Below are 67,957 nucleotides of genomic sequence, written 5' to 3'. Positions count from 1 at the left end.
TTTCCCCTTCCCCCAGCGCCTCCTGCCTACTGCAATCAGCTGTTCCGCGGCGTGCAGGAGGCTCGGGGTGGGGGCGGGAGGAGCGGACACGGGGCACTCTGGGGAGGGGGTGGAACTGGGCAGGAAGAGTGAGTCACTGCACTGAAGGAATCAGCCCCACTGCATGGAAGTTTCCTGAAGGAACAATCTTTGTGTGACCCTGGTGTTAGATCTTTGTCACCGTGCACTGCATCCTGGGTTTGGGTCTTTGCTAGCTGAAAGCTACGGCCCCCCCAAGGTCTTTGCTTGTGTTTAAAGCTTGCCCTGGTCCGTGAGATGCTAGGGTGCAGGAAGCAGCCACTGGAATTAAAACATCTTCATATCTGATAAGTCGTCACCATCCGACAGCTGCTCAGGGACCATCAGAAATGGGCACAGTGAACCTAGTCCAATTCTGTGTGGTATCCGCCTCTCAGAAACCACCATCTCGGTTGGCTCCTTTGCTGGTGACCTCGGCCCAGAAGCCAAGGGCTGAACGGGTCCTGGAGACCAATTGATTGAGGCCTGTTCCCATCCCCAGAGATGGTCCCCGCAGGTTGAGGCCCAGTGCCCAGACTGTGTGAGGAGCCTTGCCCTGCTGCCACGTGGGCTGTCTCTCCCCGTGGACATCGTGGGTTGTCCTTGAGGCACCTTTCATGAGCACCAACAAAAAATTCGCCCCACAAGGGCTTTACATCATGTACAAGACAGGTGCAAGTCCCGCTGGATTTCTGCTAGGGTGCAGGGGTCGCACTAACAGCAGCGGTTGGGCTCTGTTTCCTAAAGGCTGTTTAATAAGGAATCCCCCCTACTCTTGTTGCCAGTTCCTGAGGAGGGGGCAAATAGCAGGTGAGCATTGAAGGAGACAGACAGAAACCTCCACCTCCACCTCACCTGTCTGCTGAAAACGTAGCGTTCACTGCATTACTTAGAACTAGGAGAGGGAGAAAGTCAGGCATTGCCCTGAGGCTTTGATGCCACATGCTCCCTCCCCAGACAGGACCCCCTGTCCTTTGCTGCAGGGGCTCTTTGATACATTAAAGTGGAGACCTTTATACCAATATCTGTAACCTCTTTCGACCCGTGATTAACATACAGAATAACCCAGCACTGAAACTCTCATAGACATTTACAATCCCCCACCAGAGGCCTCCCAGGCCCTCACAGCTGGGAAACAAACAGGCCTTGCATCCTATCCGCCCTTAGTAGGGTGACCAGATAGCAACTTTGAAAAAACAGGACAGGGGGTGGGTAATAGGCACCTATATAAGAAAAAGTCCCCCAAAACAGGGCTGTCCCTTTAAAAACAGGACACCTGGTCACCCTACCCGCCCCTTAGTGCTCCTGCTTAACAAATCCCAGAAGGAATAGATGTATGGCCCCAGCACAGAGCTGGGCTCCAGGACTTTTGAGTCTGTACCTGGCCTGGCCACACACTTCCTGGAGGACTTCACCTCTCCATGCATTAGTTAGTACTTCTTTCCCTTACAGGGGTGTTGTGGGTAATTCATTCCTTGGGGCAGGGACCGACTCTTTGTTCTGTGTTCGTAGTGCCTAGCCCGTGGGGGTCCTGATCTGGGGCTGGGCTCTACTGCCATGAAAATAATAAATACAAGGGATAATCAATGGCTCTAAAGCACGTGTGGTCCATACATGGGAAGGGATAAAGGAGTGTAAAGTATTTAGGCAGAGGGCCTCTTACTCACTTTGCTTCTCTAAGAGCATATATCTAGATTTCAAACAGGTTTCTTGTTAGAGGGCTTATTTCTTTACCCTCTTACTTCCCTGGTCCTTCTCGCATGAACAGAGAGCAACAATACCCGAAGTCCGAAGGTGCAAACAATTTGATGTATATTGGGGTGAACTTTTAGCAAGCATGATTCCAGTTTCCTTCCTCAGTCTCCTCCTTCCCACCTCTGACACCACAGAGCCTTGTCTATGTCCCTGTTCCCATTCCCCCCCTTAGCGAAACATGATTCTAATTTCCCCCCCATTACGTCCTGATTGACTGCAGACAATATAGTAAAACTTGAGTTCTGCTTAGCTATACCTTAACCAATCATTTTACTGAAATTTAACTAACCAATCCTAACATATTGTAACATGATTATTTAACCAATTATATCCCACCACCTTAATTAGTTTACACCCAACAAAATTAATTATACAGCAGACAGAAACAATTACAGAACCAGATAAAGTCATGCAAATAAAGTGGGGGCCATAAAGAAAACATACAGAAATGAGAGTTTCACAACCACAACTATTGAGAAGTGAGTTCTTGCCACACAGGATGCTATCAAACTAAGTTTCCTTTTACATCTTCTAGGCTCTTCTCTTTCTCTGGAGGTGATAGGAATATCAGTACAGGATTGTATTCCTAACAGCCCAATAGCACCTTATTTCAAAGTGATTAGTTTGAAATGTGAGGATGTGACCATCAGGAGCGCCGTCAGCTTTTCTGCTGCCCTAGGTGGCAGAAGGTCCTGCCCCGAAATGCCGCCCCCCACAGAGGCGGCGGAAGGTCCCACCACCGAAATACCACCGCAGTCGCCGCCCCCCAAATTGTAGCGCCCTAGGCGACCGCCTAGGTCCCCTAATGGGTTGCGCCGGCCCTGGTGACCGTACACTTCCCACCTTATGGTGCCCCTGCTGCTTAGCCGAAGGCCTTAGGCTAAGAACAGGGCCCCAGACTGTCACAGTGAGGTCTCTTTTATACCTCTATAACTAGCTAAATGATAAACATATAGCTAAATTCTTAAAGTATAGGCCTTCACAGGCAGGCCTGCATATCAATAGCTTAACACTCCACCCCTTAGAGCACCCCTTAGAGCAGTGGTTCCCAAATGGGGGTTCGTATGTTACAGGGGGTTCTCAGGAAAAAATTTCCTAATGGCAGACAGAGCTGTCCCTGGGACCGCAGGCAGCCTGGAGCCCCTATCACACTTCAAGACTCCTTATAAGAAATGGAAAGAATTTGCTGTTTTTAAAATTAAATGGCAGCTAGTATTGTTTTTAAAATGATTATGAAGAACAAGTTTAAGCTTTATTGTAAGGTGCGTTGTTTGCCTGGACTGCTCAAGACCTGAATGCTTATGTAGGAGGAACTCTTTGAGTTGGCTTCTTAAATCCCTTCCTGCTGTTTCACATCTGATACTCCTTGATGAAACATAGAAGCTTTGTCTTATAACAGGCTTAATCAAAGTGACACAAGCTACGAACGTGAAATCTTGGAAGTGTTGCCGTTTTCATAATGTAATAAAAATACTGTCATGATAAATAGTGTGTAATAAGCATGTCAAAAACAAATTTTATATTTCCAAGATTACCTGAGTATAAATTATAAAAGCAGTGAAGGAGAAAATCCCTGGAAATATTCATTTTTAGAGGGGGTTCGTGAGATTTGACATTTTAGTGAAAGGGGGTCACAGGTTGTTAACGTTTGGGAACCACTGCCTTAGAGGGTTTAAACCTGGCTAAGAACTATGGGGAATCAGTGGAAAGTTAAACTCAACTCACTGCTAAAATTTATCCCTGAAAATCACTGAAACTACCAAATCAACAAACCAGCACCTATTGATTTGTATGGCAACTGTCTGGAGATCATGAATACCTCATCAGTACGATCATATTCGCATCACAGATCCTAGCACAAATCAAGGGGAAAGTACTTTTCAGTGACGTACGGTATGGCCAGCATCTGTCAATAGGAGCAGGGATGCAAGTCAAGACCATTCAGAAGCCCCACGTTGTATATTTATAACAAATATAAAGCTCTTTGTTCCTTCTCTCCCTAGCAAACAACCTAATCATTGCCTGTGCCCTCAATGTGAGGAATGGTTGGCATCTTTATTATAGATTTTAAGCTCATAGTGCCATCTATTGGAAGCAAGCTTTGTTTCTCCAGTAATTGTCATGCACAGACCCTACTGCTGGTTACCATCTGTATAAAATCTACAGATTATCTAGTCACACCAGCTAGTGAAGTATTCTTTTTATGTTTTTGTATAAACCTAATCAGGGCATAATTTATTGCAAAAACTTCATGAAACTTGCCAAATTTAAATATTATTCAACCATCAGCAGTAATGCTAGATGGTCAAATATTATTCAAATTTGCCAAGTTTCACAGTTTCTGTACTAAATTATGCACGGATCCCCCCCCCACACCTTGTAGAGCTAATCAATATTCATAAAAGTATACACATTTCAAACAAAAGTTGAGTAGAATATTCACTAATAACTTATGTCTGGCTCTGAACCTCACCTATGCATATCATTTAAATAGGTGCCTTAGAAACATACAGCCAGTCTACTTTCCTCCTCCCGCAAGACACAATAAATCAAAAGATACATATACAGGTCTATGGTGCCGCTTGTCATTGTATCTGATTTAATGTTTCTCCTTGTATTTTTTAATACATTGCTGCTTAGATTGTAATCAGGAACTTAGTTGTCATGTGCGTAGGGACAGCACTTAGTGATTGTGAATATTACTGGGCTGCAAATAATAAATCATGGCAATGTGTGAAGTCCCATGGCTGTCAACAACAGACAGCGCAGGCTTGCAGACAACATACCTGTGATACCGGCGAAGGGCATGGTGTTCAGCCATAAGGGGCTGTAGCTTTCTTGGACTGTATTCAATGCAGGGACACAGCCAGGGATGATATTGTAAGCCTGTCTTGTTAACACACCAAACTGATTGTGCTAGCCTTTAAACTGACAGGGAAAGGTCAGAGTCAGGGCACGTGAGGCAAAGACACATTTGCGTGGAGCTTAAGAGATCAGACTGGGCTTGCGCTTTAAAGACCTGGCATTGTGGAAGGAGAAATCCTATTTGTCACTCAGACATCAATCCAAATTGGGGCACTATCCTACATCTGATCAGGAGAAGGGCAGTGACTAGACAAACTAGACTCACCTGAAACTCCAAGTTGTGTAAGTGTGCCACTATGGATGGAGTTTAGTTTCTCAGCTACTTACAGCGTTTAGGACACGTTTTTGTCTACAATTGATTTAGTTATTTTCTTCTGTATACGTGTTTCTTTGGGTAAAGAACTTCCTGGTTACATTGTCTTTGTTTCCTTGTGCTCCCCATCTGTTGTCACCTGTCTTAGATTGTAAATTCTTTGGGCGCAGGGACTGTCTTTTTATTCTGTGGTTGTACAGGTCCTGGGGCTAATGTAACAAGTAATGTTGTGTAAATAGCATTCCTTTGCGTTACCATCCACCCTGTGAGTGTAAACTCTTTATTTAAAAGGAAAGAACAAACAGCCTAATATTCATCCACACCCTTGAAATCTCTCTGATTAAAGCACAAGAGCAGCATGTTCCCATGCAGCTGTGACCATCTGGGAAGTGAGTGGATGGTGGCAGCAGAGTTCCCTCTCCAGGAATTGCCTGGTTACAGGTACCCTCTGCTGTCGAAGAGGCAGCCATGGCCTCTGAATGTTCAATAGTAGAACATGCTTTCTGTACTAGAATAGGCAGGTCCTAAATTAGCCATAGCGAAATGCAAGTTCAGAGGTTGTGAAAACCCAAATCCTTCTCCAGGCTACCCTTCTATCATTGCTCAAACAACGTACATTCTTTTCTCGGACTCTACGCTGGTTGGGAGTGATGGTGGAAGCGGAAAGACCATAGAAGTGTCAAAGAAACATGCGCCTTTGCTACAGACTCTAGTTGCTGCGTAAAGCCTGCCCCCTCGCTGGGAGGCAGTAGAAGTCCTGGTCTAAAGGTAGGAGCTGGTTGCAGCGGAGATGGAGAGGGGATTTACTGTTACAGAATCTGATCAAGCTGGCTTGTTCTACTGATTCTTGGGAGGGGAGAGCTCGTTTTTTCTTGGCAGGGATTTCCTCTGAGTAGGAATTCTTCCCCACAAGGATGATTCCCCTCCTCCTCCATCCATTTCTCGTGGTTTGGCTTGGCAGGGAGGGGCCGAGTTGCCATTTTTCAGGTGGGATTTTGCCTGCACAACTGATCCCACTGCTGATGAAAGGAAGTGAGTTAGTCCGTTGGAAGAGATGTATGTCATGGGAGGAAGACTTCAGGAATGACAGGAAGTGCCTCCTTGTAAGCTTCTCGGATGCCTCAGATACCCTCACGCAGCTGAGGAGGTCAGATTCCTTCTGCCGGAGGTGCCAGTGGATCGTGCCTGACCTAACGCAGCTGGTACACACCACAGAGCTGTGGTGCTGAAGCAAAAAGCAGAGGCCTGAATGGACAAAACAGTAGGTTGTTTTTCTGTTGTACGTTGTAGCCAAGTACTCAGCGATCCACCAACGTCGGGCAGTGTGAAGATGAGTCGCTCTGATGTTTATTATGTCTGATAGTAGCACCTACACGCAGGATTGGGGCACCACTGTGCCAAGCACTGTACAAACAGGAGGACAGGACAGGCCCTGTTTAAGATCCAGCAACGGGTATGGATGTAGGAAGGATCAGGGGCAAGAGCACAAGGGAAAAAACAAAGGCACCAGCCTTACACAGACTGGCTGTGGGCACAGCTTGGTGGTAACAAGGGGGGGTGTGGTACATTTTCCTTTTAAATTGATGTACCTAAACTATTCAAAGAGTCTCAACATAGTTCAGAAACCATGAGAGCTGAAAGTTACAATCTCACTTACGGTAGATATATAGCAATGAAAGCAAAACAAACATGTTTGGTGTATGAGATTGTCTCAATCAGAAATAGTCTCTTTGAGAGAGCATTTCACTTACTGCCAGATACTGTAAAAGGAGCTGGATAATTAAAGATAGCTGGAATCAGTGATTTTTATGAAGGGGTATTGAATACTTTAGAGAGTCATGGAGCAGATTAAACTTAAGTAATGGGGTCTTCAGCAGCTAAAGAGAAAAACAAATGTTTGATTCATCAAATTCCAAAGTGGATGGTATGTTTTAACTACAACCCAATAACGTTAAAATCCCTTAAAATTAGAAGAAGGTTTGAGGTGGTTTGTGTAGATCAGCTTTGGTCCTCAGGCATTAGAAGTAGTAACTTAAAAAGAATCAGTTCCTCACTCCTTGCTAGATATTTCAGTGGGATTGCATGTACAAAGGTCAGTGATTATCTAATACATATTTGCAAGGAGAAGCCAAGATGCTGAGGTACTATTCACCTCCAGTTGCTGGATGATGGGAGACTGAAAAAAAATCAACTATTTCCTTTAAGTTTGCAGCATGTGATATTTACAAATGATAGCAAATGCAGTTTTAAGTAGATGTTGAAAATAAAGTTAGCAACAGTGTTTCAGTTATGAGCTGTTCAACAGAGCTGGTTGGGAATTTTCTGATGAACTGCTTTTTTGTCAAGAAAAGTGGATTCATCAAAACTGAAACTGGCAGTGGGAAAAGGTCAGTTTCAACAAATCTCCCAATTAAAACATTTCAAAATTTTTAAATTGTAGAAATGGAATGTTTAGACTTTTTTGAAAACATTTTTTGATTTGATGAGATTGTGTTTTGAAATTTTAATTAACATATACTAAGTTACATTTTAAAAAAGGTCAAAATTGAAACAAGGTATTTCATTTGACCCAAGCTGAACTGTTTTGGATTATCAGCTTGTGAAAGTTTTCAGAATATTGATTTTTCCCCTCTGATTCAGGACAGGACAATTTTCAAAATGTCAAAAATTTGTGCAGGACAAGAATCTGTTCCCTGCTCATGTCTATTCTTTGAGCAATACTGAAACATAGGGACTAAAGGAGCACCTTTATCCTCCCGTTTTACTTACCTGTAATGACCAAGATCAGCCTTTAACTAGATGGCTTTTGCTTGCACCACAGCTGAAGATGCATGAACTAGCTCCCTCCACATGGACCACTCTTCCCTGGTCATCCAGCAAAGTTGCTTGAATTAAAGGGCTGTAGCAAATTAGCAAGGACAGGCTCTCTAAAGGAGGAGACCCTATCAGTGGTGCATTCCTATTCCTACGGTGATCACATCTAGGTAACATGCTTGATGGCATATAGCACTATAGCTAGAGATGTGAGCAAGTGGACTTTTGGTATTCATGTACTTCCAAAACATACAAGCTATGAAAACAATCTAATGGAATCGAAGATGTCACAGACTAAGTCCAGTATCTAGCTACAGGAAGCAACACTGTCTAGCAGAACATAGTGTGTATTCACCCTCTTCATTACAGTGGCACCTCATTTCATTTTAGGAATCACAAGCTGTGCCCTTCATGTTCTTCAGGTTTCTCCTCAAATTACTAAGACACGGTAGTGGAAAAGAACCGAATAAACAGTACCCACTAAGAACATCCCAACTTAAGATGGCTTTCAGCTGGTCTACATTACCCAAGTACTTATTACTCTGAAAATAAGTCATGCTTATCCCAAGCGACCGCATCTTGAAGGCAAACCGGATTTTCGACAGCATGTCTCCCATATTAGCATCTACTAAGCAGGGATGTCAGAAGCAGTGATTTCTTTACTATAGTCCTTTTCAACTATCAGTTTTCTGGCTTAAGATACTGCCTCCAATATTAACTTTACTCAAACTGTGATCATACTCATCACAGCAGCAGTAGTGGCAAAGTAGAAATAAGAAATCAGAGCAATTCAAGTATGCCGTTTCCTTTTCTTTATGGGTTTCCCATTTCTTTCCCCATGCTACTACAAATGTCAAGACTTCATGAATTTCTCAGAAGGGAAGTGTGTGTATAGGATCATGCAATAACTCTTAACATAGTTTCCACCTAATACCCATTTCCAGTCCCCTACTGCTTCTTTCAAGAAGAAAACTGAAATTACCATTTAAAATCAGAGGAGGGGGGAAAAAAAATCAGGGAGAGTGGAGTGGACAAGTGAACAACTGTATGCAAAAGATTTTGATCTGAGAAAAAACAGGCTGAAACTGTATTAAGGCAAAGAGGCAAACATACAAAATATCTGAAAAGGAATGATATTTTCCAAGTATTTGTGACCAATTTTAATGATACATCTTTGTTCTCTGAAACAGTTTTAACCATCAATAACATTTCATGGTTATGTTGCCCAGAATGTTATTTCATTGGTACATTATATGAATATTTACAAAGATTTTCAAATTCAGTAGCTCTAAACGAACAAAAAGACAACCTAAAACTTTTTTCAACTACAATGCTTAAAAAAAATATGTAAACAGTTTATTTTACATTGTTGTAAAATATAAGAATTGTTTCTAATGCAGCTTAATTTTTTAGGTGAGCATAGCATGGTGCTCGTGAACAAGGAATGAGAGAATTCTTTACATAGAAATATTGTGCTCCAGTGTGCAAAATATATATATATACACATATATAAAGGAATCTAAATCCACAATTAAAAGACAACAAAAATTTTCACATGTCCTGAAAGTTGACAAATTTATAAAAACATTTAACACATGGTTGTTGACCCATCAGAAACTTGCATAACTTAGATATTCTGAACCATAATGACCACAAATTCAAAACAGATCACCTTTCTTAGAAATGGGACTTTGTGCAAAGAGATCGCATTTTCTTTTCAAGCTAGACCATTTAGCATTTTTTAAATTTTATTTTCCCCTCCCCCACCACTAAATAAATTAACTCTTGATATATGTTCAATTTAGTGCATGTAACCAAAAAGGCACACACATGTGTGAATATATTAACATATTTTCATGCAGAAATCTGTGCATGTTCACAATTATGTAGCAAAACAATGGTATTTAGAAAACGTAGAGCCTATTTATTTAATTTTTAATTTAAGTTTGGCAATGTTATTATTACACATTCCTTTCTATTCTACAAGCCCAGGTGTTAATAGGTTGAGACTGCTTCCCAACAGGTCTGATAACTTAGTTTTAAATCATTATTTTAAAGCTACTCAATCAGCCCACGATGCTATTACATTAGGTACTTGCTTCCGTCCATGTCATCTGTGGAATTTTACTTCCAGGTACCACATTTTAATGCTAACAGCTACAAATAATTAAGATACATTTTTCTTTTTGTTAATGAAGACTTTGATAGCTCCAGTAAAGTCAGCCGATAAAAGCACTTCTGTGTGATCTGTCTTCAAAGCACCTTAACAGAAAAGAAAGTATTTAGTTGATTTTAAAAGAGACCTGCTTATTAAAACACAGCTACCATTTGCAATGAAAGATGTAGTTTTCAGTTGAAGACCAGGTACCACATACTTGTCCTCTCCATATTCCCCATTTGTTATAGTCAGTAGCTGCCTCTTGTTATTTGCCAAAATCATAAGCTATCTTTGGGTGAGGGACAGTCTTTTTATTATGGGTTTGTACAGCCACCTACCACAATGGGGCCCCATTGTCCTCAGTCTGAATGGAAAAACAATGCATCTTCCTAATGGGGACTGGATGTCAGTGATATGTTCCATGTTCCATTTGCACGTTTCTAAACAATTTCTACAGAGTAATAGTTGGGTATTTTTATATCTATTAAAGCAGCTCATTAAAAAAATGCCCATACCAACAGATGAACTACCATTTTCCTCAAGAACATTCTGACAAGTCATTTATACACTATGGATCAAATCTTGCCTCTGATCTTTTCGGCTGGTACCAAATACAGGTGGACATCAGCAACCTACCAGAAGGTATAGTGTCGGATGCTTCAGGATCATCTCCCTTGTTTTCAGCTTCTTGTTTTTCAGAGGTTTCCAATGATACCATCAAACTGGGGTTTGGGGCAAAAATTGCTGATGTGACAACGGCATTGTGTGCTAACGAAAAAGGGGAAAATATATTTTAAGATAAATTGTTTCTTGAAATGAATTTTCTAAAATACAGCATGTGTAAATACAGTAAAAAACACCAAGAATTTCAGAGTCCCAAAGTAGCTTAATGTAAGCTGAACCAAGTCATCACTTGCATTCTCCGGGAATTCTGCGGCTAGGCAGGGAGTACTGTTGCCATCTTTAAAAAAACTGAGGAAATAAAATGTCTCTGTAGGCACCCATCCCATCAAGATACACAATATGAATGATTGCCGAGACAGAATAAAATATATTCAAGAAACTCCTCTTACTTTAACTCCCCTCCCAACCTAGGTGTCGGGGTGTCGGTGGCGGGGAGAATGGGTGCTTTTTCTGCTCTGACTTTCTTTAGATTGATGCCATGTTTTCTTATTTTAAGGAGTGGCAAATTACAAAGCTTAGAGTTTAAGCAATTCATTTTGTTTTCAGAGTCAAATTGCTATTTCCATACAATAGAAACCCCTAGGATTTTAAATTATCTAGACACCAAGCAACACATTCTTCAATGTTGATGTCCCTACAGTTCTACAACTGAGCGAATAGCTCTGCTGACCTGTATGAATTATTATAGTGCATCTAGAAACCTAAGTCCAGACCCTGACTGAAGTTGGATTGACACTTATGGATTATTTGAAAATTTTAAATCCATCTCTTATCACGCCACTTATTCAGTTGTACTTAGTCAAATATTTTGAAGGATCTCTTCAACTCTTCAAGTGAGAAGTTTCATTATGAGTAAAGCTAAAAAGTGATGTATTGCTTGCTTGCTATAAACTTAATGCTTGTTATATTAGGTTAATGAATCTGTGTGACTTTCCTTACAGTTTTTAATTGTTGCTGGCAAAAGTAAAAGCCAAAAGACATTAAAGACATTCAATCCCTAAAACTGTACAAGCTTAGATAAAAAACAAAATATATAGAAGATCAAGTAACTTACCTTTAATGCCTTCCCAGAAGTCATTACGATCTCTCCTTACTGAAGTAAACTTGCTTAAGTCATGGTAGGTGCTCCAGATATAAACGTATTTATCTTCTGAGCCACTTACAATGTAAGTAAAATCATGGCTGAGAATACAAAAGAGAAAGACTTATTACCTTCATCCCTGACTCTTCCACTCAGCACACTGCATTGCTTTCCTTAAAAGGACATGAAATCGCAGAAAAGCATACACCTGCTGTTTAAAACTTAAAGAACAGAAATCAGAAATTATTCCATTACCATATATAAAGCTAGTTACCAGTCAAATCATAAGAAATACATCATAGCAGCAGCTGGATTGTAACAAGTGATTCGATTTGGACACTAGAACAGTAAGGAACTAATGTAAGGAACTGTCGAAAAACAAGTTACAGTCAAAGTAGCTCCTTTGCTTTAGTGGCAGCACCACAGCCACTTAAAACAAGAAACCCAGAGTCTAAGGCCAGGTCTACCCTACAAACTTCAATTGATAGAACCACATCGCTTAGGAGTGTGAAAAATCCACCCCCTGAGCAACATGGTTATACCCACCTAACCCTGGTGTAGACAGTGCTATGTTGTGATGGGAGAGCTTCTCCTCTTGATGTAACTACTGCCCCTCGGGGAGGTGGATTAAGTAAGCCAACGGGAGAAGCTCTCCCAATGGCATAGTAGTGGCTTCACTGCAGCTGTGCCACTGTAGCTTTTTAATGTAGACCTGCCCTGAAATCAGCAGTCCACTCACCTTAGAGGCACTGTGACAGATATCTAGCCACCCTCCCGTGCGTAAAACGCTCCCCAACAGCTGACAATGGCAGCTGCAAAGAAATTACTCTTCTGCTGCTACTGCACCTGGAGGGGATTACACTATCCTAGTTTAGCGCATTCAGTGGGAGGAAAAATCACTCATACAAAAAGCACAGTCCTGTTTTTCTTCTGCTTCTGGCTGCAACCTGAAATAAGCCCCTTGCAAGATACACAGTGACAGTGCAGCCTATCATACTATATAGATATTCACGGTCTAACAGACCAGTACCTAAAAGCACAATTTTTTGTGTATGAAAGTTTGCAAAAATTACAGACATTTGAGAAATAGTATGTGATCATATGATGACAGACTGTCATAACACAGTCTTTTTTAAGGCCCGGCTTGACAAAGCCCTGGCTAGGATGATTTAGTTGGGGATTGGTCCTGCTTTGAGCAGGGGGTTGGACTAGATGACCTCCTGAGGTCTCTTCCAACCCTGATATTCTATGATATACAAAATAGGCTCAAAGTAATACATGCAATTCATAGATTCATAGATTCTAGGACTGGAAGGGACCTCGAGAGGTCATCGAGTCCAGTCCCCTGCCTGCATGGCAGGGCTAAATACTGTCTAGACCATCCCTGATAGACATTTATCTAACCTACACTTAAATATCTCCAGAGATGGAGATTCCACAACCTCTCTAGGCAATTTATTCCAGTGTTTAACCACCCTGACAGTTAGGAACTTTTTCCTAATGTCCAACCTAGACCTCCCTTGCTGCAGTTTAAGCCCATTGCTTCTTGTTCTATCCTTAGAGGCTAAGGTGAACAAGTTTTCTCCCTCCTCCTTATGACACCCTTTTAGATACCTGAAAACTGCTATCGTGTCCCCTCTCAGTCTTCTCTTTTCCAAACTAAACAAACCCAATTCTTTCAGCCTTCCTTCATAGGTCATGTTCTCAAGACCTTTAATCATTCTTGTTGCTCTTCTCTGGACCCTTTCCAATTTCTCCACATCTTTCTTGAAATGCGGTGCCCAGAACTGGACACAATACTCCAGCTGAGGCCTAACCAGAGCAGAGTAGAGCGGAAGAATGACTTCTCGTGTCTTGCTCACAACACACCTGTTAATTCCTAACCTGAGTACTTAACTGTGCTACCCCTCTGTTCTTGTTGCAGGTTTGATTTTTAAATGTAAGCGTATTTAAACGTCACACAATGTAGGGGCTTGTTAGCATAAACATCTCAGCTTTGGGAACTTCATTCATCTCCCTGCTGCCACCACCACAAGAGTATACCTATTATTTTTGTACACATGTGCACCTTTGACATAAGAAAAGAATCCCAGCGCAGATTTTGGATTAAGCAGCTATTCAAGCCTACCCCCTTCTCAGGGATAAGAACATAAGAACGGCCAGACTAGGTCAGACCAATGGTGCATCTAGCCCAGTATCCTGTCTTCCAACAGTGGTTGGTGCCAGATGCTTTAAGGGGAATGAACAGAACAGATCACCCATCAAGTGATCCATCCCTTGTCGTCTAGTCCCAGCATCTGGCAGTCAGAGGCTTGGGCTGGGATGGGCTCTGCAACTTGCCTGGCCTGACTACCCTGTATGGTACATGTAAAGAAGGCCCCCTTTCTTCTTCCTTCGAGCTCCCCAGTTTTTTTAATCAGGAAACTGACACCTGCATGCCTGAGCGGAGTCGGAAGCTCAAAGGAGCTTAATCAGGGGGAGTATATTATGCTTATTGGGCCCAATACTCCTCCCCTCACCAATGCAATAGGAGGTGGGGGGACGAAAAGGAGAATTTTCCCCACCTGAGAAATGCAAGCAACTTGCTGACGGGGGCACCAATGGAGGTGATCAAGAGCCTTTTGTTCCCTACAACAGATGGGGAAGGAGGAACCAAGACAACAGCCACCAAGAGATTTTCTTCATTAAAGGAAGAACACCTCAGAGAGCCTCTTTCTCCTCACCACTGCAATGAACTATAGTACTTCTTCCAGCCCTAGAGTTTTCCTGGCTTCTGTGTGAGGCTTCTGGAGCCTGTGAGCTGTGGAAGCTATTATGGGACATGACTCAAGAATTGGGAGTAATGGTGCAGATAAGGAAGGAGATTAGCTTATTTACATGAGCTCTCTATCCCTAAGCACCTCTGCCACTCCTGCCTGCAGAGTGGGTTTGGGTTCTCCCCTCCCCTACAACTCACTTGGGATTTCTAGCAAACCGGCATTCAAGCTGCTGCATTTCATATTCGGTTACATACAGATATCCTCCAACAAGACGATTTTGTATATTACCCTTAACAGATTTCTAGGAGATTCACAAAGTGTATTGCTAGAACACATCCTACATATTTCCACTTCTTACCTGAAGCTGGCTTTAATTTGGCTGCTGCTGTTGACATAACCTTTGTATTTCATGGACAAGGACAAATCTCTTAGGTCATACAGTCTGATTCTGGAGTCATTGGATGTCACTAATATCTAGAAGTGAAATAAAAATGTTGCAAAGATTCAGAAACCGCTTTCCAATTTAAAATTAACAGAAATTATAAGCAGCACAAACCTTTAATACAAACAATACAGCATACACAAAAGATCATCAGCGGATTCAAACCACAGCAGCAGAATTTCCAGGTACTTAAACAGACTGACACTTACTTTCCTTCTTGTCACCCACATTCATCCCAGAAGAACTGGTACAATGACATTTCCATATTTTTGGTCTTGTGTCAAACGGCACATACAGGACATCCCCACCCATGTTGGTTATGGACTGAGCCAAATACATTATTGTTATTACTAGATCACCAAGGAGTCCCAGTCATGGACCCCACTGTGCTAGGTGATGTACAAACGCAGAACAGAAAGACAATCCCTGTGTCAAGGAGCAGACAATTGCAGTATAAAGCAAGAGAACAGATGAACAGAGACCGAGCTGGGAATACAAGGAAACAGTGAGACAATATTGGTCAGCATGATAGGCAGCAGTCTCAGCATACCAGGGGCATAATTATTGTCAAGTTTTTGGTTGGATCACGTCAAAGGAGAGTTTTAAGGAGGGATTTGTAGGAGGTTAATGAGGTAGCTTGGGTGACGTTTACAGGAATAAGAGGAATATTTACAGGAATGGCTCTTCCCAAAGTGTGACGGCCAACATGGGAGAAAGCACAAAGGTGCCTGATTGAAAATTTGAACAAGTGGAAGATGGAGGCTGGCATCCTGGGCTGATTGGAGGTGGGAGTCAACAGCTCCGTAGTGAATGAGAGAGAGAAGTAGGGTGAGGACTGACCATGAAGAGCTTTGAAAGTGAAGACAAGTAACTTATGTTTCATCAGCGAGGGAAAGGGGAGCCATTTAAAGATAGGAGTGATATGGCCAAAGCAACAGGTTAGGAAAATGGTCTTTAAACGGCATTCTGAATGGATATGAACAGGGCAAGATTGCATGTGTCAAGGCCAGAGAGAAGGATGCTGCAGTTATTGAGATTGAGGTTATTGAGCAAGTGCTTTGGCTCCGCAGAGGGACAGGAAAGGCTGTATCTTAGAGATGTTATGCAGGAATATCGGCAAGATCTAGACAGCCTTGATGTGAGGACCCAGGGAGAACTGAGTCCAAGAGGGCAGCTGGGTTATGAGTCTGAGAGACAGGCAGAATGGTGCCACTGTCCATAGTGATTGAGAAAGGAGACAGTGGGAGAGCCTGCGGGGGGAGGCAATTCAGCGCTCTGCATTAACCACTGCATTAGCAACTGAGCAGGAGCACCTGCCCTGAGTTTCCACTCACCATACCACATGGCAGTTAGAAAGAAATCCTTGAATGACATGAGCTCTCACAACAAGCCACGTGTACTTCAGGTGGGGACTGGGTGCTCATCTAGTCCCTGTCTCTCAAGCTTATAAAGCATCCAAGTAATATGCCCAGATCTGGGAGCCTTCAGGACATAGTGCAAGATGTATCTGTTTAATCTGGTTTCTTGCGGACTGGCATCAATAGGTAACTCAGTAGAATATTCTACTGCCTACCCCTTTGATATCTGTGAGGTATGCTGTTCACTCAAGTCACATGGTATTGTTTCTGCTACCTGATTGGAAAACCCAACTTCTATCAACAAGAGTTCTTGAACAAATCATTCCGGCTTTGACTGTCTCAAGAAAACTTAGGAGAGAATGACACCAAATTATTTATAAATAGGCCTAGAGAATTTAAGGAATTTAAAAAAAACCCTTTTCCTTTATTGTTTTGCATAAGAGCAGTATATTGAGCTATTTGCAGTGACTCCTGATTTCAGAAAGTCAGGCTCCCACCTTACTGAAGGAGAGATTTATTGGCTGTTTAGTAGTATTCATATTTATTTTTTCTCGTCCCTTTTATGCGAAGTACAGACAAACTCCAATTAACTGAACCCTGGTTTTTAAATTCAGTTATGTTCTTCACATCAAATCTTAATGTAGAAACACTTTTTTATAGTCAGATTATTCAAAGGTTAATTCTGGGATATTTGAATAACTGGGACTAACCTGTAAATAAATGAATGTGCATGTAGATATGCTCTCATTATTTTACAGGACATTAAAGCTGGCAAGTACACCTGCACACAGATTTAATATGTACTGAGGCTCAAAGGACACTGCATCACTTGGTAAGGGAGATTTGGGAAATTTGTTAGCTATTCTACAATAAGGACAAAGGGAGAGCTGTTCAGTAATCATGGTCTCGCAGAAGAGCACAGGTATATCATTCATGCCACGCAGCTGGAAGAACAGCAGTAACCCCAAATAAGACTGGCCCATTATTGACAAAATAAGTAATTTAATGTTTTGGTTTTTTTGCACCTCCATTGTCACACTTCTTAAGATCAGGGATTTAAGTGCACATTTAAACAGGGAACATTAGAAAAGGTACATGGGAAAGCAACTACGCAAGAGAGGACAGAAGAAATTTCAACTCACTAGCACCTTCATATCATGCTGGAAATAGAATAGGATCTGCCGCGTAGCAATAAGCCACAATGGGATGTTGCAAAAGTAGGTACCACTGGACAACTTGGGTGCATTGTGAAGCAGAAGGGATCAACTATTCAAGCAGTGCACAAAAATTGTGACAGTCCTTGGCGTGATTTATTGCTATATCATATGCTTATTGGGTTCCCTCATTTTGGTATTCATTTAGTTGTATAAAGTTCAATTGAAGTAGGTTTTACATATTGTAGCCTTCAACTATGGGGGGGGGGGGGGGGGGGGGAGGGAGATATTTCCCGGTTGAAGGAGAAAAGAAAATGAAGGTTAGAAACACCTCCCATGAGCAGGTCACTTTTAACATAATGGGCAGAGGGATTTCACCTATTTCCTCTAGGTGATAAGGTCCCATCCCCTGTTCTTTTGGAAGATCATACACAGCTCATCACCAAAACCCCCCAGTTGATTAACCAGATGGGCCAGTGCTGCTTACAGCATTGGTATACGTCTAGAGTACAATCATGGAAGCAACAGAGCAGCAGGTGATAAATAGTTAAGCCAGAGCCAGGAGTTCACAATTCATAACATCAGAGCCTTGACAGAGCAGATGTTAGTGGCAGCTGAGAATTCTCTCATTTTAAGTTTAGTATGCTGTAGTGTAGGTTCTTTGATTCATGATCATTTGTCCCTTATGACGACCAAGGGGACCAACTATGGAAACACCAAAGGTAACTTATTCCCTAAAACAGCAGCTTCTGAGTCGTGTTTAACAACTTTTCTAGGTAAATCGTATGAAATCACATAAATTCAGCAAAATCTCCAAAAATAAACCCAATTAATAGAAAACAAGTTAGACATACTAAAGGTAAGATATAAGCACTTCCTGGGGTAACCATCAGTAGCCAATTCCAGTATTTTAGATTGCTACAATATTCCCAATTTTAATTTTAAATATGGCATTTGTCTCTGCTGTGATTGTGGTACCATATTATCAACTGAACTACATCTCAGCAAATGTTTATATCGCAGCAGTGCCCAGAAACTATTATTCAGAAGTCAGTGGGGGCAGTGTATGTCCAGGACCTCTTAAATAGGCCCTGGGAAGAATACTGAGTATCTGAGACTAACACCTGGCTGAACGTGCATGTGAAAGATTGCTTGGACTATATTACAGTACCTTATTTTCTCCAGGCAAAGGCTCAATGCCAGTAATTTTTCTTCCAACTCTGTTCCGTCCTCTGGTAGAACGCACATGTATCTGTGTGTGGTACTTCAAGTGCTAGAAAGAAATTACACGGATTCTTAATTATTGGGAAGTATTCGATAAAACTGCAGGCAGCATAAGTAAGTCTGCTAGAACTTGAAAAATAGTAACTGTTTAGAAAGCTTATATTTCTGTAAATGAATAGTAAAAAAGGTTTTAAACTAAGTTATTTACCTAATATAATGTAAGTTAGAAGTGAAACTGTCCTATCAATAAATGGAAGCCATGGCTGTAATTAACAACTCAGTATACAAAATTTTTACCTCTGTATCATAGAAGATACATCTGCCATCATATGTGCCAATCACTGCATATTTGCCATTCTGACAGAAGTTTGCTGCTGTGATCAATTTTGTCTGCCCATCCACTTCATTCCATAATGCCACTTTTTTGTCAGGAATGTTCCAAAGTCGTAGTTTCCCATCCAATGAGCCACTTAAAAAGTACCTGTCATCCTAAAAGGGCAGATACCATAAGCTGTGGAGTAAAAGGATGTGTATGCACTGAAATACATACTGGAAACCCCATCCCCGGCCCCACCATTCATCCCAAACAGGAATTCACTGATAAATCAATTAGTAGAATTAAGACCCAGACACTATTTAAAATATCATTTAATGCACACCTCTACGTTTTTTTTTTTTTTTAATTTAGCAACATTAAAAATGTCTTCTATCCAAAGATGGTCTAAGTGTTCAAGAGTCCCTCTGAGAGGCACAATGTGCTACTTAGAGTTCTTTACTCTCTGATATACCCTGATAAGGACGGATGTTTTTCTGGCTGGTTGGACACAGCTCCTTCCGGAGTCAATGATGAAGCTCATAAGTGGCTGGGATGGATTTTCAGAGAGTGCCGCACTGTGTTCCCACTCCGTTGTCAACATTAGGAAATTTTATCATTTTGAAACATGATTTATTTTACAATCAAGTTAATGAATGCAATATTAGCGGTCAGTGCAGACAAGAACAATTCATGTTCTATATCGTGTCAGCCAGTCGACTGGGAATAGGGTTTAGCAATAACTAATGTTCAGGACAGAATTTTAAGGACACTGGGAATATTTTCAAGAGGCACAAAGAGCACTCATGTGCCCAACTTTTACACAGACTCAATTTTTAAGTTTGACAGTTAATGGGAGGTGCCTAAATCCCCTTTCAAAAATAGTCTCCTCTATTCATATGAAAGAGTATACAGCTACTTACTCTTGGATGGAAAGCTATTGCAGTGACAAAGTCTATATGCTGGAAACAGCAGAGACACTCTCTTCTGGATATGTGCCATAATCTGACTGTTTTATCCATTGAAGAAGAAAGCAAGAAGTAGTTCTGTGGAAGAAATTGCATGAAATAATTCAAAGGTTTATCAAATATACTGGTACACAGCACAAATGCAGTTTGGTATAGAATATTTCCTGCTCAGATTATAACATGGATTTCCAGGTTACAGCACTCCAGTAGGGAACTCAGTATTAATGAGAAGCTTACCCGCCCCCCGCCCCAAAATGCTAATGCTCAAACACTTATTTTAATACACCACCTTTTGGGGAGGGGAGAGGGGGGGCTGGAAAGACAATAGTTGTAGCAACTAGCTTACTAAATGGGGTAATTAGCAGAGGCACCTACCAACTACAATTATTTTCTTAAGTATCCTACAACATTTCTTGAAGAATTCTGAAAACCACTTAAAAACCATTTCTATATCATACTCCGTTTCCCTACCCCTTTATTACTAGAAAAATTTGGATGAAAATTTTAGAGTTCATCTATTCCTGATTATTCCCCACCTTAAAGTCAAGAACCATTCCCATTATGACATCAAAATAACCTCCACAGAAACTAACTGTTAAGTTGCTGTTGCGGAAGAGAATAATCAACAAGAGCAAATTAACTCTTCAGGAATAAACTTTTCCTTTTCACGGAAGTGGAAGAAAAATAATATTCTCTCTTTATAATATTTTCATTCTTAAATAGAATTATTTTCACAGCATTTGAAAGGTGCAGCCTGTAGGTTTTTAAGATTTTTTTTTAACAAACAAGATTACTGAGAGCATGCATATAAGGTTTCATCCTTTGTAAATTTCACACTTCAAGACTAGAATGATACCATGTGAAGTTGTTTACCAACTCCCACAGACCACTTGATCAAATGTTAAGTATGATAGGAGGAAATGATTTTTTCATAAAAATGTCATTTTCACCCAAAATACTTATTGATTGTGCACTGATTTAGGTAGAAATTTTTTTAAAATAGGAAAAAATATCAATGAAAGTGGCAATGAAATGGTTATAACAATTATAAAAAAAGTATTTAAAAAACAAACAAACAAAACAAAGCATGGGTAGAAGAAACTCCAGGGTGAGGGCAGAGAGGCTACTGCCTGGTCTCCTTTGGCCAGATGTCTGCATTCCGAAGAGGTTACTCTGTTATTTCAGTATAGAGAACTCAAGATTTTAAAGTGTGATACGAAACTGAAGGTAGGGTGATTTTCTCATTTTAACTGCAGTGGCTTCAAGGACTATACAATTTGCACGAGAACAGTGGAATGTACTGATGACAAAAATAGCAATGCAGGAACTAGAAACCACAGAATATATCAGTGGAAATTCCCCTTCCCTCTCCTCTCAAATTCAGAGTTTTTCAGAGTTATTTCAGTACTGAATACAGATCACTTAGTTCTATTTAGGGCCTTTTTTTCAAGCTGAAAATTCTGTTTCATCTTTTAGTTCTTACTTGTGCATTCTGAGAAGGACAAAGACAGTAAAGACATTTTTTTATTGGACCAACTTCTGTTGGTGGGAAACAAGCTTTCGAGCTTACACAGAGTTCTTCTAGTATGGGAAATGTACAAGGTGGAACAGATTGTTTAGCATAAGTAGTTAACACATTTCAATGGACCATTCAAGGCCAAGTGGCTAGTTAACACCACCTCTCCATTCATAAGGGGGAAAAGGAAAAAAAGCTGGGGGGGGGGGGGGGGGGGGTTGTCAAGTAGGATACAGATTGTTGTAATAAGCCATAAATCCAGTGTCTCTATTCAGTCCATGATTTTTAGTATCTAGCAAAGTTACGAATTGAAGCTCCAAGTGTCGTCTTTAAGCGTTGAGCAAGTTACCTTTGAGGATGAGGACTGAGAAGTCAGATACAGAATGATTACTTTATGAAGAACAGGAGTACTTGTGGCACCTTAGAGACTAACAAATTTATTAGAGCATAAGCTTTCGTGGACTACAGCCCGAAGAAGTGGGCTGTAGTCCACGAAAGCTTATGCTCTAATAAATTTGTTAGTCTCTAAGGTGCCACAAGTACTCCTGTTCTTTTTGCGGATACAGACTAACACGGCTGTTACTCTGAAACCTACTTTATGAAGAGTTCACCCACAGATATGGTGTTTGTCTTATTTTTCATTGTCAGCTCATTTGAGAGTGTAGCGATTTCACCAACACAGGAGTTATTGGGGCATTTAGTGCACTGGATGAAGTATATCACATATTGTGATAAGCGTGTGTAGGATCCATGGATCTCGAAAGGTGTGCTGTGAGGGTTGTCGATAATCAGAGCAGTGGAGATAGGTCTACAGGTTTTACATCGGTTGTTGTGGCAGGGTCTGGTGCCTCTGAGTTGGTATGTCCTGCTCTGTGGGGAGCCTGCTTGTAATTATGAGCTTGGAGAGGCTGGAGGGTTGTTTAAAGGCCAGAAGAGGGGATTCAGAAAAGATTTCTTTCCGGATGGGGTACCAATCAAGTGGAGGGTGTCATTGTTTGATACCCCCTGTATGGGTTCCAGCATGGGGTGGTGGGGACAACTAGGGGTGTGTGGTTGGAGCGGGGTTTATTTCTGTACTGAAGTAGGTTCTCTCGGGGCATTTGGGTGGCCTGTTCCACGATGATCTACACTTCTCTGGTAGAGTGTCCTTGTATGGTGAAGGCAGTTTTAAATGTGTTAAGGTGTACATTTCAGACTTTCTCCTGGAAGACTATTCTGTGGTATCTGAGTCCCTGGCAGTCCCTTAGTTTGTTTGAGGTGGTTACTGGATCTGTGAAGGTAGGTGTGGTAATCCGTGGGTTCCCTGTAAATGGTTGTCTGTAGGATTCCACTGTTGAAGTGGATTGTGGCATCCAGGAAGCTGATGCTAGTGTGGGTGTGTTCTAGAAAGTTTAATGGATGGCTAGTGGTGGCTGAAGTTGCGGTGGAAATTTATGAGGGAGCTCAAGTCGTCTGTCCAGAGGATGAAAATGTCTTTGATGTATCTCAGGTATATTACTGGTTTCATGGTGCATTTGTCTAGAAATTCTTCAAGGTGGGCCATGAAGAGGTTGATATACTGGGAAGTCATCCTAGTAACCATGACTCTTCCCATGGTTTGAATAAAGTGTTTGTTGTTGAAGATGAAATGGATGAATTTGGTGATGTGTTTTGGGTGGATATCTGAAGGCTGTCCATTATTTTGGTAAATATATTCTGAGGGAGATTGTTAATTTGCAGAGTTTTTGGAAGAAGCCAAGTTTTGTCCTGGAGGAAGCTGGCCCTTTGGGTGGTGAGTGGTTTGAGGATAGTTTCTATGAGTCCTGATATTCCTTCAGTAAGAGTGCTGAGGCCAGATATGATGGGTCTGCCTGGGTTCTCTTGTTTGCGTATCTTCGGAAGATCCCCGAGGTGTGTTCTGTATCAGGTACTGACTGCATACTACTTTGATTTTAATATAGACCCTTAATTGAGTACGAAATGTAATGGCCTCCAGAAATTAAGGTGTTTGATTTGATAATGGTAAATTTAAAATCTTGATTTCTGAATCTTTATAATCTAAGTTGCTTCCAGACAATCCAATAAAAAGTTTTCCCGGTTTCCATATTTATGAACAACTGCATTGGAACACCTTTACTTATGCTGGTGAGCCCTTACACACGGGTAGCCCCAGGGTGAGTAAGATCTCATCAACACACGTCAGTAGGGTTGCACAATTATCTGCAAGAATTAAAAATTTTTTTTTTTTATTAGCTGTTTATTCAACCAGTGCCAGTCAACCTCTGAAAAAGTAACAATCATTCCTGCCTCCTCTCTGTGTAGCTTAAGTTCTTCAGTGAATGGTCAAAAAGGTGTGAAATAACCAGTTTTCTTCTTCTTTTAAAAAATAGGGGAGACGGAAGAAGAGCAACGTTTTCAGATAATCAAACTGCAGCCAGTAGTGGCAGGACATTACGTAATCACATGAAAGATGGAAAGCCACAAATGGACTCCGCTTCCTGCCAATACAGACGGAGCCATAATAGAATAGTTAAAAGGGTGCAATAAAAAGCTCTTCACAGAGCAGCAGCCAAGCTCACATTTTAGATACAACACAGACAGCACAGCTCAAACTCAGAGATGGCTAATCTGAAGGTATTGAATATTCTGCGAGCAGATCCTCATCTAGAGTAAACCAGCACAGCTTCACTGAATCCAATGACACTATGCCATTGACACCAGCTCAGAATCTGGCCCCCTAAAAACTGCAGCGGCGCTAGAATGAGAGAGAATGTTCTTATGCTGGATACTCTACGAGAGACAAGAGGAAACCAGCTACGAAGCGTTTTAGATATTTATCAGCCAATTCACAGATGGGCTGTGCCTATATCCATACACTAATAATCAGTCGTTTCACTGGTTAGATATAAAGTGCCAAGAAAAGGAACACAGCAAAACATGGGGGGAAGTGGGAAAGTTCTGCATAGTCTGCATAAAAGCTGCCTTACTTTAGACCATGAGAGATCAAGGAGATCTGCTGTATGACCTTTGTATTTGCAAAATGGCCGCTGCCGAAATGGTGCATTTTTATCATCAGGGTCTTCATCAGCTCCACTGCAAACCTATCAAATATCAATATCTCAAAATCAATCAATGCAACAGAAAAAAAAACCACGGTAACAGAACACATTGTTACTGCTTTCTGATATGCAGATGTGCCACAGATATCTGAGCACAGATATAAAACTTAAGTACCAAGTATTAGAGAAATAAGTGATTCATGTCAGTTATTTGAACATTCAAAATAAATTACATGGTGCTGTAAGCAGTGTACTGAGTTTACAACTACATTGTTCTAAAAGCACTAAGTTCTGCCATACATCTTGAATTTTTAATGCTTATTGTACTTAACTGATTTGAATAGATTAAAACAATATTGTCTAAATACATACTGCATATTTAAGACAGGTCAATTCTTTGATTTATTGGCTAAGCAGTATTCAGTTTATGTAATGTATAAATAAATGAAACAGAATATGTATGCACACATCTATTATAAACATACACCATTCTTAAAACTTCCCTTGTGTTTTTTGTTCCTCTCTCTCATACACACACACACACACACACACACACAAAAGTACCCCCCAAACCTCCACACCAGTCTGCGAGAATGAAGGGTGCAAGTTAGTCATGGATTCCGTGACTTTCTGGTACCTCCGTGAATTCTGCAGCAGATGGTGCAGTTGACCCCAGGGCTACCCAGGGAGCTGGGGCGGCCCCCGAAGCCAGCCCCACTGGAGTGGCCCCAGGGCCAGCTGCTCAGGCCGTCCACCCACAGAGCAACAGCAGGGCCCTGGGATCCTCCCCAAAGCACCTAAGATTTAGTCATGGGTATTTATAGTACAAATCACGGACAGGTCATGGGCCATGAGTTTTTGTTTATTGCCTATGACCTGTCCATAACTATTACTAAAAATGCCCATGACTAAATCTTAGCCTTAGTGAGAATAAAGGATACAGTGTCAGACTCATTTTTAAATAAAGTTGTGAAAGAAATTGCCAGGTGAGGAAATTCAAAGTTATGTGTATTTAATTACTTCCAGCATTCAGCTCAAAGACCCACTGAGGGATTAGCTTTAATTAATAACATATCAAAATGAAGATGTGCAGACTGTAACAAGTTATCTAGTTTTGCTCTATTTTATTATTTGCCCATATTACACACACACACACACATTGACTAAACATGTCCAATCAGATCTTCGTTTTTGACTGAGTGAATAAGTGTTTGAGTCATATCACACAAGAGCCAAGCCTGCATTTATTGAGGGGAAACTCCCTCAGAAGACAATGTAGAATTAGATTGAAGAATTGAGACTTCAGAGTTTGAACTCCTCCAGAGCTGGGGCATACTTTTTGGATTAAAGCAGTGCAAATCTATAGCATTACAGAAACAGGGAATACATTGCTTAAAAGACGCCTACGCTATCTGGTACACATACCCCTGCCTCAGTATCAGACTTGGAAGAATTCAGGCTCTCTTGAGAAGGGGAAGGAGACACACGACCTAGAACAAAGATTAAAACCCAGAAAGTTAGAAACTATTTAAGTAGAACTTTTTTAAAAAAAATACTAGAAAAACTCTAGATAGTTCTAGAATTTCTAATGCCCTTAAAGTACCAGTGAGATATGGAGAGGTACCTTCTGTATTGTATTTCAGTCGCATGTTATTGAAATAGTCAAAAGCATTCTTTAAAACCCATATTCTCACTACATTGTCCTGTCCAGCTGATGCAAGTAATCGTCCACAGTGAGAAAATTTCATTGTCCAAACAGCACCCTGTCAAAATAAGAGTTCACAATAAACAAAGTAAGTACCTTTTTCCATTCCAGAACCATTAACTAGCATATTAATTGGCATATACACACACACCACCATGTTAAAAGAACATTTTATTAAGATTGTGAAGTTAAGCACCAAAAAGTTAGGAAATGCCAGAATTAAGGTTGCCTGTGCAATCTGAATTTGTTCCCCCCTGAGCTCATACATTATGATACTATGATAATTTCATCATCACGTACTACTTTTTTACAAAGGACCCCTGCTTCATTCAGTGCACAGGATAGACAGCGTTCACTTGAAGGGCAGCTATTCAATATGTGGCCCCATGCCTTATTTACTGCACACTATTCAAACCCTGCGAGGAAGACTGAATTAACAACTTCTCATCAGCTTGTCTATGGCACTCACCACTCTATCAGATTTCAGAGTAGCAGCCGTGTTAGTCTGTATCCGCAAAAAGAACAGGAGTACTTGTGGCACCTTAGAGACTAACAAATTTATTAGAGCATAAGCTTTCGTGGACTGCAGCCCACTTCTTCGGATGCATCACATATCAGAGTGCTTCACAAACACTAGTGAATTATGTTCTACCCTTGTGAGATGAGTGTTATAATACACATTTCGCAGAGGCACAGAGATTAAGGTCAAAAGTATCCACTGATTCTGGGTGCCCAATTTGAGATAACTACCACTTGATTTTTCAGAATATTTAGTGTTATACAGCACTTTATCTGTTCAAAGCACAGCTCCTACTGACTTCAGTGGCAGCTGAGTGGTCAGCACTTCTGCGAATCAGACCCCTAGGCCTCAAGTCAGGCACCCAGAAAATGCAGATTACACAATTAGTTACCCTCTGTGAAAAGTCTAGTTTAAGTGACTTGACTTGCACCACACAGGAACTCTGCGACAGAGGCAGGGATAGAATCCAGTTCTCCAGGGCACCATTCAACTGCCTTATGAGACCTTCCTTTCGCTTTTTGCAGTCCCCTGCCGTGTGCACTACACCTCTGTAACAAATGAAGCAAAGGTCTTGGAGACAACAACCCCTTCACTACACAACCCTGATTCATCTCCAGAGCAGTTCCATGCTGTGCACTACATGAGGCAGGGGTCCTGCAGAGAAAAAAATAGTATGTGGTCACATAATTTGTGACTGTATCATAATGCATGCACACAAGGGGGCTGAATTAAGGTTGGGGAGGCAACCTTAATTCTGACATTTTATAACTTTTGAGGCTTGACTTTGCAATCTTAATATTCTTGTTACATAGTTTGCATGTAATTTCCCTAGGTTTTTAAAAAAGTAAACTGAGAAAACAATTCCATCATGTGGCACCTTATTGACATCCACATGGTTCATCAGCAGGTCTGGAACCTTTAGATCCACTGCACAGACTTCTGCCACTTGAGCTAATGGAGTAACTGAGAACAAAGTAGGTTCTGATCCTTTGGGTGAATGAGCGCTGCAGGGGACTCAGACACACTTTGTCAGTGGGTTTCACAGACATTTGCTGACAGCAGAGCCCTGCAGAGACTTGGGAATTGTGGGTTCCATGCCAAACTCCGGAGAGGGGGCTGTTGTAGTGGGCAGATTCTTCTTCTGCCCATTCCACACCCAAGATCGAGCTCCTCTGTACAACCTCCTCCCACCCCAGGCTCCTCATCACAATCCCATTGTCCTCATCTAATGAGTCTCCGGCCTCCACTCCTGAGCCTTCTTGTCCCAGTCCCAAGCTCCATACCCAGTAAATCCAACTTTCACCCCTCCAGACTCCCTGTTCCCCATCTCAGCCATACCCAGTTCTGCCTACATTCCCCCAGCACTCTCTCTCCAGTCTCTTTACACAGCCAGTTACAGGTTCCCCTCATCCCCCTGCTGCCAGTCCCAGTCTCCTTGCTCTGCCAGACCCCAGTCTCCCTCACCTTCCTGCCAGCCTCCAGTCTCAGGTTCAGTCTTTAAGGCCTCCTGCTCATCACAGGCCACAGAACCTCACCTATCTACTCCCATAACCTCTGGCTCAGTTACTGAAGTCCTCAGATCTTGATTTAAATACTTCAAGTTACAGAGAATCCACCATTTACTCTAGTTCAAACCAGCAAGTGACCCGTGCCCCATGCTTCAGAGGAAGGCGAAACATGCCCAAGGTCTCTGCCAATCTGATCTAAGGGAAAATTTCTTCCCGACCCCAAATATGGTGATCAGTTTGACTCTGAGCATGTGGGTGAGACACCTGGAAAAGAATTCTCTATAGTAAATCAGAGCCCTCCCCATCTAGTGCTCCATTTCCAGCTGTTGGAGATATTCGCTAATAGCAGTCATGGATGGGCCATCTGACACTGTAGGCAACCTCATCATACCATCCCCTCCACAAAATTATCAAGCTCAGTCTTAGAACAAGTTAGGTTATTTGTCCCCACTACTCCTCTTGGAAGGCTGTTCCAGAACTTCATTCCTCTGATGGACAGAAACATTTAATTTCAAACCTAAACTTTTTGATGGCCAGTTTATAACCATTTGTCCTTGTGCCAACACTGGCCCATAATTTAAATTAACTCCTGTCCCTGCCTGGTGTTTATCCCTCTGATGTATTTATAGAAAGCAATCCTATCTCCCCTCAGTCTTCATTTTGTTAGACTAAACAAACCAAGCTCCTCTAGTCTCCTCTCGTAAGGTAGGTTCTCCATTCCTCAGATCATCCTACTAGCCCTTCTCTGCACCTGTTCCCAATCTATTCTTCCCTGCCACAGTCGAGATTTTCTCTTCTCTGCATTTGAATCAGGCAGCTTCCTCCTCCACGCTGCCTGGATCTGTCTACAGTGAGAGGTCACTGAAAGCACAGCCAGACAAGTTCCCTGCTCAGTTCTAGTGCCCAGGTCCAACCCTGGTCTGCAACAGTCCAGAGCTACAATTATAAGGAAATTTCTGCTCAACCTTTGGCTGGAGCATGCCGAGTGCGGAGGACATCTTTGGGGAACTTAGCTGAGAAGCGCTAGCAAATCTCTACTCAACATGTGAAAATTGCAGGTTTTCAAAAGCTTGTAACTTGGCCAAATTTGGGTGGATTTTCACAGGGATAGCAAAAGGCACATCCCCATCCCGGCTGAATTTAAAATCCCTGCTCCAAAACATAGGGTGCCAGAGCTTCTCAAAATTAAAAAAGGTCAACATTTTAACATGGATAAAACATATTTCCCTAGTAGCTTTCTAGGAAACTGCCCAACCATTTTGCCTGAAATTTTCTAAAGAAAAAGTCAGCCTGATAGAGACACCTAGCATAGAAAATTTCAGCCCAAACAGTTAAAGTTTGGCAAAGTTATAAGCTACTGAAAAAAAGATCTTTAAAAGGGAAGAGTTGGGCAATCATTATGCTGTAATACGCACACGTGAAGAACCAGGCCAATACCAGTGCATTGCAATGCCAGGTTGAAGACTTAATTCAATGGCACTCAAACAGAACATTGACCTTAGGCATGAAGGCTCTCCAGGGAGGCTGGAAAGGGGAGGGAGATGCTTGCCTTCCAGTTCCCACAAGAACACTCAAATCAAGAATATGAGAAAGCAGCATAATACTCTAACTGGAGAAATGGCACTGCATTAGCTGCTGCATATACACCGTTACATCCTGCAAAAAAGCTCCTTGGGGGAGGGCAGGGGGGGGGGTTAGGAATGAGTCCAGACAAATTTATTTGCAGAATCTCACCCACAGATAAGACAGATGGAATGAGTCTTAATGGCTGTGTCTCCCTACTCTGTTTCATAATCAGAAGATACACTTGGATTTCACACTGACCACACTCAGCAAGCAGAAGTATTCTCTTCATTTACATCAAAGTGGAATTTGACATAAAAAATAAACTTACCATGTGTTCACCACTGAGATCCTGAACTACTTTTATTTGTTCAAAGTCATAAGGTCCCTTGAAGCCATGTGCTGCTTTGAATTTAACTGGCCTTGTATATGGCATTCCTTCATCATCACTTGAAGAGGGATCATCCTGGTCAGTATGGAACACTAAGCAGAACACAACACAACTGTGTACATTAGATAGCATTGATCCCGACAATGTGCATTTCTCAATCATTTTTCTTGGAACAGAAGATTATTTTGGTTTTGAATTAATTGTGATTCTTTTAGTACTGAGTTCTGATGATCTTACAAACTGGACGAGGTTGTTACTGCATTAGCGTGTCTAAATCTAATCTGAAAGGAAGAACACTAATCTGCTTACACTGCTGAAGACCCCCTTGATCAGAGTACAGTAACTCCCTGCTTAATGCTGTAGTTATGTTCCTGAAAAACGCTATTTTAAGTGAAACCATGTTAAGCGAATCCAATTTCCCATAAGAATTAATGTAAAGAGTAGGGGGTTAGGTTCCAGGGAAATTTTTTTCGCTAGACAAAAGACTAATTTATTTATATATATACACACACTATATAAATATAAATAAAAAACACACCCCCCCACACACACCCCCACAGAGTGTAAGTTTTAAACAAAATTTAATTATGTACACAGCAATGATTGTGAAGCTTAGTGGAGGTGGTGAGTCAGGGTGGAAGAGGGAGGGATATTTCCCAGGGAATGTCTTACTGCTAAATGATGAACTAGCACTCGGCTGAGCCCTCAAGGTTAACACGTTGTTGTTAATGTAGCCTCACACCCTACAAGGCAGCACGAATGGAGGGAGGAGACAGCATGGCAGTGGCAGGAAACATTCCCTGCAGAAACTGAACGTGATGCTGAACCCATGCTATCCCACTGGAGCGCACCACTCCCTCCACTTTCCAAAGTGGGGTGGGGTGGGGTGTGAGTGTGAGTGAGAGAGACACGCATTGCTCCTTTAAGCACACTGACCCCACTAAGTACAGTGCCTTTGTATCAAGATGAACAAGTTGAAGCAGCAGCTGCTGCCCGCAAGCTCCCTCCATCCTGAGCCCTGTCGTTTGTCCCCCCGCTCTGTGGAGATGGGGTACAGGAGCAGGGGACACCCTGACATTAGCACCCCTCTTCCCCTGCCCTCTGCACAGCAAGCAGGAGGCTCCCGGGAGAAGCTCCAAGGCAGGGGTCAGGAGCAGCACATGGCAGTGGGGGGAGGGACAGCTGAACTGCTGCCAATTGATAGCCTCCTGGGCAGCTGCCACACAGGGAACTTGGGGGAGCTGATGGGGGCTGCCAGCCCACCCTGGTTCCAAGCCCCCACCAGCTAGCTGCAACGGGCTGCTCATTCTGCAAGCAGTGAACAAAGCAGGCGGCTGCCAAACAACGTTATAAGGGAGCATTACGCAACTTTAAACAAGCATGTTCCTTAACTGATCAGCAACATAACAACGTTAACTAGGACAACGTTCAGTGAGGAGTTACTGTAAGCTCATTAAATAGTTCATTGCATCGAAGGAAATGATCATGCCACAGTCTCTGTTAACCTGAGTAGAGATTCTCCCAGACACTTCAGTCAAAACACAGGCTTAGATTAAAATATTAAAACAAGTTTATTAACTAGAGAATGCTATATTTTAAGTGATAATGGCATAAAAGTCAGAACTGGTTACAAAAGGAAATAAAATGATAAAATCGCAATCCAATTCCTAAACTTTACCCAAGCTACCATAAGCTGCAATACATTTCACAGGCTGGGACCACCCCTCCCACACTTCAATGCTTCTCTATCTTCCGAATGATCTTGCTTCCATGCATCTGAAGTGGGGGAGGAGAGGTAAATGGGGAAGCTATTATCTCTTATTTTAACACCCTCCTCCTCTCTGCGGATCCCACTTGGAGTGTGCAAGAACTGTTGAATGGGGTCCAGCGTGAAGCTCCTGGACAGGAGCAGTGAGTGCTGATCTTTTGGCTTGTGGGCCAGAGCCGGTATTGTCAGATCCTTCTTCAGTAGCATCTTTCCTTCTTGGGTAGGTTTAGGAGGACCTAAATTCCTTATGATCTGCACACAAAGACTCACCCAACTTGGGCTGGATAGGGAGGGATGCTTTCTCTTAAGAGGCAGATGTGGATGGGGATCTGTTCTTACGCCTGTGGTCATATTCCTTACTCTTGTGAGAGGGTTTCTTAGGCTTAACTGATTTGGCCTCTACACCGGGTTGATGTTGCTCACAGTTTGAGGCCACTTATAGATACTGAAAGTAGAGGAAGATCATAGCGGACACAGAACTCTGACTCAGGCCATCCGGCGGTAAGAAGGAACTGGAGTGGCATGGGTCTATGCCGCCCTTTATGCCCACAGTTTGGAGCATGGGGAAACCAACTGTGCATGTGCAGATCAAAGAGCACTCCCTGCTACAAATTTCTAGTCTCGGGCACATGCACACCCAGGTGTGGAATACACATGGGGACTAGGACTAAATTATTTATGTTTTTATTAAGTATATACATTGATTAAATGTCTTACAATCCCCTATATTTCCTGTACATCTAGAGACTAGATTTTATGCTACACTTAAAATGGTTATTCAGCTCCCACCACCCTCCCCACAGCTTTTCCTGCTGTTTGTACTGTGTAAGAAACAGTAACACCACAAGGGAAGCAAACAAAACCATCCCTGAAGTATTCATCTGTCACGTATACGGAGAACTGCAGGACAGACCTCAGTCTCGAGAACCCGCATTCTGTCGAAGCTATTTGGTGGGAGCATAATTCATTTTTAATTTTCCCCTCAAAGGAAGATCTCAAATTCCCTTATACAGCTGGCTTTTGTCCCAAGGGATACACAACAAGATTCGGCTCCATTAGATAATGATTCTATTTCACTGACCTTCATCTCGAACACTTTTAACTTTATTTACAGCACGTTCACCATATTCTTCAGCAAGATGCTTTGCCCTCTTTACTGATTTGCCCAAGAACTTTTTCAGCTGAGTCCTTAAAAAGCAAGAATATTTTTTCACCACCCACGTCACGCAAAGAAAACCAATCACATAGTATTTGCCATCTGTGACCCAAAACCACTTTGGGTTTGAAATAAAGTGGTATTTCTTTCCATTTGTATTTTTACATCTTAATATAAGAATGACCATACTAGGTCAGACCAATGGCACATCTAGCCCAGTATCCTGTCTTCCAACAGTGGCTGGTGCCCGATGCTTCAAAGGGAATGAACAGAACAGGGCAATTATCTAGTGATCCATCATCTGTTGTCCAGTCTCAGCTTCTGGCAGTCAGAAACTTAGGGACACACCAAGCATGGGGTTGCATCCCTGACCATCTTGGCTGACAGCCACTGATGGACCCGTCCTCCATGAATTTACCTAGTTATTTTTTGAAGCCAGTTATACTTTTGACCTTCACACCATCCCCTGGCAATGAGTAACAGAGGTTTTCTGTGTGTTGTGTGAAGTAGTACTTCCTTCTGTTTGTTTTAAACCTGTTGGTTCAAGCTTTTTTGCTTGTAAGCATCAGTAATTTAATTAGGGTAAAATATAGCTGCCTGTTTTTAGTATATAGTAGTAGGCATAACTGATTTCAGACCCTTGTTCTGAAATCATTCTTAAACATAAAGGGGAGACCATATTGTGATCAGAGTGCAGATCGTTACATAAAAACAAAACATTTGTACTTCTAAAGATACTGGTAGTTTACATAAAACATTAAAACAAGAGTCCTAAAGTCTTACGTTTTTTGTTTTAATCTTCCTCCGTCAGAATCAGTTTGCTGTGTCTGCATTTTGTCTTCATCGTCAGATTGTGCCGCATCATTGCTGTGAAATATACGTTTTATGCAAAATACCATATCAGCTCTTAACACAAATTAAAGTGTTAACATCATTCTATTAAGCATTAAACCATATCTTCTGATTCCTACTTATATCACACATCTTGATAGCTCTTGACTTAGGAGTCTGTTAGTAAGTTCAACATCCTCCAATAACGTTCAGCATCACATTCAGCAAGCAATAGTTTTAGTCAGCAGATACAATGCATTAGGTACCTTGATTAAGGCAAACTGCATACACATCTCCCAGAGCAATCAACTCAAGCTACATGTTATCTATCACCTTCTGTACATTCAAATATCCTGAAAGGCCACATTTTTCAAAACACAGACGAGAAAGAACGTCTGAAGCAGACTAAATACATGAATTGGCTAACAAATTATTTGTATATATAACAACTTGTTATTGTTTCATAACATGTTACAGATACTTCTGTTCCATTATGCTACTTCATTTCCAATTGTAAATATTAAGCAAATATGTACCTAAGAAAACCAATACTGAAGGAAGAAAATGCAAAGCAAAACTTTGCACACAGAAGTTTATTTATGTGGCTGTCTGAACATTATTTTGTCCAATGCTATACGTATTTATAAACAGTACAAATGTTCAAATTCCTCTCTGACATTTAGGCTAAGGGCTTAGAGATCTCTGCATTAAAATATGACTTACTTATCAGTATCTGCGATAGTCTACCATAAGGTCAATTGACAACAATCTCCAAACTTATTCAAGAACTCAAAAGAGAAATTATAAACTTGCTTAAATAGGATGGAGACTAAAATATTCAACTGCAATGGTGGCCGTAGATGTTCAAAGCATGAATTACCTCTTAATATTTATTCTCCCATAAATTTATTTTAACTACGTCTTAGGCACCCATTATTGTGATACAATAAAACGCATTCAGTTCAGGTCAGAAGCGACACAACATTACGCATATTTACTGCTGTTTGGTTTGGAGTTAGGGCTGATTTTCAGAGATGCTGAACACGTGCAGATCCAGTCAAAGATTTATTGTCCAATAGTCAGTTATCCTAAAAATACAGTATTTCAATAGATATCCTCTGTTACCTAATTAAATAAGCTAATATCAGAGAGAACCGGGTAACAGCATTCAAATTATACACATCACAAACAGATGGATGGGTTGAAACATACTTCCTTGCTTCCATTAAAAAAGGCTTTAAACAAAATAATGAGTACAGAAACAAAACAGAAATATTAGAGCAAGGGACTACAGCAATATATCACAAGCTATCAGATATGAACAGCTAAAAGCCATTTTCACTCATACCTGACATATTCCTTAGTTCTCCTCATGATATGTAACGTCAGGGGGTTAATGCCTGTTGGCAATTTTTCTTCTGCCAAGCTCAATGGTATTTCTTCACCTGTATCAAGGTTCTTTATCATTACACTTGCTAGAATTTCCTGCAGTAAAGAAAATATGAAGAATCTGACATTAATGAGGCTTCCTTAAGTCCTGAGACTTAAAACAATGATTTTAGAGGATTAAAATATAAATAAATAAATAAATAAAAAGATTCTAAAGGAAAAAAGGACATCTTATATATTGGAATATTTTATATTTGTTTTTAGTGAGAAATTCTGCAGTACACTCTATGCCTCACAATACTGCATTATAGGAACCATTTTTTCATAAATTGTCTTGATTTAGACATGTAGAATGCCCATGATGCATTTTTAAAAAAGGACAACTAACTGGATTATACAGGTAGAGTTACACATTTTAGATGTGTGAAGAGAAACATTCTTTATGACCTCTACAGAATACAGACCTAACTTGTCTTCTGTTTTACAACATGCAAACTCAACTATCTTCAATTTCTGAATCGATATTTGGTAACTGATACTGCCCTATTTAATAGCCAACTGTACCACTATACAATTAGAAAACTAGATAAGGGAGCATATTGGATAAGATGCAGATTCCAAAATTCTGAAATCCTTCTCTTCAAAAACTTTACTTTAGGTTTATGTCCAAATGGAAAAGAGAGGACCATATTATCTGCCTACTGCCAACCTCTATTCACCAGGGGGCACTGAGGGCTGGAACAGTTGAGTCCTGGTCAGGGAAAGAGACAGCTTTTGAAAGGCAGTTTAACCTACTGATGTCCTAGACATGGTCTGCCATTCCATGATAGCAATGATTAAATCCTGGGTTGGCTTATTCATGCCACCATTCATTTTTTTAGTTTATTAATAAGCCATCTGTTTCCTAATGACACTAGGAAGATGTTCATTTGATATGAAGAAAGGGTTTCCTCCATCCTTTTTAGATGCATGACAAGTTAAACTTGCTGAAATTCCCACTCATGAGCTACTTAGTTGAAAATGGAGTGGGGGAAAGCAATCCAAGAAAGAATTTTAAAGACAGGTCTCCTATCGCTATTAGCCAGGATGGTCAGGGATCCAACCCCATGATCTGGGTATCCCTTAACCTTGACTACCAGAAGCTGGGACTGGACAACAGGATGGATCTCTCAATATAGTGCCCTATTCTATTCATTCCCTCAGAAGCATCAGACACTGGCCACTGTCAGAAGACAGGATACTGGGCTAGGTGGACCATTGATCTGACCCAATATGGACGTTCTTATGCTCCTATGAACAGAATCTAAAATTTTGCTGAAATAACTAGTACAAATGTGAGGTATGGAATGAAGCAAGAGACACAAGGGAAAAGCGTGAAGAAAACACAAAGCCAACAGTGTTATTCCAACAACAAGACAGCTAGTACCTATTTATGAGGGGAGGGAATCCTATAATGTCAGAATGGACAAGAATACACACAAGAATACAAGTCATAAGTAAGGCTAAAATTGTGTCATGGTTATTTTTAAGCAAAAGTCACAGACAGGTCACAGGCAATAAACAAAAATTCACGGAAGCCGTGACCTGTCCGTGATTTTTGCTGCTGCAGCTCCATGGTTTCCCCTGCCACCATGGTGGCTGGGAACTGAAAGGTACTCTTCCTCTCCCCACCTCCACCCCAGGAAGCTGTCCCCTTGAGTTGCTGGAACCCTGAGGAGGGCCCCCCGGAGGAGGCTGTCGCCCATCGCTGGAACCCTGCAGGGAGACCCTGAGGAGGCTTTTGCCTGTTGCTGGAACTCTGTTGGGGCCCCTCTGGCTGCCAGCTCCTGTCCCGCAGCCCCAGGGGCTGAAGCAGAAAATGTCACAGAGGTCTCTGGAAGTCATGGATTCCGTGACAAACATACCCTTAGTCATAAGTATAACAGAAAATATTCCATCTTCTAATAAAATATGCAGCCAAACACTCTTGAAATTCCAGTACCTCAGAAGCATTTAAACACGTTGTGAGCATTCACAGCCTTGATTCACTTGAAACTCCTAACTTGTGAAGAAAAATTGTGTTGCTCTTCACCATTCCCCACCGTGCCTTCCTTTTCCCCATCTCATTAGATCATGGTTCAACAGTGCACGAGCAGGGGTAATGAAACATGACTATTCTAACCCACCTCTCAAACTGCAAAGAAAAAGCATACACAAGAAAGAACTGGGTAGAAGTCCTAGTAATACCTCATCTGTGAGTTCTCTTCCAGAGTTAGATCTGGGTCTTTGTGGTCCAAGCAATTCATTTGGGATGGTTTGTCCATCAGCTGCTTTTCCATTTTCCTACAGTTGTGTATGTGCATAGAAATATATGTATTTACTTAAAACATTCTTTAAGTACATTAGTTTCACTATAATTCCAGAAGTACAAATTGGCAATTACATTACATTAGATTTCCAGAAAAATAGAGATATTAACCGTTTTCCAATTGAAAAACGTACATTTAATGTTTATTTATAAAGTATTCTGAAATTACACTCTGAATGAATAGCGATACAGATGGACTACCAAATACACAATGCTTTAAACCTCTAGACCTGATATTTGCAAGTGCTGGGCACCTGCAGCTCCAACTGACTTCTGTTAAAGAGTTGTGAATGCGGCGCACTTGGGAAAGATTGGGTCCCAAGATCTAATAGCTTCCCTTGCCTTGATCCCAACCAAGGGCGATTGTGCTTATATTTAAGTGACTTTCCGATTATCTCATTTTCTCTTGCTACGTTCTGTGGTGAAAGTTCAGAGTCAAACAAATCCCTGGGCAACTTTACTGGCTATAATGGAGTTAACCCTAAGGTGCATTTGGCCACAATAATTTCACCTGCAAGTTTGTCAAAATCTACTGTACAAACAAACAAAAGGTGGATTGGGAGATAGAAAAATATTATTCAGTCAAATAAACCTTCATTGGCAAGAGATGTACTAAAAAATACTGACAAAGTAAATGTATTTTCTATTGTAATAGGCTCTCCCCCTGACTAGTTGGGATGCAGGTAGGTGGGGTTAGAGAGAACCTGGAGAAGGAAGGGAAAGCATCTAAGTGCGCTGCTACTTGTAGTCAGCTCTAGGAGCCAGGCACTTGTGTGAGGCTCCATCTGCATTAAAGGACTTTCAAGAATTAAAAACAACATGCTGTCACTATTATTTTCACTCTCCTTTTGCTGCACTGTATTTTATGCAATATTAGCTACACATACGTACATCTTTGATTTCTCCAAGTTTGTTATGATGTGAAAGTGCCTATTTAAATGAACCCATTCGGTACGATTTCTAAATACTTTATTAGGGTCGTCCAAAGATTTTACTTTATTTGTACACTCTTTGAGGCAAGGACTATCTTTTTAGTTTGTCTGTGTGTACACATATGTAGTGCCTAGCACAATGGGGCCCGGATACATGAATGTGATTCTAGATAGCCACAATGCAGAATAATATTATAGTTCACTAACCTGTGCAGTAACTATTTTATCTCCACTGGTTGCGCTTGCCAGATCCAAAGAAGGCTGAGAATCTTTGACCATGCAGTCTGTCACTGTATTCAAAGCAAAGAAAACACCAGTTGTTAAATTCTCTCTAGGAACTATAAAGCAACGGTTAGAAAAAGGTGCACCATGATATTATATGCCCTGGAATTTTTTTTATTTAATTACAATACCAGAGATCATTTAGTCAAAGTTACATTAATAAACCACATTTTTCAAACAAATAAATATCAAACACTATTAGTAATCTGTATTGCCAATTAGATTTCTTATACACACAAATCCAACACCAGTTAAGGGGATCATTTAAGCCTGAAAATAAGTTTTGCTACTAACCTCTACTCCATTCAGCAAGTGTTTATGTTACTGGGTTTTCCCCCCAGGGCCTGAGCAGCACTTGTTTTTTGTTTACTTCTGTCTATTTATTAGCATGGAGATCTAGATTATACATGCTTCAGCTGCAATGTGCACAGCTCTGGGAAGCCTGCCGTGTACACCAAGCTGCTGAATACACTATTCATTGTTCTGTTCCTTGTACAAGACTTGGTTAGGCAACTATTTCTACTGAGCAGTACAGGCAGCTCCGTCAGGCAGTGCAGATACTGTACTTTGGTGAAACAATAATATAGGAGCTTCTTTAAACATAGAATCCTAGGACTGGAAGGGACCTCGAGAGGTCATTTAATCCAGACCCTTGCACTCATGGCAGGCCTGAGTAGTATCTAGACCATGCCTGACAGGTGTTTGTCTAACCTGGTCTTAAAAATCTCCCATGACAAAATCTTACTGGGCAATTTATTCCAGTGCTTCATCACCTTGACGGTTAGGAAATTTTTCCTCATGTCCAACCTAAACTGCCATTGCTACAACGTAAGCCCATTGCTTCTTGTCCTATTCTCAGAGGTAAAACGACAAGTTTCTCTCCCTTTTCCTTGTAGCAACCTTTTATGTACTTGAAAACTTACGTTCCCCCAGTCTCCAGACTAAACAAACCCAATTTTTTCAATCTTCTCTCATAGGTCATGTTTTCTAGACCTTTAATCATTTGTGTTGCTCTTCTCTGGACTTTCTCCAATTTGTCCAAATCTTTCCTGAAATGTGGCACCCAGAACTGGACACAATACACCAGTTGAGGCTTAATCAGCATAGAGCAGAGCAGAAGAATTACTTCTCGTGTCTTGCTTACAACACTCCTGCTAATACATCCCAGAATGATGTTCGGTTTTTTTGCAACAGTGTTACATTGTTGACTCATATTTAGCTTGTGGTCCACTCTGACCCCCAGATCCCTTTCCTTCCTAGGTAGTCATTTCACATTTTGTATGTGTGCAACTGATTGTTCCTTCCCAAGTGGAGTACTCTGCATTTTTCCTTATTGAATTAATCCTATTTACTTCAGGTCATTTCTCCAGTTTGTCCAGATAACTTTGAATTTTAATCCTATCCTCCAAAGCACTTGCAACCCCTCCCAGCTTGGTATCATCCGCAAACTTCGTAAGTGTACTCTCTATGCCATTATCTAAATCACTGAAGAAGATATTAAACAGAACCAGACCCAGAACTGATACCTTATAGTAGCTCCAACTAGGTTGTATTTCCCTAGTTTCTTTATGGGAAGGTCATGCGAGACTGTATGAAACTTTACTAAAGTCAAGATATACCATATCTACTGTTTCCCGGCTATCCACAAGGCTTGTTACCCTATCAAAGAAAGCTACCAGGTTGGTTTGACAAATCCATGCTGTTACTTATCACCTTATAATCTTCTAAGTGTTTGCAAATTGATTGCTCCATTATCTTTCTGGGTACCGAAGTTAAGCTGACTGGTCTGTAATTTCCCCTGGGTTGTCCTTATTTTCCTTTTTATAGATGGGCACTATATTTGCCCTTCTCCAGTCCTCTGGAATCTCTCCCATCTTCCATGACTTTTCAAAGATAATCACTAATGGCTCAGATATCGCCTCAGTCAGCTCCTTGAGTATACAAGGATGTATTTCATCAGGCCCTGGTGACTTGCAGACACCTAAGTAATTTTTAATTTGTTCTTTCCCTATGTTGGCTGCCGATCCTACCTCATTTTTACTGGCATTCACTAAGTTAAACATCCAATCACTAACCTTTTTGGTGAAGACAAACAAAAACACTTATCTTGCACTTCTGCAATTTCCACATTTTCTGTTGTTTTACCCCCCTCATTGAGTAACGGGCCAACCCGGTCCTGGGACTTCCTCTAGCTTCTAATGTATTTGTAGAATATTTTCTTGTTACCCTTTATGTCTCTAGTTAATTTAATCTCGTGTTATTTCCACTTTTTGCAAGAGACTTTTTTTGAGTTTCAGATCATTGAAGATCTCCTGGTTAAGCCAGGGTGATCTCTTGCCATACTTCCTATCTTTCCTATACAGTGGGATAGTTTGCTCTTACTGTGACCTTAATAATGTCTCTTTGAAAAACTGCCCACTCTGTTTTTCCCCCATAGTAATCTCTGAAACTAAATATTTATTATAGAATATTTTACAGGTCATTTATAATTTTAGAATCAGCAGGAACTGAAATAATCTGTAATGATATAAAATGATATAGTTACAATATGACACCGCTAACTCCTTCTCTTCATCATCCAGTGGTTAAAAAGCACCCAAAAATTTATCTAAGCTGACTTTTGGCATACTGAAACGACACAATTTCTCTATTTGCTGGAGCAAAGGTTATTTTTCCTCCTAGTGGAATGTTTCATCAAAGAGTTTCATTAGGGATGTGCCCTGCTTAAAAACCAAATCCTCAGACAGTACATATGGGGAAAACCCATCACTGGAAAACTAAAATGTATGCGTGTATTATGCTGCGTGTTTTACCTTTCACCACAAGAGTTCTATCTTGCTCAAAGTATATTTTATAGCCTATCAAACTTGCCGTTTTCTGTCCTACACTATTCTCAACATAAAAGACAGCCCTCTCCTATGCAGAAATAGGAGTGCCAGGAGATCAAGCTTCTTTTGGTTCTGACTAAAAATTATTTTTGACAGTTATTGCATCAGAAATTTAGTACTGAAGGTTTAATTTGATCTTTGTGAACTGATTACTGTTTCTAATCAGCTGTCCTCACTGTTGCTGGGCAATTCTCTGGGACAGTATGTAATTACTTAGTATAAAGTGGCATAGTGCTAGCTTCAAGACTGTGTATCATGTTTATTTATGACACGCCAATACAAATGCACACCCAACCATCATTAGTAGAAGGAACTAAGATACCTACAGTATAGACAACAATAACAAAGTCAGGTGTACAGATTTTTAAGAAGTTCAGTATGAATACCAAAGAAGACTCTACTTCTAAAGATCTAGCCAAAAACATAACTGAGTCCCACATCTAATCTGTGGCTTTCTAGTCACTATTTTTTAAAAAAACATTTAGTCTCCTGTTGCTGTGCAGATGAGACATAAGCAGGGAAAAGATAAAGGAACAGTGAAACTGATCACAAAATGGTGCAAACACAGAAAATAAAGAAATTAGAGAAAATATTTCCATTACTTTCTCTTGCTCTGTTGTTTTAGGTGTTCTGAATAAAAGTGGGTGAAAAAAATTCTGGCAGAAGTATGGAGTGAGAGTTTCAAAAGAAAATTATGAGAGTTAACAGCCCAAATCCTGTTGACTTTGAAAGGGCCTTGGGCTCCTAACTCACCTAGATATCTGAAAATCTCATGTGATTGTTCAGTTGATTGCATCTCTTAAATTCAAGGATAGCTAGCCAAAAGAAAATCAAGAGGCTCAGTAATTTCTGAAAAGCAGGAAAATGGCAACTGTCTATTGATAGAAAGTTGGTGCACTCATCTGGACAGAAGACCTTAGGGCAAAGCATATGCTTACCTTCTAAACCAGATAATTTTTGCACCTCGAACTCCAATTCACTCTTTTTCTTCCGTGGTGGTGGAGCGGGTCGTGCAGGTGGTGGTGGTCTAGGAGGAGGAACATTTGCTGGAGGTGGTGGGCGTGCCGGAAGAGATTTCTTAGTGCTAGCAACTATATCGGGTTCTACACTAAGTTGCCTTGGGGGTTTGGCTGGAGGCATTTCTTCTGTTGTAAGATCTTCGGTAGGTAAGAAATCTGAAGTTACCTGTTCTAAAATAACTGTCTGTTTCACTTCTATTTCCTCATTTTTAGGAGTTTCTTTTGGCGAGTACGTTTCTGTGATTTTAAGCTCTTCAGTTGCATTTATTATTTCTGCTAGTTTATTAGTGGTTTCACCTTCTTGATGCTCAACGGCATGGTCAGAAGGCAAAAAAACCCCTCTGGATTCCACTTCTGCCTCCTTACATGTACTCTGAGTCACAGGTTCTTGAGTATCTTCTTGTAATGCTGATTCTGTAGCTAGTAGCTCAGGAATATCACTAAGGATATCTGCTCCAGGAATCCAAGTATTTGTATCTGAAGTTTGATCAGTTAGTTCTTTTCCTTGGGAAGCCAAAGGATCATCTTCTAGCTGTTGTACCTTTTGGCTTTCTTCTAGAATACTGTCAATAATCTACAAAAACCCAAAACATAGGTTTGCCAAGACATACAAATATAGGAAGGCAGAGTTGTTAGAGCACACTTGTCAGGAAGTCCATGCCACAGCATAGGATAAGTCTCAGCTTCTAAGGAAAAGTCACCTCACTTTTATAATGAAAACGAGGACACAACCAGTAAATATTACCCTCCAGCATGTTTTAAACAAAATTATGGGGGCTAGAAGCTAAGTACAGAAATACACCCACTTGAATGGTAATGGGGGCAAGTGACTTCAGAAAACAGACTGCATTTTAGTGTAGTTTATATTTTTTAAAAGATAAGGTAACAAAACACAAAAATCAAATCTGATTACTTTTTTTTTTTTTTTGACATTTATTATCCCCTACTCTCCCTATTTATTATACTGTAAACTAGCCAAATGATTTAGTGGCCACAAATCCTGATTTTTTAATTTAAACATATTTAGCTTGATTTTCCCCACACTGAACAGCATTTGGGCTGTTTACAATAACTATTTCTAAAAACTTTGTATTAAGGTAATTTAAAAACTTATTGATTCCAATTTCAATAGATTGCTAGAATTAAAAATTAATATTAAAATATTTTAATTCAGCTAAGAAAATTTTCAATCTAAATTAGACATTTTTATATACTGCTAAACAGATGTTTAACCAACCTCTTTAGAGTCATCTTGTTTTACTTCCTGTATCAGGGCCTCATTTGCAACTCTGTGTATATTGCTGTCTGTTTCCTGTAAAAACCACCATTAATAAGAAGTAAGGAAAGGAATAAGAAATTCTTTGCTAAGCTAAGGTAACTAAGCAAAGATACAAATTAAGTGGCAAAGCAGCAAAATATCCCAAAGAGGCAACCATTCTGCTATCTATGAAGACTGATTTGATTGCTGTCATATTGAGAAGCTTAAGTAGTAGTTCATAGAGCAAACTGGAAAAGATGTCACACTGGGGTAATCATAGAAATAAACAACATACACTACACTGAGAAATGAAAAAGTAACTCAATTTCAGTACTTTTCTATTCTCTTGCTATTTTAGGAGTGCTTGGTAAGGTCTCTGCCTATCACAAGATAACCTCCTTCCATCTAAATGATCCTACACAGAAATTAGAATCTCGTGCTTATGAAACCCAGTGTTTTCCCATTGAAATCTCACAAAAACCAATATTCTGACTTCATTGCTAAAATGACCAAATTGAAGGTAATGTTGAGTTATGAGAAATAAATGCAAGTATATTTTTTAATCTGCAACAAATGAAAATTAGGAAAAATTAAACATTTATAAGAGAGAAGGTAGGTAAGGTAATATCTTTTACTGGACCAACTTCTGTTGGTGGAGGGTACAAGCTTTTGAACCACACACAGTTCTTCAGGTCTAGGAAAAGAAATCAGAGTGGGACAGACAGTAAGCATAAGGGAGTAACATATTGCAGATCCCTTGAGATGTGTGGGCAATAAGATTGTTATGCAAAAGGGGTTTGAAGTGGACCATTAAGAGTACGTCTACACTACCCACCAGATCGGTGGATAGTGATCGATCTATTGGGGATCGATGTATCGCGTCTAGTGCAGACGCGACAAATCGATCCCCGATCGCTCTGCCGTCAACTCCTGTACTCCACCGCGGCAAAAGGCGGAAGCGAAGTCGACGGGGGAGCAGCGGCAGTCAACCCCGCGCCATGAGGACGCGAGGCAAGTCGTCCTTAGATACTTCAACTACGCTATTCTTGTAGCTGAAGTTGCGTATCTTAGGTCGATTCCCCCCCAGTGTAGACCAGGCCTAAGGGTTAGCAGGCAGGTGTGTGTTACAGATTGTTGGAATGAGCCATGAAACCAGTGTCCCAGTTAGATCCATGGTTTTTACTGTCTAGCAGCGTTAAGAATTTAAGCTCCAAGGCTTGCTTTTAAAGGTCTTGTGCAGGTGTCAGAATGAGGAAGGAGAGGTCAGATATGAAGTGATCGCTTTGTGAAGTGTTCGCTGATGGATGAGATGGCATTTTTGTCTTATTTTTCCTGAAAGTTCATTTAGAGTGCAGTGATGGTCTAGTTTCACCCATAGTTGTTACTGGGGCATCTGATGCCCCAGATGAGGTACTCCATGTGTTGCGACAGGCCACATATAGGAGCCATAAATCTTGAAAGGTGCGTTGTGGGGGGTATTCATCATCACAGGGGTGGAGAATGTCTGTAGGTTTTGTAGCCATTGTTCTGGTAGGTTCTGGTGCCATTTTGATTAGGTGTGTCCTGGTCCGTGGGGAGCTAACTAATGTTTGGGAGTTGTCTGAAAGCCAGAGAAAGGGGCTCAGGAAAGATTTATTTCTGTAATAATAATAATAAAAAATGGAGATATACCTATCTCATAGAACTGGAAGGGACCCTGAAAGGCCATTGAGTCCAGCCCCCTGCCTTCACTAGCAGGATCAAGTACTGATTTTGCCCCAGATCCCTAAGTGGCCCCCTCAAGGATTGAACTCACAACCCTGGGTTTAGCAGGTCAATGCTCAAACCACTGAGCTATCCCTCCCCCCTTCAAGATATGGTCCCCATAAAATATGGATTGTAACTGATGATGATATTCCGTATGGGCTCCAGTGTGGGGTGATAGGTGACAACTAGGGGTGAGCGGTCATTGGCTTCCCCCTTCCCACACACTGAAATAGGTTCTCCCAGGGTCTTTGGGTGGCCCTTTCCATTATGCAATCTACTTCTCTGGTAGACTATCCTCGCTTGGTGAAGGCAGTTTTAAGTGTGTTTAGGTATGTGTATCCCCGACTCTCTCTCTGGCGCAAATTCAGTGGTATCTGAGTGCCTGGCTGTAGATAACAGGTTGTTTGGTGTGTCTGAGGTGGTTGCTGGATCTGTGAAGGTAAGTTTGGTGATACATGGGTTTCTTGTATATAATCATTTATAGAATTGGTTCAATAAGAGACACTACCTTACCTCCTTGAGTTTCTCGTATCCTGGGATCAACACAGCTACATTTATAGTAGTTTACATAAAGTTTGTCTTGATCATGCAAAACCAGTTCAGTACAAGTGATCTTTAGGTACTTGCAGTATTTTCACATTTTTAAAGCCTAGTACTACCATCACCCACAATAGCAAGTCAAATGTGATTAGTAGTTGCCAGGTTAAATCAGGATAGTCACATTTGGCAATCACAAATAAGTCTTTGAGCTCTTGAAAATTCACCACCTTGTATTCTATCCTAACTATAACTGCTTAACACCTGGCATAGCAATACTAGTTAATACAACTAAATACAAAGGTATGTTCAATCAGATGCTTTTGGAATCTAATGAATCTGCAGTACAGTATATTAAACCCATTTCATTATATGGTTTAATGAACACAAACAAGAAAATACTTAAGCAATTGTTTACCATTCCTCAGACAGACAAAACTGCTCCACCCTAAAATGAAAGTCATTAAGTGTCATCCTTATGGGATATTTGCTTGTTACAAAAATAAGAAATGTTGTGGTTAGAAAATACTTTCACATCCAGGGCAGTTTGCATCTTGTACCATTCATTTGAATAGTATTTCCACTGATTATATTTTAACTTTATGAACAAATCTTAAACGTACAATGCAACCCTTAGAGCACTTTGTTTCACCCCCAGTCACACTTTGCCAAGAAAGTACAATGTAGCATAAATTTTAGCAAGTTTACATAGCAGCAGCTCCAGGAAAACAGTGACACAATGAAGTTTTATATTACGTGTATTAAATACACTAAGACCTAAAGCAAATGTTTGGAACCCAATTCTAAAGCATTAGCCATTTATTTAGCTCAAGTAACTAAACTTAATTTTGAAGATTTTAGAGATTGGTTAAAGACCTACAATTGCATGTTAAAAGTGTGGACTTTTCATACAATGACCCAAAAAAAAAAAATGTCCAAAAGAAAAAGTATTTCTTTAATTGAAATATACTATTTGAGTTATAGTTATACCCATTACTTCTTGAACAGCATTTCTAAATAGTTACTGGCTGTACTGGTAGGACACTCTGTGCGGTAATTTCAGGAGACCACCACCATTTGTTCAAGCTTAACCCAGGGAGCAAAAATGAGCATTTTTCAGGAACAGAAAAAAGTTATACTGGAAAATTGATGTTACTAATCAGTGGAAGTGCTCCTTACACACCTGCTATTGCAATTTACTTATTAGGAATTCACGGTCTCCTCTTCAACACTGCTAAGGGGACAAAAAAGCGAGTTTTTATTTCAGCTGACAGAATATCGATCATAGGCTGACCCATAAGCTTTTAGACACTCTGCAGCTCACATACTATATGGCTTACGATGATGTGGAGAAAAGCGAGTGGCAGTCAGAGCCCAAACTGACAGGCAAAGGCCAGTATTAGCTATTCTTACACAGAAGAGACAAATCCTGGTGCATAACTGGCTGAGAAGAGTAATCGGATAAGCCATTATTTTAACCTGTGATGAGGTAAAACCAATGCAAGAGCAATATAAAATGAACACACTTTGATTCTCTGAACTCGGATGCAGCCAACGCTATTCTACACCTCTGGTGTGATGATAGAGCAAATCAGGAAGCAGTGATTTTCATGTGAGTTGAACAGTGCTCTCTCCCACCCCCATCCAGACTTCTTATTTCATTAAACCTTCCAACTGTTAGCAATTTTAATCTGAAATTCACAGCCAAAGTGAAAAGATTTCTGACATTTCATATATATTAATATGTACGTGCACTTTGTATTTTATAGCACCTCAATATTTATTTTTTCTTGATAGAGGCAGAGGCCCTTTATTTTGCAGACTACTGTATTTTTATAAAGATTTTAAATGAACCATTTTAGTATAAATTTGCAAACAGCTTTGGTCTATTTTTTCTAGATCTTTTAGTAACACACCTTTTAACTATACTAGGTTATCCGGCACTTTACCAACTGTAAAATTCTAGAAACCGGCATTTCTGATACCTCCCAACACAAATCTTCAATCTAGTAACTAGGACCAATGCTGAAGCTAACCGGAATTGATGCCGAAGCTATTCGGGACTCGAGTATTTCCGAGAGCAGTCAGACTATGCTTGATTTAGCCAAGAAGAGCCAAAGGCTGTTCTGTTTGTATCTGCCATTGTGATTGGTCAGTTTATTACTCGGTGTATTGTCCTGTGTTTATCATAAAATATCAATGCCACACTACCATTATGGCATCCAAAATACCAGCAAAAAACAAAGGAGAGACGTGTAAGACTTGTATTGATATTAAAACAGAAAATAGATATTTGTACATGTCTTGTAAAGGGTGAGAATAGGAATGTTTATTCATTTTATTGTATTCTAATTCTTTGAAAATTGGTAACCCATTGGTAAGTATAACTCTTAGTTAACTGGAGTTTGACTAACCGGCAGCCCCCATTCCTCCAACATGCCGGATAACAAAGCTTTTTACTGTAATATCAAGTTTGTCAAAAAATTGTAATATCAGACCAAATTTTAACTGTTGAATGGGATCCAGTTTAGTCTACAATTAAACCCCTTAACTAATCTCAGTTAAAAATCAGAAGTCAACGTGTTTATGGCCTGAGAAGGAACAGGAAGAATTGTCTATAATACACTCCAACAATTAGAATTGAAAAGTTAGAAAATAAGGGCAAGTTCTTGAAAAGTAGGAGCCTGATTTCCAGCACCCAAATCCATATTCAGGCACCTAAATCAGTAGCCTGATTTTTAACCAAGCAGAGCACCCAGCAGTTATCAGTGACTTCAGTGGAACTCAGCTGTCTTTTGAAAGCCAAGTTTCGGCACACTTTTTTTTTTTAAAGTGATGGCCCAGAAATGTACATTAGTATATAGCAGAGAAGCACCTGCAGTTATTCTATCAGAGAACTAATTAATGAGCAAAATTACTCAACAGGAGAGTATATAGGCACTTTCCCCATAACAGAAATACTTGTATATTTTAATGTACTTTTTCTAATTACTCTTAGTGACATGACATGACATCACATAATAAACTCCTACAACATTTGCCTTCAAAGGCATACTGCCAAGGTGATAAGAAGCAAACACACTTTGACACAAATACATCCCACTATAGTCCGTGCCTCAACAAGCTTGCTATATTAATTTCCACTTTTGTTGACATTAACACAGTAGACTTTGGTCTTGTGAAAGATCCCAAACTCCTTCAGCTGTACGGTTAGTCACAAGTTTAATGAACTGATAATGGTACCAAGCGGTGAAGCTGATAGTGTGTTTTTATACAAGGCTGATTTTTGAAGGTCAAGTGATTTAGGAAGATGCTCCTTAATGAAAAATGAAAATTAGTAACATGGTGAGGACCCCATAAGCAACGAACAGCAGTGTCCAGCCACTGAATATACACCTCTACCCCGATATAACGTGACCTGATATAACACAAATTAGGCTATAATGTGGTAAAGCAGCACTCCACGGGGGTGGGGCTGCGCACTCTGGTGGATCAAAGCAAGTTCGATAGAACGCGGTTTCACCTATAACACGGTAAGATTTTTTGGCTCCCAAGAACAGCGTTATATCGGGGTAGAGGTGTACTTAAAAATGTAGATTATAGATAAATGTTCTCACTCAAAGTTTAGCCAGTGATACATGGAATCCAACTCAATCCACAAACTACTATCTGTCAGAATTAAATGGAACTACATTTACTGAAAAGTTTAGACATTAATTTCAATGTCTCTTTGACAGTATGGTATTTAAAGTGGGATACCAGGTGAGACACCTATAAATGTAATGATATAATTAAGTCACTGACTTTTCTAAATCTCTCCTCCTAAATCACGTTACAGTGGAATGAATAAAGATATGCTGTTATCTGTGGGACAGTGTTGTGACTTACTTTCTACCACTGTTGATGAATCAAAATATTGCCATTTTCACTACTGATTACCCAGCACTTCCGGGACAGAAAAGGCCAATCCTGCTTTACGCCACATAAAAGATTATTGCATAGCATCACCTTTAGCCCTTCTCCCAACCCATATAATGAATTGTATCTGTACATATACCAATTCCTGACCTACTTAATAAATGCCAGAGGTTCAGCTGCACTGTCATTGTGCATAGAAGCAGCATACTAATTACCCGCGTGGGAAGTGGTGATGCTGCCTCGATAAGCTAAATTTAGAGTTTTGCTTTCATGTCACCTGAAGTGGTAGCTTTTGAAGTATAAACACTTTGCTGCCTTCTGTCACCAAAATACGAATAGAAATTTTAGTCAATGATTTGAAATAAGTCAGCATAATCAAGGTGACCAAAACTCTCCGACATACTCCTGTATCTGAATATAAAACAAAAGAGATGGGCCCAGTTCCTCTACATACTGTTTGAGGTAATTAAAAACTCTGCAAATTTAAGGATACCATTTATTAAGCTCTTTAGTCAAAGCACCCGGGCGCATTTCTCTTTTCCTTTTTTTTTAAGCCAAAAGGAAACAAGAAAAGTTTAAACTTAAAAAAAAAAAAAAAACACGCATTAAAAAACTAACAAACCCACAACAAGGAAAGTCTGATTTGGGAAAAAAAGTTTCATCCTTGGTTTGCCATTTTCTGCCTAAGCATGCAGCTATATAATATCATGAATCAACATTATGGACTTAAGGACAGGCATGTTACATAAGCATTGTCAAATTACAAACATTTAAGATTATATAAAGAAAGACATACCTTTAATACATGGGACCCAACTTTTGTCGGTGACCTGATAGAAAAAAAGGAAAAAAGATTTAGATGAAAGTATGCAAAAGAATCACTAAGCTCCAAAAATGAATCCCTTTCCTTGATTTAATGGAAGTTTCACTATACAAAAAACACAAGGACAAAAGTCTTCTCTAAACTGGTGGTTTACTTTGAATTTTCAGGTTAAATAAATAAAAAAAAAAAATAAAAAATAAAAATATTATGTCTGCCTCTTCTACACAGAGACAAGTGATTGTACCACAGGTTCCTCAACACTTACAGTGAAGACTTTTCAGAGAAGTTGAAGTAAGTTAAACGCTTAATTGTCACTGAAATTTGACAGGAGCTCAGAAAATAACTCCCTAAATATCCTTTGAAAACCCCAGCCAAAAGCAATTTCTAAAAACCTAGTAAGATTATCCTGCCCTCCATCCCTTCTATAAAACCGATGCTATCCCATCCCTGTGGCCATTGATCATTTCTAATCAGAGGGATTTTAATAGAGTTATTGCTCATGAAAGATGCCAGAGAGGCGTCACTGAAAACTTAAGCCCTCATTGAAAGGAACAGTGCAAACTCCAAGAGAGCTGTCAAGTGCCTCAGCCCTGAGGGCACGTCTACACTACTCGCCGGATCGGTGGGTAGTGATCAATCTATCGAGGATCAATTTATCGTGACTAGTATAGACGCAAGAAAATGGATCCCCGATCGCTCTGCCGTTGACTCCAGAACTCCACCGCAGCGAGAGGCGGAAGCGGAGTCGACGGGGGAACGGCAGCGGTCGACTCGCCGCCGTCCTCACAGCCAGGTAAGTCGACCTAAAATAATACCTTATCTTAGGTCGACCCTCCCCGTAGTGTAGACCTAGCCTGAGTGAGTCATCTCTGGCATGTCCATTCAATCTTCAGCCTCTCCATAAAGGCTGCCACCAAGAGTTCCAACTAGCACAGACTGTGATAAGAACACCTTCACACCAGCCACAGGAATGAGACAAGCAGCTTGGACACTTGGCCTTCAGTAATTTATATTCCAAGCCAGAGAACTACATTAGCATCCACTCTGAAGTGTAACTTCTAATAAACCTAATCAGAGAAAGGCTCTAGATGCCTCCAGGGATCAGGCACCAGGGAGCTATTCATCTTCAGGTCACTCGTTTAACGATACTTTAGGTTGATGGCTAGGGCAAGTTGACTGGTTTATTTTACTTCTGCAATGTAGCCAAATTCCTGGACCTGTTCTTGATGTTTGGTGTTCCAAAAGATACTCTTATATTGAATACTGCTGCGTCAGTTTTTTTTACTTCAGGGTTACATACACCATAACCTCTGCCTATTATGAGTTGTTTGCCCATAGTTTGCTTCCTCCAATGAGAGTATCAAAGTCTGAAGCTATGTTAAACAAACTGCTCAAGCATTTTAACTGGCTGCAGAGTTCAGTGATCACACCTTTGATAAACCACATACATAATGAAATCCTTGCTTCCTAATTGATTAGGCGTAGTCCACACTTAAAACTTTTTGCCAAAAGTTCTGTCAATTAGGAGTGTGAAAAAATTATCACATCTCTAAACCAATCTAGCTGTGCCAGCAAAAGCCCCATTGTAAACACAGTTATGCCTGCGAAAGAGTTCTTTTGCTGGTAATAGCTTATTTAATTCAAGAAACTGGCGTAATACCTGCAAAAGAACTCTTGGCAGTAAAAGCTGCAACTCCATTAGGAGGGTTTGCTGGTACAGCCATATCAGCAAACCCTTTCTAGTATAGACAAGGCCAAGAGAATAGTTTTTTCCAGACCTTTTTCTTCATCTTTTTTCCAGAATGACAGTTTCAAGGGACAATATCAACTTGAAAAACAAGTAATTACCATCTTTTTTTGGTGTGTTTGTTTTTAAAAAGACTACCATTGTTACACCAGAGACAACTAAAAAAATAAACTGAAAGGTTAGAGAAAAATATTTACTCGGTTTACTTCAGTCATCAAGTTTTTGATTTTGTTCAAGAAGGCCCTTCAAAGAATGGAGTGAGATTTCTGTGTTTTTTTGTTTGTTTTAAATAAAGTAAGGTGCAGTATCCAAAACTACTTTCAGCTCTTTTTAAAAATTGACTAGATTTCAAGTTGACAGCATCTCTTTAATAGGAAAAAACAATATGCTTTTGAAATTCATCAATGCATTGGAGAGAGATTTCCAGAGCTATACAGAATATTTGTAGTAATATAGATAGTAACTTATTTCAGTGATTATGATGTAAAATTACTAGAAGTAAATGTTGACCAAGGTGTTCAGGTCAATAAATCAATACTTAACTCAAATATCAGTACGTGCCTTTTACTGCTATTCTTAACATATTGCTTGGGAAGATGACCTACCACTCACTCACTCCCCTCTCCTCCCCCACTCCCTCTTCCCAGCAGCTATCCATAACCACGTTGTATTTCCAATTAGCAGGACTTTGTACTATAACCCCTTAATTTTAAGTTGAAAAGGAGAAAGGAGCATTGACGTACACAGTACCATGTCACTATAGCCAAGGACCAACCAAGAATGGGGGGCCACTATGCTAAACACTGTACAAATACAACAGTAGACAGTCCCTCCCCTGAAGAACTTACAATCTAAATGACCACAGTGGTCAAAGATATTTCGGACACCCTATCTGTTACAAAGTTATATACCTATGTAACTAACATTGATTATTTCTAAGCAAGGAAACACACCAGGGAAACACCCCCTCACATTCCTTCACTAGTTATATGAAGTAGTATAGTAAACCAATTTAATTCTTCTTCCCGCCTTCCGTGGATAGATTTTTTAGATTCAAAATAATTAATTGCAGTTTCTCAGGAAAACACACAAGTTCCATTTAATTATTTTCCACTTCTGATGTATTACTGAAGCATACAGAATGCCTACAAAGAGAATCCAATAAGAATGTCAAAGGTATCACAAGGTATAATACAACACAATTATTTGATAAGGCTGTTGAATAAAAGTCACATTAAAGATAAATGTTTTTTGTTGCTGTGGCATCTATTCAACATAATAAGGCCGGGGTGGCCAACCTGAGCCTGAGAAGGAGCCAGAATTTACCAATGTACATTGCCAAAGAGCCACAGTAACAGGTCAGCAGCCCCCCATCCGCTCCCCAGCCTCCACCAATCAGCACCTAGCCAGCCCCCCCCCCCCCCCCCGCAATCACCTGTTTCACGCATGCAGGAGGCTATGGGGGTGGGGGAGAGGGGAGAAGCGAGGGCATGGCAGGCTCAGGGGAAGAGGGAGGGGCCTTGGGGGAAGGGGTGGAGTGGGGGCAGGGCTTGGGGCAGAGCAGGCGGTTGAGCAGTGAGTACTCCCTGGCACATTGGAAAGTTGGCATCTATATCTCCAGCCCTGGAATCAGTGCCTAGGTAAGGAGCGCAGATTAACCTCTGAAGAGCCACAGGTTGGCCACCTCTGTAATAAGGCATTCAGATTATCTGCCATAATTATTCTTGGTTGTGGAGACATAATTCTCTGAGATCAATCTGTGGTGCACTAAGAATAAAAAAATTCCTGTTCATTAGGCGTGTGTGTACTTCATTTCAATTATTCATAAATGTCACTACTTGTCCCTCCAAAGCATGAGTGGTTCACATTTTTATGCCTTTATAACTCAGCACAGCAAGTACATCACAAAAAAAAAAAAACTTGTGAGTAGGCACTTTTACCAATAAGAATTTTTGTTAATATTGTTCTGTAATGGTTTTCTTTTCTTTCCCAGCCCCCTAAAATTATCTATCAGATCTACTTCATCAGACACTGATTTTACAAATACTGTATCTGAACAGCAGCAGTTTCATAAATAAATGTACGGAAGACATGAAATTTATTTGGTACAAATATTATAGAAGTTTGAGTCTGCATGAAAAAATCAATTAGGAAGTCTCTTTATGCTATATTAACAATGAAATGTAATGTACTAAACAAAAACTTAAGGCAAATGAAAATGCTAGATACGGTTATTAGTTATGAAAGTACTGTTGAATATAATCTGATATTCATCCAGGAAATTTATCAGCTCCATAATCCCATTATCTGATATTTAGCAGTTAGAGGATCATCCCTGCATAACAGATTTCATAAAAATCCTTTCCAACAAAACTGATTTTCAGTGAAATGCAGATGAAATGTTTAGAGAGGTTATTATATCACTGCCATCGTCACTACACCTGAACAAATGGGGTTTAATAGGCAAAGCAGGAGTCAAAGAATAGCCAGTGGGACAGCCACAAACATAACCAGCTTATTAAAATATCTAAGACTGAAAATACCAGCAGCCTCCTGAAGATCTCGCTCTTATATTCTTTCATTCAACCTCCTTATTCATTCTAGAACTGACCAGGCTATAAAAGGCCTCCTTCTCCCTGCCTCCCCTGTTATTGGGCAGCTCCATGCTAGTAGACTGTCAAGCAAGAGTGGAGACTTCATGAAGATTAATGTCTTCATCGCTGAACAGCTTCTTGCTAAATTCAGTGCAAGTGAAAACAGGAGACATTTAGGCCTGCATTGTCCATGATACATCATCTTTCAGAAGATTACTGCATTTCCTTTGTCTAAGAAATCAAGTTGTTCTAATCTACCTGGATTTCAGTAAGGCATTTGATACAATTCTACATGGGAAATTATTAGTTATATTGAAGAAGATGGGGATTAATGAGAATTGAAAGGTGGATAAGGCCTGGTTAAAGGGGAGGCTACAGTGGGTTATACTGAAAGGTGAACTGTCAGGCTGGAGGAATGTTATTAGTGCAGTTCCTCAGGGATTGGCCTTGGGACCAACATTTTTATTATTGACCTTGCACAAAAAGTGGGAGTGCACTAATAAAATCTGCAAACACCACAAAGTTGGGAGGTATTGCTAATACGGAGGAGGACCGGAACATCATACAAAAAGATCTGGATGACCTTGTAAACTGGAGTAATAGAAATGGGATGACATTTAATAGTGCAAAGTCATGCATTTAGGGACTAACAAGAAGATTTTTTTCCTATTAGCTGGGGGGCATATCAGTTGGAATTGACAGGAGGAGGAGAAAGACGTGGGTGTTTTGGTTGATCACAGGATGACTATGAGCTGCCAAGGTGATGTAACTGTAAAAAAGGCTAATGCAGTTCTAGGCTGCATCAGGTGCGGTATTTTCAGTAGAGACTGGGAAGTGTTAGAACCATTATACAAGGCACTGGTGAGACCTCATCTGGAATACTGTGTGCAGTTCTCGTCGCCCATGTTTAAGAAAGATGAAATCGAACTGGAACAGGTGCAGAGAAGGGCTACCCGGATGCTCAGAGAAATGGAAAACCTGTCTTATGAGAGGAGACTCAAAGAGCTTGGCTTGTTCAGCCTAACCAAAAGAAGGCTGAGGGAGAGATGATTGCTCTCTATAAATACATCAGAGGAATAAACACTAGGGAGGGAGAAAAGCTATTTTAGTAAAGTGCCAATATGGACACAAGTACAAGGGATATAAACTGGCCATCAACAAGTTTAGGGTTGAAATTAGGTGAAGGTTTCTAACCGTCAGAGTGAAGTTCTGGAACAGCCTTCCAAGGGGAGCAGTGGGGGCAAAAAACCTAACTGGCTTCAAGACTGAGCTTGATAAGTTTATGGAGGTGATGATATGATGAGACTGCCTACAATGGCATCTAGCCGATTTGTGACGGCTAGTAGCAACTCTCTCCAACGGCTGGTGATGGGACACTAGATGGGAAAGGCTCTGGAGTTATTACAGGTGTCTGGCTGGTAGGTCTTGCCCACAGGCTCAGGGTCTAACCAATTATCATATTTGGGGTTGGGAAGGAATTTCCCCCCAGGTCAGATTGGCCTAGCACCTGGGGGGGGTTTCCCCCTTCCTCTGCAGCATGGGGCAGGGGTCACTTGCAGGTTTGAACTAGTGTAAATGGTGGATTCTCTGAACTTGAAGTCTTTAAACCATGATTTGAGGACGTCAGTACCTCAGGCAGAGGTTGGGGGTCTATTACAGGAATGGGTGGGTGACATTCTGTGTCTTGCAATGTGCAGGCGGTCAGACTAGATTATCATGATGGTCCCTTCTGAGCTTAAATTTTATGCGTCTATGAATGACACTGAGATCTTTTGTCAAATCCCTTAACTGTAATCTCCTTGCTTTCCTGGGATGAAGGAACAAGAGGGGAGCAAACTGGCTTAGGATCAGCCTAGGTAAGAGGAAGATGAGGCTGACAGGAAGAGGGAAACAGAGGACTGGACTGAAGCCACAAGACCATCTTGTACAGGAGGTATATGTTTGACCTCAGTCAGCCCAGTCCAGTCATATCCACTGCTGCTCTTTGATTTCCATGCGACACCAAGGACCTGTAATGTTTTCCTCCTTCCTATGACCTATGGCTGGTAGAGGCTGCAATTATTCCTATCTGCAGATCTTACTGCAGTAGTCTAGACCTTTGTAATCACAAGGATACATCACTCCTATGCATTCTACTTGGGCTACCCTTGGAAAACATTTGGAAACGTCAGCTGACAGAGAACAAAGAAGCTTGTCTCAGGAGGGGCCAGCCATTACAAGGATATAATTAGTACACCATACACTGCACTGGCTACCGATTCACTCTGAGTGCAGTTTTAGATGTTGGTTAAAATAAGTATAGGAACAAAGGAATTACCATACATGTCACATCTGCGTTTTACCTAGTCTCTACTAATGGCCAGTATGAGATGTTTCAAAGTTTAAAACTCCAATAATATAATAGCCTTGGGATAGTTAGATAGTAACCCCCAAAAACTAGTGGTTGGCTTACATCCTAAAAGCATGAGTGCTGAAACCCTCAAATATTTACCCTAGTTAATGTAACAGAGGATATTTTATAGCCCATGGAAGTCTAATCCTTTTTTTAATCCTACTATGCTCTGCCCCAATCTCCTGTAACAAGAAGTTCCAAGTTTCCTATGTGTAGTTCACAAGAAGTATCCCCTTATCAGTATTAAGTCTGCTACTGTTTCCATTTGGGTGACACCTTTTTCTTGTGGTATGAGATAAAGTCACTCATAGGCGTTTATTTACCCGGTCTATACAATTCATTATCTCTACCATCTCACTTGCCTCTTCTCTGAACTGAAGAGCCTGAATCACTTTCCTCTCCTGAAAATCTTCATGTCTCTATTAATCTTCATTGCCATCCTTGGAACCCCTTCTATCACTATACCCTTTTTGAAATGGGGTGACCAAACCTAAAAACAGTAGTCCAGATAAGGACATTCCATCTGTTTATATAGGATCATTACAATATTTTCAGTTTTATTCTCTATTAATACAGCCTGGCATCTAGGATGCATTTTGACCCTAGCTGCACACTGAGCAGATGTTCTCATTGATCAGTCCATAACAATGCCCAAGTTATTTTCCTCAGTGATGTACAGGAAACTAATTAAGGCTGACATGGTCCAGGACCCAGTTATCTGAGAGACTGACTCTCTCCATATGTCCAGTCATAGAAGCATAGTTACAAATAAAAGAAGATATACTCTGGCAATGAAGCATATAGGCTCAGCTAGAGGGAATGCCTTAGCTCCCTAAACATCTGGCTTAGAATATTTAATCTTACTGAAGTCCCCAATCCGGAAGGGTAAGCTCAGCCCTTAATCCTCGGGATAAATTGCATTCTATGCAGTTACTTGTATGGATTTTTATCCATATTAAAATATTTACATACCACCATAGTTTTGCATGATGCTTCCCGAAGGAGTTGAGGTTGTGATTGTCAAAAGGGCCTTAGGCAGCCAACTCCTATTGACTTGCAATGGGAGTTGGGAGCCCAAGTCTCCTTTGAAAAGTTCAGTCTTGCAATAGAAGTTTAGGTCACAACAAGATGACAGACAAAGGGAGGGGCAAGGGAAAGGAGAGTCAAAGGTTAAAAGAAAAAATTTGAGTAATTATATAACAGAAAAATTACAAATTCTGATTGGAATGGCATCTGCAAGCGTGACATAAGGAGCAGAATGCCAAGAAGGGCAAAGGTGAGAGTGGGATGAGGCAACCAAGGGAGTGACAAGGCCTGAAAAGTGGGCAAAACACAGCAGGAGAGGAGAGAGCAACTTTGGGCAGGTCACTTACTCTATGCTTCAGTCTCCTTGTCTGTAAAATGGAGATAATACATTTCACAGTAGTGTTGGGAGGCAAAACTGATGTTTGTCATAGAAGAGAGTATAGAATCACAAATTATTACACTTCATATACTGACCAGACACTTTCATCTCAATAGGTTTCTCACACACAGAATTAGAAATGTTACATTCATTCTAACTCATTATTTGCCAGAGTGGTTGGGCTTCCTGAGTCTGCAGTTATCAAACCCAGTCTATCCTTACTGTTAGGTTTCTGTACTCCACCACATAAATCAGTGGACATTGTTTAAGATATTTACGGCTCCATGCAAAGCAAGAAATGAGGTTTGAGATAACCCCAGTTGAGTGTTAGACAACATAGTGCTTAAAACAGCAGCAGTTGCGTTCCCCAAAGTTGCTAACACCAGAAAACTGAACTATCCTCATCAGTGGTGGGAAATTTTTGAAAGATATTCCTATGCACACAGGGTCATAGTGATATTGGAGTAGACAATTCTTTAAGGGCATCGCTTAATATTTGGCTGCAATCAGAAGGTTTTCTTGAAGTTGTGTTAAACAGAATGACAGCCACAAGATTTTAAAGACATGAGTCACAATATTCTTTTCTGAGGGACAAGTAGGGTTTTCAAGTAACATTGCCACCAGCGTATGCAGCCCATAAGTGAGATTCAACTGACTCTAAGCACAATAGTGTAGTCATACAAAATCCTCATTGCTAATTGTGATTCCTGTTAAAATCATTGATGCTGTTACTATGAATATCACTATGCAACAGATAAAAATACCAAATCAAGTCACTATTTTGAAGAATGTATAGTGTAATGATAGGCTTGCATACTCAGACTCCTCTTGTATTTTTGCTTTCCTTGAAATGCTGGCTTTGTGCTTCAGAGCCATACATCCCAATTATTGGCTTTTGTGGCATGTTAGCTGCTCCTCCCAAATTATAAGTGAAGACATCTGCAAAAGTTGGCCTATCAATAAGAGCAGCAGCATGGGGTGTTTAAACCCAGCCTTCCCAACAGTGCTGCTAGATGTGGAAAAACAAGTTTTCCACTCTCCGAAATACAAACTACTCTTACATAGTACTGCAGTAAGAAGCTCAACAGCTGCTTAAACAAACAGCTCTAAAATAACTAATCAGATATTTTCAATAAAACAGCAACTATGTGCTATTCCTCAAAGCTATTCTGTTTAGACCTTAGTCCAGACCATTTTTTAAAAAGCTACACAAGGCATTCTAGGTAATACAATAGCCCTTCCATTACACTAAGATTCAGACTGAAAAACAAAATTAACACACCAAGCAAGCTCACAAGTGAAAAATAAATAGCTTGAACTCATCTTTATTAAGTTATTAGATGTAAAGAATTCTAGCTTAGCAACACAATTTAATCACAAGTAGGACTTGGGGTGTTTTTTCTCCACACCATCATCAAAACTTAAAGGGTTTTCAAACACCAGTGGTTGTCACTAGACTAAGTTTCATTGGTAATGACAGAAATTAATGTCGAAGTGCAGTTTGAGTAGGGGAGCTGTGCTAAAGCCACTGCTCCCCGAGGCCTAGCAAACTGAGGGAAGAAGCTGGTTATATGAAACAATCAAACGTTAAGTTTATTGATTTACACATGTTTCTTCCATCAGCTCCAAGTTTTAGCTAGACACTTACACACGTAGACACCCTTAACAGTGAAAAACCTAACCTGTGGCTATTACGTCAATATGACCAAACCAAACTTTTGCAGAGAGATTACACTGCAAGCCCTCAGCAACAAGAACTGTCACCTGTATAGTGAGGTGTATGGTCCACACCGGTGTCAAACTGAAAACCAATGTCCAATTTATAACACCCCATCCATAGGTAGCTTTTACCCCTCTTTAATTCCTTTCACTTTGAGCACTGGGGTCAAACTAAGAACAATGGTATTAATTTAAGAAAAAAAGAATGCTACTTAGGAAAACTTCTTAAGATCAGTCTCCTTAGCTATGATGGAAACCACATTGTTTGAGCCATTTCTACCGTAATTAGTCTGGAAAAAGCCCTGAGAATACACACATTGGGAAAATCTTATTCAGGACTCAGGGAAGGACGTAGGTGGCCCAATACATTTTTTCCACCTCTAAAGTCAGTCTTATTTTGCTGACATGTTCAGAAATGAAATAGTTAACCATGACATTTAAACCATCATTAAACTTCAGAGTCAATATTCAACTGATATAAGTGGTGTAGTCTACATATCTGAGCTACTGTTTGACATTCATGCTGTCTTGCTGAGACAGCATACATCTGGTTCATTATCAGAACATATCCCTGTAACCATAAACAATTTTTTTTTTTAAATAAATCCTGATTATACGGATGGATCTCCCCACAGAAGCACTGGAATACCATCCTAACTTTGAATGCACATGTATGAATGAACATGCAGTTAAATCAGACCAAGTCGTGCTTCCCAAGGACAACTCCAGCCCCCTTCAAATGTATTTCCACTCTTGGCAGAAACAGAACACAAGGGAACTGCAAAAAGGTCTGTCCCAGCAATGATATGGGTGCTCATGAATATTTTGCAATGTCTAAATTGACTATTTTGGGGTGGGAGGTTAAGTCATTTTCCCCGACATGAGGATATTGCCCCTATATTCTGAATCCCACTCATATGCTATTAAAAACTAGAACATGAAAGTATACAGCCACTCTCTCTTGCTGTATATAACATTTATGTAGGTCTGTTACACAGGTTTTTAAACAATTTTTAAGTGTAAAAACCTAGTCATGTAAGCAAGATGTAAATAAAAGCATTCATAAATTGACTAAGTACATTAGGTCATATAAAACAAGGTCAATATGTCAACTTGATATGACATGTTATTGATGACACGTGGAGTAACTTTATCTAATGTTCATGTGCTATTTGATAAGAAGGCTAAAAAACAAGAGATGCAGGCTACTGGAAAGGCAATAAAATCACAAAGTTCTGCACAGCTTTACAAGATGATTTAAATATAGCTGTCCCAGTGGGCAAGTCAGTGGCATTAAAACACTGCCATTTGTATAGACATAGGTGATGTGTCTGCTTCCATTAAACCACTATTTTGTTAAGTTGTTAAATTCATGTTTTTGTTTAAGTCGGACTCAGCAGTGAGCATTTCATTTGTTGTTTACTTGTCCACTTATGTTGTTTACATCAAGCCCAACTATATGCTGTGTTTGACCTTTATAAGCACAGAAAGTTGTATTAGCAACAAAAATTTAAAAAATTCAGGTATGACGCATTAAAGCTGTTAAATACATACACACACACACACACCATGCTGAAGGATATACACATTTAGATCTGTAATGCACTGAAGAATGTTTTTTGTGTAAGTGTGTTAAAGTGCTTTCCAAGGATCAAATGAACTAAGTCATGAAAAAGTTTTTAGCAAAAATTAGCAAGAAAAATAGTCTGAAATACCAGTCTTCAGAGGCTGTCCTAGGACTCGTGCTGAGCAGAGAACTCCAACAAAGCGTCAGAGGAACTACGCTTTGTGTGGTATGTTTGTACTGAGTAGCTCTGCTAATCACCTCTTCTGTCACCAAACTGCTATGATCAGGTGCTAGCTCAAGCAGGGCTAGTGTATGGATGTCCACCTGCACTGGGAACCACAACTCCCAGCTGCTGTTTAGACATACCCTGCATGGGAAGAGCCTCCAATCAGTTCTTACTCTCTCAGGGCATATTTCTTTTTGTGGATCTCAACTCAAATACTGTTCCTCCCACATGCACAGAAACCTCCAAGAGCAACAGGGACAGCAGAACACAACCTAAAACAAAAAATGTTTATCCAACCTCAGAAGCATATGAATTGTATAGGTAGCAACAACAAAAATGCTACATGAGCCAGATGGAGTGGGTCCAATTTCAAAAGATGTTACAATTAATTCTAAGTGATTTATGCCCAGAGAGAGTCAAACAATGGCAGGCATTTTGACTGCTGAATACAGTGGGACTATTTGAAAATACAGCTAGTTAAACTATACTTGGTTTTGCTAGTAATAATACTTAGCACTTTAAAGCTTAATTATTTAAAAGAGTCTTCACAATACTCCTGTGATGTGGGCAGGCAGTATAATTCCTAATTTTCAGACAGCGAAACAAAGGTCATGTGACTTGTCCAAGGCCAGCGGTTTCCATATCAGTAAGAGGATTAGAACCCAGTTCCATGTTCTATTTATTAGGCTATGCCTCTTGTTTCCTGCTACTAAAGAAAAGCCATGTATTTGGAGTATTACACCACGTAAATTAGTTCCCGTTTTGTACTCCTGAGACCAAGTATTAATTACAAATGTTAATGACAGATCATAGAAATGGTGAGAAATCATTTCTGCTTAATTTTACTGTTTTGCAGGCTCTATACCTAATGGCAGAGATGGAATTAGAGCTGGGTGGGAAACTGTTTTTACATCCCATGAAATTTTCCAAGAATTTATATTTCTGCACTGGGATGAACCCAAGATCTTTCAAAGTTTTTTGCAAAAAATTAGAGACAAGGACTTGAACCTAGATCTACCACACTCCATGAGAGTGCCCTAACTACCAGGCTATGGCCTATGCTGGACTATACATTGGTCAGTCTCTCTTGAATCCAATCTGGGCCAGAGAAACCTTCCCAAAACTGATAGGTTCCTGTAAAAAAACTTTAGTTCTGACAAATCAGCATTTTCCAATGAAAACCCATTTTGTGAAAAAATTTCCAACCAGCTCTACATGGAAATCATACAGCAACTGGTTACTAAATTTAGCTGGGTCAGGTGCAAGATGGGGTAAGACCAGTAATTCTCTAGGGGCTTCCTGGAGGTGGCCACTAAATTATGCATCCAGCCTAGGCATGACCATGGTGAGTGACATTAGAAAAAAAAAAAAAAATCACATACCAGACCTAGTAACCCTAATATACATCTTTGTGAAACTAAGATAGCCCATGACAGAGTGCATGGTAAAAGCTAATAGTGCAGAATGCACTAGCTTTGACAAAAGTGCATGAGGGGTTCGGGGGTGCAGACAGTGTGGACTCAGTATCTATTGCTTTGCTCTGGACTCTGGCTGCTTGCTGATATAGAGATTGTTAAAACCAAACCCCTAACTCAAAGCATTAAAAATGGAATGGATCCCATATCTTACTGCTCTTTCAACAAGCTACATATGGTCTTCCACTGCAAGGTCAAAGGGTGTATGGCTTTTGGTTCAGACTATGCGCAAAACAGAATTGATCCAACTAATAACTATTTAAAATATACAGTTAAAAAGAAAGGCATTTGTGACAGGTTATTATAATAAAAGCTTACTTATCTGCAGCAGGGGTAGTTGTGGCTTTAGCTAATCCACAATTTCCAGATGGTCATTTTATGATTTTACATTGAAATAAAAACTCATTTATTTTGCCTTACTTCTATGGTTCACTGTGGTTCCTAGATTATATATAAAAGTAATGTCTACCACCACCTTCTACTGCATGTAATAAAAATATTTATGTCCTTATATAAAGGCAATGCATTACTTAGCCAGGGCACACAAACATGATTTTACAAAGACGATTCTCAATATACATGTAAAAATATGTAATGGATACTAAGAATAAGGTTAGAGTTTTTTGATTTCCCATTTGTCATCTGTGTGATATTTTTCTCCCCAACAGCAACTGTGCACTCAAGTGCAGCCAATTAAAGAGCTTTTTTATATTCAAGATAAAAATGAAAACTTTAAGCATTTTTGTTCTACCAAAACCTATAATTAGTTTTCAGTAATAGAGAATTGTTTCTGAAGCACAGCAAACATGAGACCGAAGTTTTTCAAATAGTATGCAGCTGTAGCAATTAACAAAAACCCACAATACAAACAAGCATAGGTTACAACTGTAGACAATCTGGCTTTACTAAACAGTAATGGTTTGAACTTTAACATTGATAATGGTACCCTCTCTAATTCAAGACAATAGGTATTGAACTAGCGTTAGCAAGAGTATATCCTATGAAATAAGTAACTAGATGATGTAGCACAAATATTCTAAAATGAAAGATGACATCATCTAAATTGCAGAGTCTTGTGTGGCTTGCTAGTTGTACAGGCATTCTTAAACTCCAAATTCAACATAAAAGAAAAGTAACATAAAAACATAAAACATGATATTGAAGCAGGTCCACAAAACCTGTAGATTGCCTCAAGAACTCTATTTCCTAGGTATGCACTTTGTGTTTATAAACATGAAACTGTTTTCACTCTCTGCATCTCAGCTCATAAGGCCTTAAACTGAACACTATAAAGTTAAAAATTATGCATTTAAAAACTAGTACTCGTATTACTAATTCTTACATGGTTATTAACACTTCCATGATCTTTATAAATATCTAATTTGCTTTTCACATACTGATTCTCTCAGTTTGGGCAATGAATACAAACCAATCAGTGCCATTTTCATGATCTCATGTATTGGCACCATGCTGCAAGGTCTGACTTGCAAAGACTGCAGGGATATTTTTTTTTAAATAGCTAATTTCACCAATTTTTTTATTTTGTAGGAAGCCATTTCTATTGCATTTAAGTTTTTACTACCGCATACAGGTGAATCACCAAAGCAAACATGAATAATCCTTCAAGGAACAAAGGACCTTTTGACAGAAGAGTTTGGAAGCAGCCTCAATTAGGAAAATAAATTTTTAGAAGTTTGTAAAGTCAGATAATTCTCTAACACCCTAATGCCATCCAGCGGTAATCACCGCATATTCCCCCAACCACCAGAGGAGATGTCCCAGCCACTGACCAACAGGTTGAAGACTTGGGGCTGTTTCCTCCCTCACAGAAGAGATTCCTAAAGCCGTAGAAAGAAGAACAGGAGTACTTGTGGCACCTTAGAGACTAACAAATTTGTTAGTCTCTAAGGTGCCACAAGTACTCCTGTTCTTCTTTTTGCGGATACAGACTAACACGGCTGTTACTCTGAAACTAAAGCCGTAGGCACCTCACCCCAGTGGCAGCTGTCAGCGCAGGGTAGCTAGGGGACTCCCTGCCATTAGCCATCAGAGGCCTCCTGCCCAGGGAAGGAGCCGGCCCTGCCCAGGCCGGGGCGGGGCGAAGGGAAGCGCAGAGCATCTCTCCCTCCGGCGGCATGGCATGCCCGCCCCTCGGGGCGGAGGCGCGAGTTCGGGGAGCCCCAGGCGCACCCCACTTCGGAAGGGCCCAGGGGGCAGGGGGGGCTGACGGGCCGGGGCCGCAGGCGGAAGGGGAAGGGAGGCGGGGCTGGGGGGAAGAAGCCCGGGGAAATGGGGCCGTACTCAGGGGTCGGGGCGGCGCTCGGCTGGGGGGGCCGGTACTCACGGCGCGGGGGGATGGGGGGTGCCAGATACTCCGGGACCGGGGGGGCACTGGAGCAGGGCGCGGGCCGGTACTCGCTGGGGGGGGCGCGGGGGGGCCGGTACTCGCGGGGGGGGAGGGGGCGCGGTACTCGCGGGGGGGGAGGGGGCGCGGTACTCGCGGCGTGGGGGGAGGGTACGGGGTGTGCGGGGTAGGGGCCGGTACTCACGGCGCGGGGGGGGTGCGGGGTAGGGGCCGGTACTCGCTGGGGGGGGCACGGGGGGGCCGGTACTCGCGGGGGGGGGCACGGGGGGGTGCGGGGTAGGGGCCGGTACTCGCGGGGGGGGGCGCGGGGGGAGGGGCGGTACTCACGGCGCGGGGGGGGTGCGGGGTAGGGGCCGGTACTCGCGGGGGGGGGCGCGGGGGGAGGGGCGGTACTCACGGCGCGGGGGGGGGGGGCGGGGTAGGGGCCGGTACTCGCGGGGGGGGAGGGGGCGCGGTACTCACGGCGCGGGGGGGGGTGCGGGGTAGGGGCCGGTACTCATGGCGCGGGGGGGGCGCGGGGGGAGGGGCGGTACTCACGGCGCGGGGGGGGGGTGCGGGGTAGGGGCCGGTACTCACGGCGCGGGGGGAGGGGCGGTACTCACGGCGCGGGGGGAGGGGCGGTACTCACGGCGCGGGGGGAGGGTACGGGGTGTGCGGGGTAGGGGCCGGTACTCAGGGCGCGGGGGGGGTGCGGGGTAGGGGCCGGTACTCACGGCGCGGGGGGGGCGCGGGGGGAGGGGCGGTACTCACGGCGCGGGGGAGGCGCCCCCCAGGTGCACGTCCTCGGGCGCGTCGTAGAACTCCTCGGTGTCGCTGTCGGACGCCATGGGCGGGCCGCGGCCCCGGCAGGCAGCAGGCGAAGCGGCAGCGCGGGGCTGGCGGCGGCAGCGGGGGCCGCACAAGTCTCGCGAGCGGAGCGGAGCTGAGCGGTGGGGGCGGGGCCGCGGCGAGTCGGCCAATGGCGATGGGCGCCGCGACGTACCCTGCGCGGGGCGGGGCCGCTGGCGGGCGCGCGGGGCGGGGCGGGGCCGGGCTGCGCGGGGCGGGGCGGGGCTCCCGGTCGGGGGCGGGGCTGCTGCTGATTGGTGTTGACGCGGCGCCTAGAGCCCCTGCTCGGGCAGGGCTGTGCTCGGCGCTGTACAATCGCACAGCACGGAGCGGCTGCTGGGCAAGGGGCTCCAGGGCTGGTGCGTAGTTCTGTTGGGCTGGGAGGGGCAGGGCAGGGCTCGGCTCCGCTGTATTCGGGGCTGTACACACACCTAGGGGGGAGAGAGGCCTGGCCCTAAAGCACCTCGCACCCTAAGTGATCGGGAATGAGAAGACTTTCAGAAGGGCAGGGGTTTAATTAAGGTTGTCCCTGGGCTGACAGGGTGCGATAGATTGCCCA

At 41.3% G+C, this 67,957-nt stretch overlaps 1 protein-coding gene across 1 annotated transcript; it reads right to left on the bottom strand.

Moving 5' to 3' along the window:
* Positions 1-8,938: 8,938 nt before the first annotated feature.
* Positions 8,939-67,474, bottom strand: WDR44 (WD repeat domain 44). The gene is made up of 20 exons (XM_054039300.1): positions 67,321-67,474; positions 51,054-51,087; positions 44,036-44,110; positions 42,718-43,372; positions 38,817-38,899; positions 37,557-37,652; positions 35,290-35,426; positions 33,894-33,977; positions 33,036-33,142; positions 30,127-30,278; positions 26,124-26,262; positions 25,925-25,989; positions 24,428-24,541; positions 19,901-20,023; positions 18,962-19,153; positions 18,612-18,713; positions 14,845-14,960; positions 11,701-11,828; positions 10,599-10,730; positions 8,939-10,066 (listed from the first exon to the last, which is right to left on the bottom strand). The coding sequence occupies exons 1-20, from the start codon at positions 67,395-67,397 to the stop codon at positions 9,972-9,974; spliced, it is 2,706 nt and encodes a 901-aa protein (XP_053895275.1). The 5' UTR covers positions 67,398-67,474; the 3' UTR covers positions 8,939-9,971.
* Between the last annotated feature and the right edge of the window lie 483 nt (positions 67,475-67,957).

The sequence above is a fragment of the Malaclemys terrapin genome, chromosome 9 (genome assembly GCF_027887155.1).
Source record: "Malaclemys terrapin pileata isolate rMalTer1 chromosome 9, rMalTer1.hap1, whole genome shotgun sequence".
Taxonomy (NCBI): Eukaryota; Metazoa; Chordata; order Testudines; family Emydidae; genus Malaclemys; species Malaclemys terrapin.
This window is presented reverse-complemented; position numbering and strand designations above follow the sequence as displayed.

What these genes read in the sequence shown, in the direction of transcription:
- WDR44 (XM_054039300.1), bottom strand. Translation starts at nt 67,397, where the DNA reads ATGGCGTCCGACAGCGACACCGAGGAGTTCTACGACGCGCCCGAGGAC. An exon ending in ATAAAATAGTTACTGCACAG is followed by an intron (nt 37,653 to 38,816) that starts GTTAGTGAACTA and finishes ACACAACTGTAG; the next exon opens with GAAAATGGAAAAGCAGCTGA. An exon ending in GTATCTTCTATGATACAGAG is followed by an intron (nt 18,714 to 18,961) that starts GTAAAAATTTTG and finishes ATTTCTTTCTAG; the next exon opens with CACTTGAAGTACCACACACA.